This window comes from Episyrphus balteatus, chromosome 4 (assembly GCF_945859705.1).
Source record: "Episyrphus balteatus chromosome 4, idEpiBalt1.1, whole genome shotgun sequence".
Taxonomy (NCBI): domain Eukaryota; kingdom Metazoa; phylum Arthropoda; class Insecta; order Diptera; family Syrphidae; genus Episyrphus; species Episyrphus balteatus.
This window is the reverse complement of record NC_079137.1, coordinates 3,638,486-3,710,574: the sequence shown is the minus strand read 5'-3', so window position 1 is coordinate 3,710,574 and position 72,089 is coordinate 3,638,486. Positions and strand designations below refer to the sequence as shown.

Sequence of the window (72,089 nt, the reverse complement as noted above, 5' to 3'; positions counted from 1 at the left end):
ATTTAGTGTACAGTTTCTGCTTTTGAAAAAGGTATCATTTATACCAGTAAGTGTTGCCGTTGTTTTTTAATAATTTATTTTTAATTTTTCGTCATATTTTAGAAAATTGCCCCTCCCGCCTAAACGGGGGGAGGTAGACCCCCCCTCTCATAGTAAAATATAATTGTATTGAACTCTTCTACAAAATACTGTTATCAATTCTTTTCCCCTAAGTTATCGTACTCGTGCCTTTTTTTCCTGTGTAAATACGCATGTTTATGTTTAAGCAACTTTGTCTTTTCTTAGTAAAAATTAAATTTGAGCTCATTTTTACTATTTTACATAACTGTTAAACACAAAAAGTCACTTTAGACTCTTCAAAATAATTTATCGCACAAAACCACTACTTTTGCCCCACTGTGCGACGGACGGCATGACGAAAACCACTTTTTTTGATCTTCTCCATCATCGTAATGTTGGTTTTGATTAAAACCTCGATTTTTTTTTTCTACACGAAACCAATACTTGCCCTATAGAGCGAGTAAAAATGTAAATTTCAATGAACATCCAGATGAAAACAAAGTTAAAATATACTTTAACCACTTCTAAAATTAAGATTTGTAGGTACGTGACAATCCTATTTAAACGAAACAAATTGTATTACTTTTTACTTGCGATATAGGTACTATATATCAAGTTATGCATTCGTACAAAAAAAAAAGTTGAGATAACATTTTTCCATGACATTACGATGGTAGACAATGCCAAAAAAGTGGGTCCCGGAAGTCCGTCTGCCTGTCTGTCTGTCTGTCTGTCTGTCTGTCTGTCTGTCAGTCTGTCTGTCTGTCTGTCTGTATAAGGAGCTACAGCCTAAACGGATGGACCGATTAATGTCAAACTTGGTATGTAGCGTTATTTGGCGACTCTCCAGAGGTTTTTTTGGAATTAATTTTTTTGGACCAAAAATAACGGTACTTGTCATATAACGATTTTAGTAAAATTGAAATATCTCAAAAACGGCTCCAACGATTTTTTTTAAAAAATTCAAGTGTTAGTTTTAAGCTAAGGTCTATCTTTCAATGAAAAAATTTTTTTTTGAAAACCATTATTAATGGTACCTGCCATAGAACCGTTTTTTTCAAATCCGATTATCTTCGAAAGTGCTTGTTCGATTTCAACGAAACTTTTTGTGAAGAAGCATTTATATAATTTAAATACAAACCAAAAATAAAATTTCCAAAAAAATGGTTTTTGGATTTTTAAAAAAATTTTGAAAATTTTTTTTTGAAAAATCAAATTTTGGAAAACGGGACAATGAATTTTTTTGAAATTTAGTTTTTAGATGTTGATTAGTGATTTCTACAAAATGGCATACCAATTTTATTTTAAAACTTTTTTTCCAAAAAATTATTTATAAAAAATTAGTTTAAAAAAAAACGGCTCTAACGATTTTGAAAATTTTTTTTTCTAAAAATGCATGTTAACATAAAAATCAAAACTGCATACTTGTTTTGGAGGGCAATTTAATTTCAGATTTTATTTAATTTTTTAAAAAACGAATTTTTTTTTTTTTTTTAATTTCTATATAAAAAGTCTTAAAAATGTAAGCAACTTTAGCTCTAAGAGCAAGTTCGTGCTACCCAGTCGTGCATTTTATTTCTACTTAACTTTCTAGTTTAATAGAGCAGGGAAGTATTTAACCTATTTTTTTTATAAACCCTAATACCAAGACCTTTGAGTTTCTTAGCTCATAAAGTAAGTTGAAATTTTTTTGGTTTCAAATTGGTGTCAAATGAAAAATAAGTTGATACTTTAAAAATGGGAACTTTTATCTAAATACTGTCGAGTGCTATTTCTTAAATATGATCATGATCAAGTACTCTCAAATGCCAAAAAAATACCTAAGCCACACGCTACCGGTGTATTGAAAAAAAAAACACAAACTCCACATTCCGCCACGTACTCAAAGAAAATAAACAGGATCAGCCAAAGAACTAAGCTGTTTCAAGGAAAATTATAAGGCCCATCATCATCCAAATAGATTTCCAGTTTGCTGCACAACACCGAAAACTTCGATGCCAAGCTGGAAATTTTAGAAGGAAAAATCTTTCAAATCAACAGGTTGCAGCCATATCCCAGCAGCAGGAGGTTCTAGGAAGAAGGAATAGAATTGACAATCCATTAAGAAATCTATCCAAAATCAGGAAAGTCCTCCTAACTCACTGATAGAAAGCACATAATCAGTAGTCCAAATAATCTCGACCTTCGACACCCGATACGTACGTTAGCTAAGGATCTACACGACTAGGTCTTACTCTTTGTAAAATTGAGAGCCTGTTTTCTCTGCTATTTTAAAAGATTATGAGGCTTTTGATAATTGTGGACTTGTTTTTCACGGCTAATTGGGAAATGCAGGGTATGTCCTTTAGGGTATTTCGGCTTATTTTCCATTTGAATAAGAAGTACAAAAATGGGTATTGATAACCTGTAATACAGTACAATTGACATTGAGTGTTGATGCACAAACATTTAAATTTAGAGATAGAAATGTCAATACTGTGTCCAGAAAACAACTCCAAAAACTAAGTTTGACAGCCAAACATGTACATAAATGGTTTGTCCGTTTCAATGTGAAAAACTTTAAATTTTTTTACAAAACCTTAATTTGAATATGCAATCATTCTGCAATTGTGTTTGATTCTTGGAAGCTCATTAAATTCAATTTCAAAAATAATTTAATTTCAATTTTTTTCATTAAAATGGCAACCATGTTTATCAATAAACTAAAATTCCCCTTGAAATATGTATAAACTTCTCTCTAGAATAGGAAGGTGGGTAAAAACATTTATTTTATTTTTATTTCATTTTTATTTAGCTGGAGATACAGTCAAAAAAATTTTCATTTAATTCAATTAAGAACTTTTTTTTATTTTTTGATTTACACATCCCACCATATTATAAGAGAAACACGAGAGAAAGATTGTTTCATTATAATCCATATGGGTAATTGAGTGATAATGGGTTTATTTTAGTATCATTTTAAACTACAGAATTGTGAATTATTGGTAGCAAAAGATAGAGGATGGTGACAGAGTGACAATGACATTTATGGTTGATACTTTGATAGAGAGAACAGAGTTTATAGGAAACTGAAATGATGATAAGATGCCAAGGAGTAATAACCTTGACCATTGATTAATTTTGATAAAAAAAAAATAAGCTTCACGTTTTCGTAGTCAAATTAATAATCTTGGGGTACATTGCAATGACATCCTCCCCAGGTGACAGATAATAATGTGTGCAAAAAACGCGCAAGACATTTTATTGTCAATTTGAAAATGCAAACATATTTCATTTCGTTAAGACTTTCTTATTGCTTTATTGAGAAATTGTCAACAAGACAGCGTGCATCCTTTTTGATAAACAAAACAATATACCGCGAGATGTACACATTTACCTCTCACAACACGTAGGTATTTATCTTCAAACGGCAGTAGATTTATTTGGGGAAAAATGCATATTCGTTGGCTGAAAGAATAATATTGACGGTTTTCAAGGTATCATGAAGTGGCCGAATAATAAAAACTAGCCGATTAAAGTTAGTTAAAGTTAAAGTAGAAAAATAAAAGACAGGTCATTCAGTAATCCAAATGAGTTTTGGGTCACTGTGGTGTATACGTAACATTTATTTATTTTCTATGGATATCTTTAAAAAGCATCAATATAAAATTTCTATAAAAAAAAACACATATAAATTCGGATTCATGCATTTCCTGATTGAAAATGAAAATTAATTTTTATAAAATAAGATTTATTATACAGCGCTGCTGCAACACTCGATAAAACAACATTTTAAGGAGAAACCCATTTTTACTCAGGTATTTTTACTTTAAGGCTATTTTTAAAAAAGTTGTTTAACTTTTAACAACTGCATAAATTTGGAAAATGTGTTCAAAAACCTTGTTTGCTGTTGTCTTATAGCTGCCAAACCTAGACACAAAAATAAATTACCTTAACGTTGAGTTATGATGTATTTATTTTTATTAAATAAAGGAAATTTCCCAGAATTTGAAAAAAAATTAAACAGTGTCTAAGTAGACAAAAATCTAATAAATAATACACTGTAAACTCAGCCCAATGAGTAAAACCTGTTTCTGAAAAAGTTTACACTGTAAAAAATTGGCCTATAAATCAGGACAAGCATCAACTACAACTATGGAGTTTATTCTAGCTGGCCACGTATAAGTACTATCGACGCAAAAATTTTGATATACCTGCTTTTCAAAATTTTTAATTGCGAGTAAGTTTAGGATTCGTAAAAAAAATCGAACTCGAGATAACAATTTTACATGACATTACGATGATGGAGAATGCCAAAAAAGTGGGTCCGGCAATTCTGTCTGTCTGTCTGTCTGTCTGTCTGTCTGTCTGTCTGTCTGTCTGTCTGTCTGTAAGAACCTCGAGCTACAGCCTAAAATACTGGAGTTATTTTCTTCAAACTTGGTAATTAACAGTTTTTGGTGATTCCCTAGAGGAGAAATTGAAATTTTTTTTTTAGGACCAAAAGTAACGGTACCTGTCATGTAACGGAAATACAAAAGTTAGTTTTTTTCAAAAACGGCTCTAACGATTTTGATTAAATTTTTTGTGTGTAGTAAAGCACATATAAGCTTTCCTTGGAAATAAAAAAATATTTTTTCTACAGTTATTAACTGTACCTGCCATAGAACCGTTTTTTTGATTTATGAATTTCTCGTAAACTACCAAACAGATTTCGACTAAAATTTTTATACAGAAAAGTTTAAGCAATTATTTTTTAAAAAAATTTTTAATTTTTCAAAAAACACATTTTTGGATTTTAAAAAAATATTTCAAAATTTTTTTTTGAAAATTCAATTTTTGAAAACGGGTCGGTGAAAAATTTTGAAATTCCGTTTTCAGGTGTAAATTAATTATTTCTTCGAAATGGCATACCAAGTTTTTTTTTGAAAAATGTTAGAAAATTTTTATATATAAAAAATTATTTTTTAAAAAACCGCTCTAACGATTTTCGAAAATTTTTTTCTGAAAATTCCTTTTTATACAAGAAATAAAATGGCATACTTATTTTTTTGTAAAAGATCATATAAAACGGTATTTAATTATTTATAAAATCAGATTTTTTTTTTCACCACTTATGAAATTCCGTGAAAATATCAAATTTTAAATTTTCCTTTATTTTTATGAATGAAAAGCTTTAACATTAGACTAACTTTTACCATAAGAGCAAGTACGTGCGACCCCAGTCGTGCAATTTATTTAACTAAACAATAACGAACTTACCTTCATAGCACTGATTAGAGAATATAATAAATATTTTTAGAACAATTGTTATTTTCTCATTTTTTATTTATAAAATAAAATTTCAATTTATCTTTTTCATCACTTTTACACTTCATTATCTTATAATGAATTGACGCACTCTGATGCCTACGATATTTTCTCCAAAATTCTAATTAATGAATTAACTACAACGCCACCACCACCTTCCGTCTGGAATCCTTCAAATTATAAACAATGGATGAATGAAACATTTTTGTATTTTTGCACTGTATATCAATATTATATCTAGAAATCTAAAACTTAAAATAGAACATACAATCACTACAAAAATAAATATATAAACAAAAAGGTAAATATTCAAATTTTGTTTTTGTTTATGTGACCAAACAGATCGAAATATCTGCAAGTTTTTTTTTTTTTTGTTCAAGAATCTAAATTGAATGCTAAATAAGATTGGCAACATACATTTAATACCTAAATCTATTCAAAATAAAGATATACAAAATTGAGAAAAAATAAAATAAAGCGAAGGTCTTTTGTTTTTGATGTACTTTATTTTTTAGTTATTTAAAATTCTGCATTTTAATGCCAAAAAAAGAGAGTGCGTTCCCGAAATAACGTTTTGAGAGTAATAATTAATAATTAAAAAATTAAATATTGGTGAACCATCTTTTTGTTGACATCAATATTTATTATAAAATACAATAAAAATCTACTTCAATTGAATTAAACACATTTTACTAACTGCGTTCCCGAAATGATGATATCTACTTATGTATATCAAATTGCACAATTCTGTAAATTTAACAACTTTTCAGTTGACACTCAAAAAGATGGATTCTGTGACAAAAAAATAATGTCAAAATTATGGTAAGTTGTCACACGTATAAATGAGATATTTACTACTTAAAAAAAAAAAATTGCAGTCAAAAGACGGGTTCTTAACCAATTGACTTAATCTTTTTGATTGATTTACTTTTATAGTTAACACCTATACATTAACTTTCAAAAGTCAAAAAAAAAAAAACGTCAGTTTCTATAAAACATAGACTTTGACGTTTGTTATTCAAATGTGATGCAAGTTTTACTTGTTTTTTGGTTGTAGGTATAGAGGCGTTCCCGAAATGATTTTTTTTTTTTTTTTTAAGATATAATTTCAAATAAATTTTACTGTGGTTGCATGTGTGATTTAGACATCTCTTAACCAAATCTAATTACTGGCATTAAATTATAATTAATAGCTCGTAAACTATTCAAGCAAAGTTATTTAAAAATAGACAAACAATCAATTGCTGTGATTTTTAATTATTCAATCGTTCATCCAACGACAAAATAGTAATTGAATACCTGCGCTACAATAAAATCTCATAATGCATAGTTATACGAATTAATTTTTCATTTAATATAAATGTCATTTCATCTTTTTTAATTCTGACATTCGGAAATATCAACCAAGTTTATTGGGTTTTCTATATTTATATCATTTGTGCAATGTGCTATGAAAATTAGTCATTAAAACAGAGAAAAATTCTGACCCAAATAAGCCTTGCTATGGTAAGCAAGTGCCAATGATCTCCCGCATGAGGTAGGAAAATAAAAAATTACCGTGTAAATGCAGTTTTTCTCTGTATTTTTGCCACCCATAGAAGTGTCAATGAATATGTTGCAATCTTAGGAGGCAGTAGTTGGAACATAACGGGTTTTCCCTTACTGACCAAATTCATGATAATCCAATACGTAAATTAAACTATCCAGCAAAACCGGCATTATTTTCTGGGGAAACCCCTTTTAGAAGTCAGTAAAATAGAAAAAAAAAGACAAAAATTCTGTTGGTTCAATTTGATTATGATGCTGTAATACCTAGTTGCACTTGCTAGAGGTTTATAACTTACCGTAAATGCTTATTATAATAAATTAATAGCAATATGATAGCTGGTAAGCAAATTAGAAGAATGAAGAAACAATGGGTGTTTCAATGGTTTGGTTAGTCAGAAAATATATTTAATCGGTGGACTCCCCTACTAACAATTTTGCTTCTATAATGCTTTACAGAAGCATCAATTTCATCTGTTAAGCTTTATAGAACCAAAATTGTTTGTCGGGCATGCCTTTAGAAAAGGAGAAGCATTATATGACAGTAAGATTTTCTAGTTTGTTGGTAAGTTGAGTGGTCGCTAGTTCGCTAAAATCGCTGTTGTGCAGAATTTTCTTTTTGTATGAAAGAAAAGGTCATTCTAATTTTTTAGTGGGACTGTTTGGTCGTCATTATAGTACCGAGGAAAAATTACTTTACCCTCTCATGTTTACTATTAATTTTTCATATAGATTATACTTGTTAACATGGAATCACTAAACGTCTCTTTGTTATTGGAATCACAAAAAAATCAAATAAACAAGCCAATATTTGTGCAAACAATTTTGTCAGTTATGTTAATGTTGAATGTCACTATAATTAAAATAGTGTAAACATCGGCCTAACAAAAAATTTCAATGTAAGTAAGTATGTTCGTTCTGTAATCAGTTCAAGTTTGCGTTCATAGATTGTGTTAAAAAAACACCCTACACTAGCGGAAATGGTTAATTTTTTGTAAAGGTCTAGATACTCATTATTCAAATAAATTAGCACACACGTTAGCCGATTTTTTTTTTAGCAAATGGACTTAGGTACATATAATGTTTTAAAAATAAACAAATGTTATTCCTTATTCCTAGGAATAAGAAGCTAAGGCACACTTCCGATTTCTGGGTACTGAAAGCATTAGAGCCAAATTTTTTAACTGGCGCTTGCAAAGTTTACTATTCAGTGCCTACTAACGTAGCAATTTGAAATTAATTTCGTGCTCTTTTTGGAATTGGTCATTGAATTCCACAATTTTAATCACGTCAAGTTAGAAACACGTGCTTGAAGATTAAATAATTACAAATTTGAAATACATTCTAAACGACTCTTTAAGAAGTGAAAGTTAAAAGCTTTATGTAAATAGTTTTTTTGTCTGAAAGTTAGTGCACGTTCTTTGGATGCTCTGAATGTTTATATTTTATAAACCCCCCTTATTGACTTTTCCTATAAGTGCTTTTGAAAATTGGTAGATAGTAATGAGGTGGTGAAAATAAGCACGATGGTTGGGAACTCAAATATCGTATAACTTTGAGCGACAGTAATTAATTTTTGCAAATTCTTATTTGGTTATCTTATAAAGTTGCAACGATAGAGGAATCGAGAAAATAAAAAATTTCTCCTTCGTTAAAAATCTTCAAACCTTATTGATTAGCAAAATTCTTTTAGCAATGTAGAGTGAGAGGGATGGGTTTTAAATCTGTCAAACAAATGTTTTAATTTATGTTTTGTTGAAAATAAGACGACACACAATTTGTATGCTTATGACAACAAGTGAGCTTGTTAAAAAAAGATGTCTGTAGGTACTCACACTCTTTCATGCTTTAAAATTAACCGAACAAACAATGTGTCAAATGAAAATTGACATAGCAAACAAAACATTATTATGCGAAGGTTTTGAATGAACAACCGAAGACATGCAGTGATTCACTTCCGGGAATCTACTTGATCCACAACAGCATGATGTTTCAATCCCTGAACACTCTAATGTCGAATTCCTTTCAATTTTTTGAATCGCCTCAAAAAAATCGAATTTTTGGTTTTAAAAAGGAACATGAAAACTAGAGCTCTTGATACCCGGATACCCGAGTACTCGCCCGAGTACCCGGGTACCCGAGTTTTCGGGTATTACTCGAGTACCCGGGTACCCGGGTATTCGGGTACCCGGGTAGTTCGGGTACCCGGGTACCCGGTTGTTTAGTTACCCGAATACCCGGGTACCCGGGTACTCGGGTATCAAAAGAAAAAAAAAGGATTTGTTAGGAAAATTGTTAATACTGAGCATTTTAAACGGTAAATAACACACCATAGGTATAAGATTGAAGGCAAAAATTAAACTCAAAACAGTTCTCCAGTCAAAGCGAAGAATCGTCGTCAAAAAGAGTTTTAAATTGGTTTACTAGCAAAAAGCAAAAGACGCAACATCCGCATCGTCTCCATTCCTCTGGGTGGCCGAACTATTCCCACCGGAGAAGGGTCCGTGCCGTGTGCAAAGATACCTTTCATTTTGTTTATTTTGATTTTTATCCATAAAAATTTTCCAAAATATTAAATCAAAAAAAAAAAGCGGAGAAAATGAGGTTTGAAAAAAGCTCTCATAGAAAAAAATAATCAAAAATTTGTTTGACATGGTTGTATTGAAATGTTAATATTTCGAGATATACGCAATGCATTTTCCAGATCAAAGTCTTAAATGGATCCTGATAAGATTGTTGAACAAATATATATATAAAATTACCACAGTTTTTTCGAAAACTTAGAAATAAAAATAAAAAAGTTTCCACTTTTGATTTTTTCAAAATCGAAAAAAAATTAATGTGGCTACCTTCAAACGCTTATACCACAAGAACGACGCAACTAATGTTAATGGTTATGGGCTTAAAATGTAGCTAAGAACATTCCAATGATTTTTGGTTTTTTGTAAAAAAAAAATTTTTTGAATCCAACATGGATGCCATGGCCATACAAATGGTTTTTGTTTTCTTGTGAAAATTTTTTTTTGTATCTAACATGGATGTAATGGCTTTTTTGACAGACAGCTGCCAAAGTGTATGTACAGTGGTGCCAAATGTTTGCATGGATTTCAAAAATCCCGATGTCGTTTTTTTGCACAAAATCTATATAGATAAACAAAAAAACACACCTAATGTTAGTGTTTATTGTCTTAAATTGTAGCTTAGAATATACCAATCATTTTTGGTTTTTGGTAAAAAAAAAAAAAATTTCCACCCATCATAGATCCCATGGCCCTAATACTCTGAAATCAAACACTTCCAAATAAAACAAACAAATGGCTTTATTGTACCCGAGTACCCGGGTACCCGGGTATTCGGGTATTATAATACATGAAACTACCGGGTACCCGGGTACCCGAACTACCCGGGTACCCGAATACCCGGGTACCCGGGTACTCGAGTAATACCCGAAAACTCGGGTACCCGGGTACCCGGGTATTTGTGAGGACGGGTATTACCCGGTCGAAATCAAGAGCTCTAATGAAAACAGACCGAATTCTTTTTGTGATTGTATGTGTGTCATTTGACAACAATTTTTACACGAACTTCAAGCTGAAACTAAAACAATTTCTGCAAAATAAAACCAGAGATTCCTTTGATCAATAATTTTGTTTATTTTCTTCGGTAATATAGATTTATTTTAATCAGAATCAAAGGGAAATTGCAGTTATTATTAAGATCTGAGTGAAGATGAAGTAGAAGGTTATTATTTTGGCCGTATGCTGTGGTTTTACAGAGAAAAAAATTTTATGACGACAATTACGAGAAGAAAAGTCACAGTAATTTAACTTTTTCACAAGAACTATGCCAGGAAAAAATATATTTTGATCGCACATTGTTTTTTTTTATTTATTTCATATTTTTCCGCAATAAAAATAGGATATTCAATTAAAATTTACTTTTTATTTGAAGTTGGTGTTCTCAAATAAACAAACAACACGAAGAAAACTTTCAGCTTGACGTTTGAGAAATGTCAAATGTTCCAAGTGTGTGTGCAAATCCGTGTAAATCTCTCAAAAAAGAGGGATTAAAAAAAATTCGAATTCTGCTTCGTTTGAGGCGAATTTTTTTTCTATGGAACATGATTTTCAGAAAAAATTCGCTTCGAGATCGCCGAAAATTCGATTTTTCAATTGAAAGGAATTCGACATAAGATGAACTGCCCTTCAAGCAAGAAAACCGAGCTCAGAAAAGACACTCCGACCTCAAAACGTGAAAAACGAGGTTGCACTCACACACTTGCAACTTTTTGTGTATGAACACAAAGTCGAAGGAGAAATCGTGGTGAAAATACCAATGCATATGCAATCGGCTTCGCGGTGATTATAATTTCCATACTAATTTGAGTCGCCGTGGGACCCGTTTCGTAGTCGAGGTCGGACTCACGTCGGAGCCGATTCGGACCGAGTTCGGACTCGTTTCCTTGAAGGGTGTATTATCGGTTCACGAAACCACCTTGCCATTGTTGACATATTGTAAAGACAAAATGTCGTTTTTTGTGAAAAAAAAACATGGATGTCGCATTTATACTTAATACTTTCACCTACGGCTTACTTTCGAAAAGCTTCACTGCACGGCAAAAATCGGCTCGTGCAAAGTCGTGCAAAAAATTGACATTGGAAAATGAAAAAGTATACAAAAGTGAAATGGAAAAATTACAAAAATAATGCAGAAAACTTATTTGTTTGGTCTTAAAAAAACACTTTGTTTACTCTTTCTTAAAAACTTTACGTACTTTTGCAAAAAATGGCCAGTGTAGTTTTAAGCCTTACTGGCTTAGTACAATGGTGTAGCTGTGGCTGTAGCTTGTAGAACTGTCAAAATTTTACTGAGGGAAAATCCTACAAAAGTTGGCGGCAGCTGAGCAAAAAGTTGAGAATTCTTCAACGTGCGCTACAAGCTACAGCCACATTTACACCATTGTATTCAGGGAGTTAAGAATGTTTAAGAAAATGTTTTTAATTTAAGCGTACAATGCAATCCGCAACTGGCTGTAGGGAAATTTATTATGTTTGACGTTTACATTTTGGGAAATTAATAGAATTATCCACAGATAGTTTGAAGTTACTAAACTCGATGTTATAATTCCATGTGGTGCATTGAAAATTGAAATCAAATAGATTTTTTAATAAACTTTACAAGTTTCATTTACAAATTTGTAAAGTTTTGGCTGTTCTCTTAAGGCTTGGCCACACTGGAAGGTATGCGGTAGCGGTACCGGGTAGCGGTGAGGGTACTTGTATGAAAAAAATTTCAAACTGACACATCAAAATTCAGGTGTGGAATTTTCTTAGTACAAATATCGTTACCGCTATACCGCATACCCTCCGGTGTGGCCAAGCCTTTATTCAAAATCAGTGAGAAAAATTCACAGTATGTCAAATACAATTTAGTGTATGTATGTGCCATGTGAATAAATCAAATAAAATTTTACTTACATATTTTTGTTTTCTTTAGGTTTGAAAAGGATTTTTTTTTTCAATCTTAAGCCTGGTACGCTGCTCGCGCTAAATTTTAGCCAAGATAAAATTTCCATACAAGTTATCGATAATTTGTATGGGACTCATTTTAGCTCGGCTAAATTTTTTCGATAATTTGTATGGGAGCTAAAATTTAGCGCGAGCAGCGTACCAGGCTTTAGCTAACATATTAGAAGACCAATATAAATATTTCCCTTTATAATGGCCAATACTCAACTTTTTAATCTATTTGACTTTTATGAGTTAAGGCCGTGTGTGAATTGCGTTAAATAGTTAAATATGTGTTAATTTTTTGACACTATTGAGGTTAATAAAAAAAATTCAGCTGTATGGATTATTGTTTAAAATTTTTTCTGCCATGATACTCCTTTTTAATAAAAAAAAAAAACAAAACAAAACCATCCGCAAAAAAAATTTAACCCAAATTTAACCAGGTCCCAGAGCCCAATAAATTTTTAACAGCTGAAAATTTTGTATTCACCTCAATAGTGTCAAAAATTTTACACTGTGTTAACTATATAATGCAATTCACACACGGCCTAAGTCAAATGCTATAAATTTTATATCATAGCTCTATTTCAAGCTTTTCACTAAAAGTGCTTCTAAATCTGGCCCCTTTAGTCCGTCTCACTTCTGAGGTGAAAATAAAAGGGAAATTTTCTTCGGGATCAAATTTTATCATTTTGACATTTCACCTAGTCACCACTCCTAACATTTGTATTATCTATGGCTGGTGGTTTTTTTTTTAGCAAATTTGTGTTTTCTCCTAGACGTGGTGACAACTACTGACAAGCAAAAAAGTAAAATCTGTATAAAATCAACGATTCAAATCGGAATAAAAAACAAAAAATTATTAAAAAAGTAACCAAACTGACAAACAAGTGAACAAAATAAATAAAATAAAGAATCTATAATTTCTTCAACTTCAATAAGGGAATGTTCTCATCTGGCTCACCTGTAAGAATGAATGTTATGCAGCAATCCACATCCAATTTTTCCTACGGTGAACGCCCTCAAATGGGTTTAGATGTCGAATTCGGAGCTGATCCAGCTTCCGGTGGTTTCTTCAATACCGATTATAAAAAACATGATGATTTAAAACAAATGTTAGATAGTAATAAAGATGGACTAAAACTGGAAGCAATGAAAAGAATTATAAGCATGTTAGCAAGAGGTCGTAATGCATCTGACTTATTTCCATCTGTTGTCAAAAATGTTGTCTCAAAAAATATCGAAGTAAAAAAATTAGTTTATGTTTACTTAGTTCGATATGCTGAAGAACAACAAGATTTAGTTTTACTATCAATTAGCACTTTTCAAAGAGGTTTAAAAGATCCAAATCAATTGATTAGGGCAAGTGCATTGCGAGTGCTTTCAAGCATTCGAGTGCAAATGATTGTGCCAATTGTCATGTTGGCAATAAGAGATTCTTCTTCGGATATGAGTCCGTATGTTAGGAAGACTGCTGCGCATGCAATTCCTAAATTGTATTCATTAGATCCTGAACAAAAGGATGAATTGGTTTTGATTATTGAGAAACTTTTATCCGATCGAACCACTCTCGTGGTGGGATCGGCTGTAATGGCTTTTGAAGAAGTCTGCCCGGAGAGGGTTGATTTGATTCATAAAAACTTTCGAAAGCTTTGTAATCTTTTGGTCGATGTTGATGAATGGGGTCAAGTCATTATTATTAATATGTTGACGAGATATGCCCGAACCCAGTTTACTAATCCAAATGCCAATGAACTTAAAGATGGTTTGGGTACAGAGAATTCTGAAAAATTCTATGACCACAACGATGATGATGAGAATTCATCGGATGACGATAAAAAGAAAAAACGACGATCATCCTCAAAGGCAACTATTTGCTCATTAGACTTGGATCATCGTTTGTTATTACGTCAAGCGAAACCATTGTTACAAAGTCGTAATGCTTCAGTGGTTATGGCTGTGGCACAGCTCTACCATCACGTTGCTCCACATAATGAAGTTAATATCATCGCACAATCGTTGATTCGTTTGCTTCGTGGTCATAAAGAAGTCCAAAGTATTGTATTGACTTGCATAGCATCGATGTCAACAAAAAGGAAGTCAATATTTGAACCATATTTGAAATCATTTTTTGTCCGGACAAGCGATTCAACACATATTATGTTGTTGAAGTTGGAGATTTTAACTAATTTGGCATCGGTTACAAATACTCCGATGCTATTGAGAGAATTTCAAACTTATATTAATAGCAGTGATCGGGTATTTGTTGCTGCAACAATTCAAGCAATTGGACGGTGTGCAAATTCGATTAAAGAGGTGACTGATACTTGTTTAAGTGGATTGGTGCAGTTGTTGTCGAATAAGGATGGTAAGATAAATTTTTATTTTTATTTATAAACTAATACAAAAATCAATTCCTACTATAACTTCATATAAATATTGAATACTTGAATAGGAAAAAAAGAAACTAATAAGCATTTAATTGTTTGTTGGTTCCTCCTTGTTCGACATGCCATAATTTATGTTACATCATTAAAACACGCTAGAAATATTAATTGCTTAATATAATCGTGGTAATTGACTTACGGAAACATTTTTCAAATTGTTAGTGAAGCAGTGTAGGAGATTCAAACGAACAAAAAAAAAAAAATAAATAAATAAATATTTCTCGAGAGGATCATGATTCCCCCACTTAAATATGTGTCATATTTATATAAAAAAAAAGCGGCGGCAAAGCTTCAGGCTTAAGATCATTACATACAGTGACGAGCAAAAGTGGTCAAATGTTTTGCCTTTTTAAAAAAAGTTGTTTAAAACTTAGTGTTCTTTACATAAATTAAATCGTTTTTATTTTATTATTTTTCTATATTATGCCACCATTCATTTTCCTGATTAAAATTTAAAAAAATGCTTCATTGTCCAAAAATGGAGAGTATCATATTGGTATTTGGACTTGACCAATTCTGCTCGTTTTGGAAAAAGGCTTTTGTTTCAATATATTGAGTCTACTAGAATTATTTTTAACCACTTTTAACAATGCCGCGAGATAGGATCTATCAATCTGTGAAGAAATAATTTTAAAATTCGGTCGTATTTCAGCTTAATGGAAAGCTCAAAGCTCATCGCTTTTAGACTTGTGTTTTTTTTACTGCGCTTACAATTTCTTCAAAAATTTTAACAGCTTTTCAGCCAGATTATATCAGGGTCTTATGCTGACTACGAAACTGTCTAAAATTTTTTATTTCTGAAGCAATATTTGACAATTTTAAAGGTTTTGGTGGGGTCTTCATCTAGTTGAAAAATTATATTAGACAACACGGAGTCTTCTTTTGCCAAAAAACTTGGTAAATTGTTTCGTTTTATATCAGGATAGGTTCGCTTGTTCATTATTTTTTCAAAATTAGCTAGCAATCCACAAGATAACACCGGAAAATATTCTTGAGTCCATAATAATTTATGTCCGTTCTATAAACTTGATACTGCTGAAATGTTTTTTCCAGTTTTGGATAGTAACTAGATTTGCATTCTATTTCTTCTGAGTTCTCGTCAATTCAATCTACTTTTCCCATTGGTTATTGATTCTTTTTTGTGGTTATAGTTAAAGTTTTAGTAAAAATTCATCTAACCTAACGATTTTTGACTTAAAAAAAAGGTTTGGTGATGTTCTGTTTGAGTTTTTGGGGGGAGTTCCCGACCTTTGATAAAATTTGAAGATATGATGAGGAGGAGAATCTATCTTGATATATAACGGTACAATTTAACAAGTTTTTTTGGCAAAAGAAGACTCCTTGTCGTGTGATATAATTTTTCAACTACATGAAGACCCCACGAAAACCTTTAAAATTGTCAAATATTGCTTCGGAAATCAGAAATTTAAGACAGTTGCGTAGCCAGCACAAGGCCCTGACAAATCTGTTGAAAATTTTGAAGAAATTGTAAGGGCAGTAAAAGAACGCAAGCCTAATAGTGATGAGCTTTGAGCTTTCCATTAAGCTGAAATACGACCGAATTTTAAAATTATTTCTTCACAGATTGATAGATCCTATCTCGCGGCATTGTTAAAAGTGGTTTATAAAGAACACTAAGTTTTAAACAACTTTCTCAAAAAAGGCAAAACATTTGACCACTTTTGCTCGTCACTGTATCTGAGACCAACTTAATGATGATGTACTTGCATTTGTTAGTACCAGGAGTGTTTAACACTGTCTATTGGTCTTATTGGGAATGACATAACTGTCGCAATCATGTTCTATTTTATTTAAAGATGTAATCTTTAACATGTACACTTCCTCGGTTCAACGTAGTTTTAATAAATTGAAATTGTAAAAAAAATGTTCTTTTCTTCCAATTTTTGTTTGTTTGTTCAAAAATGTTTGAATATTTTTAATACACTCCTGCTCAAAATTAACGCACACTTTTTTCTTCTTTAGTCATACCCCTAAATCTTATTTAAAATGGCTTTTAAATTATTTGTTGTATTTTTTTGTGTTTGGTTATTATTAAGCAAGTCAGAAAAATGCTAAACTGCAACAGTATTATCAACCAAAAAAAAGATGAACCAAATTTAGCAATTTAAGGTCTGAAAACTGATATTAAAATAATTTTTGTTTTTTAAGAAAAAAAATTTTTAAAAATGGAAGCACGTGACAGTTCTTTCCAATAATTTTATTCAATACTTGGCATTGTCTCCTCTAGCGCTTATGACAACTTGGAGTCATCTATTCATTCCACGAATTAACATTTGAAGGTTTTATTGTAACTTTTCTTTCACTCCAATTTTCTGTGGATCAAGAATGCTTGGAGGTGGATTTCGGCCGCAAATGCACTTTTTTCAACATTTCCTAGACATGTTCTATTGAATTCAAATCCGAATATCTGTGTGGTCAATTCAAGGGTGGCATATTTTAATCTTGAAGATATTTTCAAACCACTCTAGCATGCATTATCGTGCATCAGACTGAACTGTGGACCAAATCTAGGGGTGATTGGAACCGCATGGTGTTCGAGGATATCAGTCAAGTATTTTTGGGTATTTAAAGTAGGTCTAGGAGAGCTCACTAACTCCGTAGGTGTTGTAAAGCAGAGTTTACTTCATGAAAATTTATGACTCATCTCTAAAAGGTTAGCGGGTTGACAGATAGACTTCAGCATATCTCTCCAAATCTTCCCCACAAACATTTTACTCCATACCTTCAATTTAAGATCACTCCTGTCTTATTTGAGAAAATAACCACGATACTGTGAGACAAAGTAATAGTAGGAATTTTCTGTAAAATAAATATGATGTGCGTTAAATTTGAGCAGGAGTGTAGTTAAAAAAATATTTTTCTAAGGGCCAATTTTTCAATAGTCAGTTAAACAGTCAGTTAGTACTTATTCCCCAGATAGAGACAAAATCAATTTTTCAACGGTCAGATATAGCTTATTCCTAGGAATAAGACATTTATTAGAGGAATAAAACTATCTGCTTCTTTCAGAGACGAATAAAAATTATTCTAAGGAATAATCTCAACAAAAATATTCTGTCAATGCTCAACGCAGTTTTGAAGAAAATATTGATAAAATGGATTTCTTTGAGATTATTAATTATAAAGATATTTTTTTTCACAAATTTAAAGCCTATGCGTTTAAAAACTACAATAGTCTAAGAGCCCACAGCAAATTTTGGGAGTGGAGGTATGTATAACCAAAATGTGAGTATGCACTTTTATAGCCTTATGCGTTCTAATAACGAATTCAAAAGTCTGTCAGCTTTAAATCGCGGCTTTGTATTGTTTTTAAGAGGTTGAAAAATGTGAGTTTTCCAATTCATATAAGTAGGCTAAATTCACAATATTTCATATTCTTTATACAGCAACTGATGCTCTGTCATTTTTCCTAAGCCTGAAGACATCGATCTTGACGATACGATTAATAGAATATAAGCTTTTTAAGCGGCTTTGTTTTGGAGATTTTTCTGTTTAATTTTTTGTTTGTTATTTTGAACTCAAAACTCTCCACGAAGAGAGTTGATATGGATAGTTAAAAAAGCTTATATCTTGATTTCTATTTGTCATATCACCGAGATTGAGGTATTGAGGCTTAGGGGAAATGACAGAGCATCATTCCTTATATTCAGAATGTGAATTTTTGCTTATTTAGCCTACTCACATTAATTGGAAAACTCGCGTTGTTTAACCCCCCGAAAACCATATAAAGCCGCGATTTAAAGCTGCCAGACTTTCGAAGACGTCATTAGAAGGCATAAGGCCATTAAACTGCATACTCACATTTTAGTTATACCTCTACTCCCAAAATTTGCTGTGGGCTCTCGGTCTACAAGGGAACACAAGAAAACAAAAATAATTATGAATAAAAATGACGTTTAATTTTGAATATTTTTGAATTTGACATTTTTTTTCTTATTCTGTAGAATAGATTTTTCTTGATTGAAAAATTCAATTTTGCTATCTGATTGTTGATGAGCCTAATAACTCTATTTGTCGAACAGTTAACTGACTGTTTATTAGAAGATTGAAAAATCGGCTCTAAATGACTTGATTTTTTAAGAAATTTGTTGTTTTTTTGTAAAAAAAACTTCTAACTCTAACAATTGAAGGCCTGTTACTTTACAGCGCTCGCATTTTAACTCTTATTAGAATGTTTACTTTTTCCAGAAGTGTTTCATGTAAATGCATCCGTTTTTTCGTTGCATTCATAACCAAAATCAGATTTATTTTTCTATTTCATTCACGTGAAAGTCTCAAAAAAGAAGCGTTAAAATAACAGTTAGGATAAAATTTTAAGAAATATTTTGATTGAAATCTTCAATAACGAATAGAACCAATGGTTAACGATCCAAAGATAAATTCGATTCACATGAAGAGAAAACTGAAACTTGGTATAGATGATTTTTGTGTAATTTCCTAGCCCCGTTCTTTTCTTTTTTTTGATATATCTCCTTTAAAAAGTGAACCTCCTATACAAAGCCGGAGAGCTCAAACCGAACCTAGGCTATTAACTCCCGATGCTTTCTTGAGTGCATTTAGGATAGTTACATATAACAAGCAACGAAATGATTTTTTGACCTACAAAATTAATAAAGGAAAATAGAAGCAAAAAGAAAAAATTAAAATGTTTAATTTAATAAACATTGAAGCAGATTTTTAGAGTTCGATTTTTTATGATTGTCTCTAAAAATTGCCTTGAAGGAGACAAGAGACGTAAAATATAAGAGTCCATTAAAACGGGTTGGGGTCGAAATTCTGTATGTTGCAAAATTCTGTATTCAAAATACTGTATGTCAAAATTCTGTATGTGTAAAATGCTGTCGGAACAAAATTCTGAAAGTCAAAATTCTGTATAGCAAAATTCTGGTTGGTCAAAATACTGTATTTCAAAATTCTGTACATCAAAATTCTGTAAATCAAAATTCTGTAAAAATTCTGTAAAAAAATATCGTTTTGATAATGTAAAAAAGTGCGCGCGCACTTTTTTACATTATCAAAACAATATTTTTTTACAGCATTTTTACAGAATTTTGATATACAGTATTTTTCCGTACAGAATTTTACAAAACAGAATTTTGCATGTCAGTATTTTGTTCATACAGTATTTTGACGTACAGAATTTTGTATTTACAGTATAATGACGTATTCTGTACGTCATTATACTGTAAATACAAAATGGTATTACAGTATTTTGACCCCACAGAATTTTGTCGTACAGAATTTTGACAAGCAGAATTATGACCCGCTCCCCATTTAAACCTATCTGCATTATTCACTTCACTGGGCACTGGCTAAATATTTAGTCAACGTCATTTTCTGAACGGTGTTACGGACACCTTAAAACATCATTGCGATTGGCCTTTAAATGTCGTGTGTATCAAAGGATACAACAACTAAGGAAGCTGCGACGACAGAAACATAGTCCTTGTGTCCGTGTGCGACATTAGCACGACAAATTATGGTAAAAGTCATTGAGGAACTTAAACTCTTATAGGAGGGCAGCGATGGCACCCAAAACTATGCTCACCGTCCGCTCCTTATAATTATAGGTATGTGGTTCAAGCGTTTTTGGCGATCTAGAGCTCGTGCTCGTACGATGTGCCCACTGACGACGATGGTAGAAATCAATTCATTTTTTTTTTATGGGATAAATTTTATATTTTGATATGTTTGTCACAAATTTGTTTTAAAGGTTGAGTCGAGGTACCGATAATGGAACTCCTCGAATAAACCTCAAATTCCTATGGTGGGGGAAACAATGTCCTGAGAGCTCCGTTTCCAGACTGTGTTCGCTGTTCCTACAAAAAAAAATAAAGAAAAATTGTTGAATAATTAGTGGGAATGGGTTAAATTCATTAGTACTCACCTGTTTGTTATGTTTTTTTTGTTATAATCGGCGCAAAATGTAAATTTTTTTAAAGAAATTGGATCGACGCCATCCACGCGGAGCAAGAAACCAAAATAAAATGCAAAATAAAAATGAATGCGTTCTAAAGCGAAGCCGAATATGTCTACGATCTAATGAGAACGTAGATTATCTACCGTACCGACTACCGAGGTGGATTTATGAATTAGGTTTGTGGATTAGATAATTTGGGCTTAGAACCCGTTTCAAATATTTTTTTTTTAGTTGCAGGAATAGATGATAGAGGGCGAAATAGATTCTCGTCTGAGAAAAAGAAAGACAATATGACGTCATTCGATTAAATGCTGCATTAAATCGGATGATGTCAATTGCACATAGAAGACATAGTGGGGGTTATGTATGATAATGAAACAGCTAATAGCGCATGATGGTCATGGGTTGAGTATACCATTGAATGATGGTCATTTCTGTGTCAACCTCCAGATAGTGTAGAGTACCTAGTGAGTTTTCTTTAAGAAGTTCGAACGTGGTAAGTTTCACTTACGAGATAAGAAAAAAGTGCAGTGCGGCAATTTTTTAAACATTTTTTTTTCGAAATAGTAGTTCCGCCGGAAATAATATAAGCCACATACTCTAAGGAGCAAATAAAAAAACGTTGAATACAGGAAGTTGAATAAATAAATAATAAATTTTCAAAAAAAGAGGGTAAGTGATAATTTCTTAAGTTATTAAAGACATGACCTGACCCCAAATCCATTTAATAGGGAATTGGCGGTCACAGACAAGGTCGTGGCCGCCGAGGTTTAATCCTTTTTGAAGGATTTTTTTTTTTTAAATCTTTATGAGATCCAGTTTTATGGTGTATTGGAAGGGCACACCACCCTAACGACCTCCAAATACCCTACAGAGAAAATTGAAGTTCAAGCTGCGCACTGGATCGAGAATTAAATTCGGTTTGGCAAATATATATAGATATAAATTACCTAGCCAAATTACAGCCAAATAGAGCGGGAGTAGCTCCGTAAGAGTGATAGAACCTCGCTTTTGGCGAACACATAAAAAAAGTAAATTTTAACAAAATCTAAAACGTATGTACGAATTTTTTTTTGGCGTGATATTGTGTTTTTTTGATTTTTCTTAATTTACATATATATATATACTTATACCTATTTAAAATTTATTCTTTAAATTTTCAATTTTTTTTTGTTCAATGGTTTTTTTTGTTGTTGAAAATTAGTGGCAACTAGGTTTTGAGTGATCTTAAAAGGTAAAAGTTTTGAAGTGGTGTCGTAGGGCATTAAAACCACGAATAGCCTTTTCCTCCTTCGTGGGCGAAATTCGTACCTTTTTAGAGTATATAAAAACCGCTATAGACTACTATACAGAGCTCTATATAGGTAGGGAAATTAGCGAGAACGCGGGCGTTTATAAGGCCGAGAAAAGTAAGGTCATACTTTTCATTAAAAAAGGGGCTAAAGGTTTGCCATAAGGTTTAATGCCATATGCCAAATTTGCTAAGTTATAATTATTTTATTTTGTTCACATTTTTTAGTCTGCCAATAATTTTTTTTTGCTCATTGAATTGTTCCGTTATAAGTTTAACGTAAATTTCTTTTTTTTTCTGTTATTTATTTTTTTTTGTACCTTGTGGTATCGAATTCAAGATATTTATTTTTTTTTTCAAATCCAATGCGACCAAAAAAATTGTAGTTGATGATTTTTCTATTATGAAATTTCGAAAAATTATTCTTAATAATAAATGTTTGTGAATCACGCCAATGCGAATTTTTTTTATTCAAACTTAAAAAAGTTTGAGATGGCCTGTTAAGGATTTTTCAGGGGGTGGAAAGGGGCGGATAAGTGTTCTTCAACTAGGATGAAGTGAAGGCGTGAAGAAGATGCCTATTGAGGGGAGTCCCAATGGACGTTATATGGGCTCCAGGCTGGGAGGGGGCAATGCTGCAAAACATCAGCAGCACAACAGTAAACTGGTCATGGTTGGAATGGTAAGAGAAGTATAAGTGTTTTTTTTTGTTTTCCCTTTTTGAAATTAAATGGCACGATTTATGTTTTTTGTTGTGGTTTTCTTCGGGTCCCAGGACAAGATCCCCTCCCATATCCGGCGAGCTAAGCCGTGCGTCGCCAGCGTGCCAGTCCTGAGTGTCGAATCTCCTTTTTCCTTTTTTTTTCTATTCTACCCTACACTCTTACCTAATGAAAAATTTTGTCATGGTCGCACCGGCCATCCTACCTATCCTATTCCCTGCTCACTTCCTATCCCTGATCCTTAAATCCTTTTGTGAATCTTAACCCGCAACAAAATGGCGCCCAACGTTAAGTGCAAGTTTTTCGTTCCTGTTTGGAACTTTTTATCTCCGTAGACTCATACAACGTAACGTATGTCATGATGGGAATAGCTCTTAAGAATGTCCAATCATTTGCGACGCTGCGTTGGATGAGACTACTGAGATCAGAATGTTCTAAATTATATGTTGTCTACTATTGACTGCGTTGGGAGAATCCGAATTTCGGCATGTCTTTAAATAGAAGGTTTTGACGTACTATTTAAATCGCGGCAGACTTTTGGGTTTTAACAGCGTAGTCAACGTCGTGTTCTCACCTGTTGAGGCTAGTGAAGCGGTGGTGAATTGTATGTCTTGCTCAGGATAGCTCTTAAGCATGCCCGACCAATTGCGACTTTTCATCCCCAATCCACTAACAACAGCAGAGGTGAACATTGTAATGTATCTATGTCGTCGAAAAAAATTTCTTCTGCTTTCCAACCGAATGGGTCAGTCTACGAGGTAGATAGATAGATACGCCTTTACTTCCGTTCCGTAAATAGGCAAACAAAATTTTTTTTTTGAAGACAACCGCCTCCTACACCCCCGTATGATATGATACAAAACCCCGAATACAAAATCAATAAAGAAAAAAATAGATCAATACAAGATCATTTAAAATAGTTAAAAATTGAATTGGAATAAATCGTTTGTTTTTGTGTTTAAAATCAGATTGGTTATCCTTCGGAAAGAATAGATAGTTGACTTCGTGAATCCCTAGATTTTGGGTTTAGAAATCCAGTAAGATTGACTTAGTGAAATTAATTGATAAATATTAAAACATATTTTTTTCTTTAATTTACTATAAGGTAAAAGTATCTATTTTAGATAATAGATAGTTTTTATAAAATAGTAATAAGATATAGGATAAGAGGGTGAAGGTAATAATCAGTTAAGTTTTTGTTATTTTAGTTTCAACGTTTTTTTGTTTTTTTTGGTGTTGGGTTTTCCATATATAAAAAGAACAAAAGAAAAAAAACATTAGTTTAGTTTTTTTTTCATTCATAAGTAATATTAATTACTTATATAGACTTATTTACATTACTTAATTATATAGTATAATCCAGTCAAATAAGGGTTTAACCTCGGAATGAATGTTAGTAGAAATTTTTTTTGCTCAATATCTTCCTTTTGCCATTCTATAACATATCTCAAAAGTCTAGAAAAATCTCATGTCCGCTTGTCGCGATTTCAAGGTCAAATCGCGAAATGGAGATTTTCAAAATTAGCAAAAATAGGCTATGGTATTATATACACATATGATACATGATTTCAAGGTATTTTTTAATGCTGATTCCAAAAAATCTAAAATCAAGACAATCTGACGTCTCTGGAAAAAGTTATACCTGTTTTACATCTGTCAACTCATATTATTATAACAGTTGCAAACTTACTGCCGAAAAACCCTTAAAAGTTATGGTAGATGAACCAAATTTTGCATGAAGATTTTAGAATCCATCATTATTAAAAATCGAAACAATCCATTATAAAAAATATATATGCCTACGAAATAATGGTATTTTTTGATGGAGGGGCAAATTTTAGGATATGCACTAAAAAAGATTCTTGTTCATCTTAGGAATAAGTGCTAATAGGCTAATTTTTTCATTTTAATCTTTGTTTGGATATTCTTTAACTACCCTCAAAAATCTAAAAAAATCTCATGTCCGCAAGTCCTAATTTTCTTGGTTTGAAAATAAGGTGCAGATTTTAAAAAATTAATAAGAAAAGTTTAAATTTTTATATGTATACCAACATAAGCGACATGATTTAAAGGTATTTTTTAACACTTATTCCAACAAAACTCACAAACAAGTCAACCTGACTGTCCCTGAAAAGTAATGCACCTTATTCATGTTGATCTGACACAAATATCTGAAGTGTAGTATTTCAATTTTTTAAAATCTGCACCTTATCTTCAAACCAAGAAAATTAGGACTTGCGGACATGAGATTTTTTTAGATTTTTGAGGGTAGTTAAAGAATATCCAAACAAAGATTAAAATGAAAAAATTAGCCTATTAGCACTTATTCCTAAGATGAACAAGAATCTTTTTTAGTGCATATCCTAAAATTTGCCCCTCCATCAAAAAATACCATTATTTCGTAGGTATATATATTTATTGTAATGGATTGTTTCGATTTTTAATAATGATGGATTCTAAAATCTTCATGCAAAATTTGGTTCATCTACCATAACTTTTAAGGGTTTTTCGGCAGTAAGTTTGCAACTGTTATAATAATATGAGTTGACAGATGTAAAACAGGTATAACTTTTTCCAGAGACGTCAGATTGTCTTGATTTTAGATTTTTTGGAATCAGCATTAAAAAATACCTTGAAATCATGTATCATATGTGTATATAATACCATAGCCTATTTTTGCTAATTTTGAAAATCTTCATTTCGCGATTTGACCTTGAAATCGCGACAAGCGGACATGAGATTTTTCTAGACTTTTGAGATATGTTATAGAATGGCAAAAGGAAGATATTGAGCAAAAAAAAATTCTACTAACATTCATTCCGAGATTTACCCCTTTTTTCTCCTTATTTTACTGTATTAGTAGGTTTTGTTTCAAGATATTATTTTTGTTTTCGTTTCAAATCAATCATATTCTTGAAACAGTTTTTATTTTTTTTGGTTCTGGGAAAATTTTCTTTTGAATAAAGATTGAAAAGTTCAATATTTTTTTGTTAATTTATTTATTTATTTCATTTATATATTTCATTTGTTTATTTACGTTTTTCGTTACTTTTTTTTTGGATTTTTTTTCTGTTGCTGTTAGCAAAGGAAAATTTATATATTAAGTTCAAGCCTAAGCCTGAATTAATTTTTGAGAAATTGTGTTTTTTGTTTCAATTTTTTTTGATAAAGTCAAGCATTTCAACTAAGGTTACATTGCTCTGCGTGATTGGTTTCAAATTTTGTTTTTTTTTATAACGAGTTTTTTTTTGCGTTGCCAATAATTGGGTATGAGACCCGAGAAAAAATCAAATACTTCAATTAAAAACATAAATACAACTAGGGATAGAGTAGTCACGCGATCTTTAGCGAAAAGAATATTAAACAATACCAGTAACATGGCACCCGTGAGACATTCTCCGAAAAGCACTCCAGCGCCTCCAACAGCTGGAGCAAATTTGTTTAACTTCCCTCCTCCACCCTTGCCTAGACCTCCTAGTGAGGCCAGGAATACCGAATCTCTTTCAGCACCATCGTATAGCAGCTTGACTGGGTTAGCTTCATCGGTGGCTGGACAACCCGACGGGTCAGATACCTTGGTGCCAAGAACTGACGATCCCCAATCAAATCGACCGTCTATTTCAAACGACTGGAGGCTAAGTTTAGGGAATAATAGTGTTCCAAATTTAGGAGCTGTAGGGAATCGCGAATCCGTAGGTAATCGAGAGCTCGGAACTATGGATTGGGTCATGGAGTCAAGGCGAACCCGAAGCCTGATAGACAATTTGTGCGCTAGAAACACAGAGCCCCCAAGCGATCCAAACCTGGGAAACCTTGTTGGTTTCGAAAGTGCAGGGTTGCAACCTGTTACTGAACCGGTTCCAATTAATACACCGTTCCAAACGTCCGCTAGGTCCCAAGCGAACGAGCCAAGACCAGCACCCCCTTTAGGTGAAAATTTTATGTTAGGAACTGGTGCTGTACGCAAACCAGTACCACGAACTGTAGATATGCGAACCAACACGTGGGTTCCACCTAACAGAACCCTAAATGATCCTAGAAATGAACCACATGAACAGAGACCTGTTTTTAATAAAGAATACAATACAAATAGAGTCCACCGTGAAGATGAGTTGGTAACGGAAAATCTAAATATACCAGCTGAATTAAGAACCGTTATAAATCTTGCAGTAGTTAAAGCCTATGATTCATATACCAGTTCTATGATAAGTGAAATTTCAGAGTCATTGAAAGTAGAGGTTAAGAAACATTTCGTTGAGTTTCTCGCCGATATTAATCATGCGGTTCGAGAAACACCTCCCACCGAAAAACAAATGCCAAAGCTTAGCTCTAATAAAGCTAAGCCAAAGCCAATCAAAAATAACCAACTAACTACAAACGCACCAACTAGGCAAGAACCATTGGTAAATCAAAGCCATAATTTTGGAAATGATTTCTATCAGCCGATGAACGGCAATACACAAGCGTATAGCGCACCTCAACAGTCGTTTGCTAACTTATACCAGCAAACCGGAAATCCTCCCGATGAGTTGTATAGACAGCCTAATTATCCTCCTTATAGGGTACCTATCAAGGTGGATAAATGGGTAATAAAGTTTGATGGCAAACCTGACTCACTCACGGTGGAGGATTTCATATTTCGAGTAGAGACTAAGCAACGTCAGTACAACTGCTCATGGGCTGAAATTATTCGAGACTTTCCTCTTCTTCTCGTACCCAAGAGTAGTGCCGAGGATTGGTACTGGCGCTTTCAAAAAGCTAATTTCCACTTGGATTGGCCCATGTTGCGTGAAGCATTATTGCGTCAGTTCCGAAACCCAAAAACCGATATGGATGTCATGAAGGACATAATGGACAGGAGGCAAGGTACTTGGGAAAACAGCGAAGATTACTTCAATGCTATTGATAAGCTCAAATCCCAACTCAGAGTACCAATTTCGGAGCTTGATTTAGTACGAGTACTAAAAAGAAATTTAAACGATCGAATAAGTGGTCTTGTGTACCCACAAGCCATTTACTCGATCGATCATTTGAGGTTCGTTTGTAAAGATGCTGAAGGAGTTGTCAATTTTAGAGGACGAGATGCTCAAAAACATAATCGACCACCAGGCCGATATAATGCAAACGAAATATCCTATATTGAGGAAAATTTAGATGGTCCGCCAGAGGTCTTGGCGGCATATCAATATACCGGGTTCAAACCTAAAAATAATAGTAATTTCGGCGAGGCGAGAGCGCCTCAAAAGGATTACAAGTCTTCAACTAAAAATATAGTATGTTATGGTTGCGGTCAAGAAGGAGTTATCGCACCGAAATGCCCTAACTGTCATCCGGAAAACCGTCCGAGGAACACGACATCAGTGGGGGTGTCGTGTTCAACACAGACAACCCAAGAGGACCTGGAGAAGAACTAGGTGAAAATATTAATAAAATTTTAAAAAGAAGAGAAAATGAAAAAGTAATAAAAGATGTTAAAAACGATGAAAAGCTCACGCGTTTGAAGCCTTTTCACATTAGGGTTAAAGAATACAATTTAGCTAGAGATAGGATTTTTAATAATAACCAGGATGAAAATGTTTCAAAAAGAATTTTAAGAACGCGCGAACGTTTCAAACTAAGAAAAGAAATTAAAAATAAGATTTTGTCTACGGTAGTAGATACAACCACTGATCTCAGACCTTACGCTAAAATATCTATAATGGGAAAAGAAATTTTAGGGTTACTGGACAGTGGGGCCAGTGTTAGTATTCTAGGAAAAAATTGCATGTTATTTGTTAAGCTTTTAAATTTGAAAATCACCCCTTACAAATCAGAGGTTAAAACAGCTGACGGTAAAGGTCAGATAATAGTAGGAAAAATAAAAACTGAAGTTATCTACAAAAACAATACCCAAGAGATTACGTTTTATTTAGTCCCCAATTTAGACCAGGAGTTGTATTTAGGTGTCGATTTTTGGAGAGCGTTTCAGATAGCCCCATCAGTAGTTAGTTCAATTTCCGTTCCTGAGGAACCCGGCGAAGTAAAGAACGCACATCAGCTAAATCCGGAGCAAGAAAAAAAGTTAAAATCAGTGAAAGATAAATTTTTGGATTATGACCGCCATGGTCTAGGTAAAACCTCACTGATGGAGCATGTGATCGATACCGGAGATGCGGTTCCGGTCAAGCAGCGTCACTACCCTGTTTCTCCTGCGGTACAAACCGTTTTGTATCAGGAGATAGACAGAATGTTGGAGCTCGGCGTGATTGAGGAAAGTGAGAGCCCTTGGTGCTCACCCGTTGTACTCATAAAGAAAACAGCGGAGGACGGGAGCATAAAACACCGTTTTTGCCTCGATTCGCGTAAAGTAAATGCGTTAACCAAAAAAGATGCTAATCCACTTCCTCACATCGAAGGGCTTCTCAGTCGTCTATCTGATACCTACTATATCAGTAGTGTAGATTTGAAAGAAGCATTCTGGCAAATACCGCTTGAGAAGGAGAGTAGGGAGAAAACTGCGTTTGCGGTACCGGGGAGATCCTTGTACCAGTTTACGGTCATGCCCTTTGGACTGTGTAATGCTGCCCAAAGGTTATGCCGTTTAATGGACAAGGTGATTCCTGCACGACTCCGGGAACGCGTCTTTGTGTATTTAGATGACTTGCTCATAGTTAGTCCCGATTTTGATACCCATATAGCACTTTTAGGTGAAGTAGCTGAATGTCTGAGAAAGGCGAATCTCACCATCAACTTAAAGAAGTCGAAATTTTGTTTTAAGGAATTAAAATATTTGGGCTTCATAGTTGGTGGTGGGATGGTGAAGACTGATCCGGCTAAAGTAGAAGCCGTAGTAGATTTTCCGCTACCCAAAAATTCACGGCAAGTTCGCCGTCTATTAGGTCTTGCCGGATGGTATAGACGATTCATTAAGAATTTTTCAACCCTAACCGCTCCTCTAACCGATACTCTTAAAGGGAAAAATGCAAAGTTTCGAATGACTGAAGAAGCAATAGTAGCTTTCGAAGAATTAAAAAAATCATTAGCCAGTTCACCAGTACTTGTGCGACCCGACTTTTCAAAAAAGTTTTATATTCAGTGTGATGCATCTGATTCAGGGATAGGTGCGGTGTTGTTTCAAAGAACGGATGTTGGTGACGAACACCCGATTTCCTATTTCTCCCAAAAACTCAATTCGTGTCAACGAAATTACAGCGTGACCGAGAAAGAGTGCATGGCGGCGGTGATGGCAGTTAAAAGATTCCGGCCCTATGTCGAGGGTATGGACTTTGCTATTATCACCGACCATGCCAGTTTGAAATGGCTTATGTCGATGAAAGACCTTAGTGGCAGACTAGCGAGGTGGTCGCTAGAATTGCAATCTTATACCTTCGACATAGAGCACCGAAAGGGATCTTTAAATGTAGTGCCTGACACTCTTTCTCGGGTACATCTGGATAGTTTAGAGATAAAAGACGTAGCACCCATGATTGATTTGGAATCCGAAGAATTCCAATCAGATGAGTATAAACAATTAATTCAAATAATTACCGACCGCCAAGATCAATTACCTGATCTGAAAATAGAAGACGGTTATGTATATAAACGGTTCCTACCGATCAGTTACGAGGGAGATTATTTTGAACATAGCTGGAGACTATGGATCCCAGCCGAAATGACCGAAGAGTTAATTTCCAAGGCCCATGATCCTCCGCAATCCGCTCATGGTGGCGTTGCAAAAACCCTTCACCGGCTTACGCAGTATTTTTACTGGCCAAACATGACGGTCCAAGTGAGAAATTTTGTGTCAAATTGTTCCGTGTGTAAGCAAAGTAAAGCCAACAACCAAATACTTCGTCCCCCTATTACTACGAGTTTTGTTCCCGATAGGCCTTTTGAAAAATTGTATATTGATTTTTTAGGACCGTACCCGAGATCAAGACTTGGTAATGCATATATATTTGTAGTCCTTGATCATTTCTCAAAATTTGTTTTTCTTAAACCTTTAAGATCGGCAAATACAAATAATGTAATTAAATTCATGCGTGATGAAATATTTAACGCGTTTGGCGTTCCACAGGTCATTCACTCTGACAACGGCAAGCAATTTGTGTCGAAAGATTTTCAAAATCTTTTAGAGAAATATGGCATACGGCATTTGAGAACCGCAAACTATTCACCGCAATCAAATGCATCCGAGAGAGTGAATAGAACTTTATTAGCTGCCATTCGCTCCTATTTGAAACAGGATCAGCGAGATTGGGATGTGCACATAAGTGACATCGCAGGAGCTCTGCGAAGTTCCATACATTCATCTATCGGCGTATCTCCATACTTCGCGCTTTTTGGGATAAACATGATGACGCATGGGAGTTGCTATGAACTCGCCAAAAAGTTGAATATGATAGAAGATAACGAGTTGTTTATCTTGGCCAGAAAATTACGGTTGCAATGCGTGAGAGACAAAATTAAAGAAAGTCTAATCAAAGCTAATGAAAAGAGTGCGAAAACATACAATCTTCGATCCCGCAATGTACGCTTTATACCCGGCCAAGAAGTATACAAACGTAACTTCATCCTCAGCGATTCATCTAAAAACTTAAATTCCAAACTCTGTCCGAAATTTATAAAATGTAGAATAATAAGACCGATAGGTAACTCAATGTACGAAATTGAAAACTTGTCCGGAAAGAAATTAGGTGTATTCCACGCAAAAGACCTAAAACAGTAGAAAAAAAAAGTAAAACCCTGTGATAAAAAGATCCAATCTTAACCCTGTGCAATATCCATGTCAATGTCCGTCCATCAAAGCTTAAAGTATAGTGCAATACAAAGCGATAGTTTAACCCCACATATCTATTTATATACCCAAACATGTTTACCTGAATGAATATTAACGCCAAGTACCTGATAGTTTTAGAAACCTAGAAACCAAAAGAACCTCTGTGATATTTAAAAACAAAGAATTTGTAGATCTGTGATATTTTAGTTTAATTATTTATACCTAGTATGCTTCCAATCTGTGATATTTTGCGTAGAGAAACTAATTTTTTTATTTATTTATTTATTTATTCATATTTATTTTAAAACCCGTACTGATATTAACGACCTGTGATAGTAGATTAGAAAAAAAATATTTTATTTATATAGCTTTGCTAATATTCAATTAGCATTGCTAATAATCAAAACAAACTTAAAAGTTCAAACGCAAAATAATTTCACTATAGACAAATCTACCAAGGTCAATGACTTTTTATCTATAACTTCACGTTGAATACATACTAGAATAATAAAAGTATCTTGAAATAACAACTCACCAAAAGATACAAATTGTAACTTAAGTTTGTTGCCCGGCTCATTTGGGGTGGGTTAACTTCCCCACGTTCTTCATTAAAAATCAAGTTACCGGTGCTCCTGCCAACGTCCTCGTTGCTGTGGAACAGACTTCCGAGTCAGTTGGTTTGTTACGGACACCTTAAAACATCATTGCGATTGGCCTTTAAATGTCGTGTGTATCAAAGGATACAACAACTAAGGAAGCTGCGACGACAGAAACATAGTCCTTGTGTCCGTGTGCGACATTAGCACGACAAATTATGGTAAAAGTCATTGAGGAACTTAAACTCTTATAGGAGGGCAGCGATGGCACCCAAAACTATGCTCACCGTCCGCTCCTTATAATTATAGGTATGTGGTTCAAGCGTTTTTGGCGATCTAGAGCTCGTGCTCGTACGATGTGCCCACTGACGACGATGGTAGAAATCAATTCATTTTTTTTTTATGGGATAAATTTTATATTTTGATATGTTTGTCACAAATTTGTTTTAAAGGTTGAGTCGAGGTACCGATAATGGAACTCCTCGAATAAACCTCAAATTCCTATGGTGGGGGAAACAATGTCCTGAGAGCTCCGTTTCCAGACTGTGTTCGCTGTTCCTACAAAAAAAAATAAAGAAAAATTGTTGAATAATTAGTGGGAATGGGTTAAATTCATTAGTACTCACCTGTTTGTTATGTTTTTTTTGTTATAATCGGCGCAAAATGTAAATTTTTTTAAAGAAATTGGATCGACGCCATCCACGCGGAGCAAGAAACCAAAATAAAATGCAAAATAAAAATGAATGCGTTCTAAAGCGAAGCCGAATATGTCTACGATCTAATGAGAACGTAGATTATCTACCGTACCGACTACCGAGGTGGATTTATGAATTAGGTTTGTGGATTAGATAATTTTGGCTTAGAACCCGTTTCAAATATTTTTTTTTTAGTTGCAGGAATAGATGATAGAGGGCGAAATAGATTCTCGTCTGAGAAAAAGAAAGACAATATGACGTCATTCGATTAAATGCTGCATTAAATCGGATGATGTCAATTGCACATAGAAGACATAGTGGGGGTTATGTATGATAATGAAACAGCTAATAGCGCATGATGGTCATGGGTTGAGTATACCATTGAATGATGGTCATTTCTGTGTCAACCTCCAGATAGTGTAGAGTACCTAGTGAGTTTTCTTTAAGAAGTTCGAACGTGGTAAGTTTCACTTACGAGATAAGAAAAAAGTGCAGTGCGGCAATTTTTTAAACATTTTTTTTTCGAAATAGTAGTTCCGCCGGAAATAATATAAGCCACATACTCTAAGGAGCAAATAAAAAAACGTTGAATACAGGAAGTTGAATAAATAAATAATAAATTTTCAAAAAAAGAGGGTAAGTGATAATTTCTTAAGTTATTAAAGACATGACCTGACCCCAAATCCATTTAATAGGGAATTGGCGGTCACAGACAAGGTCGTGGCCGCCGAGGTTTAATCCTTTTTGAAGGATTTTTTTTTTTAAATCTTTATGAGATCCAGTTTTATGGTGTATTGGAAGGGCACACCACCCTAACGACCTCCAAATACCCTACAGAGAAAATTGAAGTTCAAGCTGCGCACTGGATCGAGAATTAAATTCGGTTTGGCAAATATATATAGATATAAATTACCTAGCCAAATTACAGCCAAATAGAGCGGGAGTAGCTCCGTAAGAGTGATAGAACCTCGCTTTTGGCGAACACATAAAAAAAGTAAATTTTAACAAAATCTAAAACGTATGTACGAATTTTTTTTTGGCGTGATATTGTGTTTTTTTGATTTTTCTTAATTTACATATATATATATACTTATACCTATTTAAAATTTATTCTTTAAATTTTCAATTTTTTTTTGTTCAATGGTTTTTTTTGTTGTTGAAAATTAGTGGCAACTAGGTTTTGAGTGATCTTAAAAGGTAAAAGTTTTGAAGTGGTGTCGTAGGGCATTAAAACCACGAATAGCCTTTTCCTCCTTCGTGGGCGAAATTCGTACCTTTTTAGAGTATATAAAAACCGCTATAGACTACTATACAGAGCTCTATATAGGTAGGGAAATTAGCGAGAACGCGGGCGTTTATAAGGCCGAGAAAAGTAAGGTCATACTTTTCATTAAAAAAGGGGCTAAAGGTTTGCCATAAGGTTTAATGCCATATGCCAAATTTGCTAAGTTATAATTATTTTATTTTGTTCACATTTTTTAGTCTGCCAATAATTTTTTTTTGCTCATTGAATTGTTCCGTTATAAGTTTAACGTAAATTTCTTTTTTTTTCTGTTATTTATTTTTTTTTGTACCTTGTGGTATCGAATTCAAGATATTTATTTTTTTTTTCAAATCCAATGCGACCAAAAAAATTGTAGTTGATGATTTTTCTATTATGAAATTTCGAAAAATTATTCTTAATAATAAATGTTTGTGAATCACGCCAATGCGAATTTTTTTTATTCAAACTTAAAAAAGTTTGAGATGGCCTGTTAAGGATTTTTCAGGGGGTGGAAAGGGGCGGATAAGTGTTCTTCAACTAGGATGAAGTGAAGGCGTGAAGAAGATGCCTATTGAGGGGAGTCCCAATGGACGTTATATGGGCTCCAGGCTGGGAGGGGGCAATGCTGCAAAACATCAGCAGCACAACAGTAAACTGGTCATGGTTGGAATGGTAAGAGAAGTATAAGTGTTTTTTTTTGTTTTCCCTTTTTGAAATTAAATGGCACGATTTATGTTTTTTGTTGTGGTTTTCTTCGGGTCCCAGGACAAGATCCCCTCCCATATCCGGCGAGCTAAGCCGTGCGTCGCCAGCGTGCCAGTCCTGAGTGTCGAATCTCCTTTTTCCTTTTTTTTTCTATTCTACCCTACACTCTTACCTAATGAAAAATTTTGTCATGGTCGCACCGGCCATCCTACCTATCCTATTCCCTGCTCACTTCCTATCCCTGATCCTTAAATCCTTTTGTGAATCTTAACCCGCAACAACGGAAATTTAGATATCCCAGTAAATCGAGTTAGTGAGACTTTTATTGCCTAACTTTTCAGCCAACTTTCCAGTTGGAATCAAAGTTATTGAGCCTTTAATAAGCGATGAAGCGTATTATTTTGATTGCATTTCCTAAATCGTTCGACTTGAGTCCAACTGGTCAGAGCATTGTATTTATTTGAGTTGCAACAAAAGCAAGATTTCGCTAAGTTTTTTGTAAGGCAAATTAATACAATGATCTGGTTCATGGGGATAGTAAAATACTATTATTTTATTAGTAATCGTTTGCTGTTGTAACTGGACAAAATTCTACGAACCTACTATTAAAATATTACTTATTAATTTAATTTATTCATTCAGTCAGCTTTATTCTTTTAAATTTTAATATTTTCAGTGCCTGGGCCCATAACCTTTTGAAAATATTCAATATTTAATTTTTAAAAATGATAAAACAAAATTCAAGTTTTTAGGGACTTTTGAAATAGCAATATCATAATAGCCGAGCTTAAGTTAAGAAATGACTGTATTTATTTAGTTCAAATTTTTCAATTCTAGTATTTGTCCCGTCTAGTTTAATTCAAACTAAAAAAACTGTTTCCGACTGAGTTAAGAACCAAATATGTAGTTTCTAACCATTTTGTTTATTTACTTGGATTTCAGTTTATCCCTGTTTATGGTCAAATGACTCTTACATTTGTGTTTTGTATAACTTCTAATTTCTGTTTTTCCCTGTCATTAACAAATCCGGTAGTCTGAATTTTCTGTATTTAGGTTGGAATTAAATTTATATCAATTTCTGTATACAACTTTTGATAAAGGTTTTAAATTGTCCATCATTTCTCTTTTTCAGAACATATTGTCGCTGAAAGTGTAGTTGTCATCAAGATGCTCTTGCAAACTAAAGCAGCTCAACATTTTGAAATAATCTCTCAGATGGCTGGTCTTCTTGACTTTATCACTGTTCCAGCTGCACGAGCTTCAATTCTCTGGCTTATTGGTGAATATAATGAAAAAGTACCGAAAATTGCCCCCGATGTTTTAAGAAAGTGTGCAAAAACTTTCTGTGATGAGGTAAGTACAAATTAAAAAAATCTAAAAAAAACAACAATTCAAATCGCTCTTTTTTTTTCAATTCTAGGAAGACGTTGTAAAACTTCAAGCTCTCAATCTAAGCATGAAACTTTATTTGGTCAATCCTCAACAGACATCTCTGCTTTGTCAATATGTTTTCACTTTGGCACGTTACGATGCTAACTACGATGTTCGTGATCGTGCTCGTTTTTTGCGTCAATTTATTTTCCCTGCCCATGACCTTAGCACAATATTCTCGAAAAATGCCCATAGCATCTTTTTGTCCCCAAAACCAGCTCCAGCATTGGAAGGAAAATATCAAGGCAGAGATCATTTTCAACTTGGTTCTCTGTCACATTATTTGAATATGCGCGCCAATGGCTACAGAGATTTGTCTGATTTTCCCCGAGTTGCTTCCGATTCAACGCTTCGTAATACTGTACCCTATGAAGATGAACTTCATGCACAGCAAAACTCATCTCAAGAAGTAGTAGACGCTGGCAAAGAAGGAAAATATTTTACAAACAAAAAAGATCAACATTCCGAATCTTCGGATGAATACAGTTCGAGTGAAGAATCATCTGCCGAAGATGAAGGTACTGTCAAAAAGACAGTCACCACAGAACAAAAGAAATCAGATGAAGATTCTGATACTGATGATCATTCAACAACGGTCAGCAGTACCTCTCAATCCAGTTCGGATGATTCTTCGTCTTCAGACAAAGGAAGCTCCGAATCGGAATCCGAAAGCGAAACTGAAAAGGCTGACGACAAAAATCCAGCCCCTCAGCCGCAGCCTGTGAGTGAATTAGATCTTCTCCTAGATTTAGGTGACATTCCAACTGGAGGAACTATCATGACTCCATCGCAAGGTGGAGTTTTATCACCAGGTAAACAAACAAATATGTTTAGTTTTTTCAGATTTTTTTATTGAAAACGATTCATTTAAAGGAACTCCAGGAACTGGCTTATATTCTCTTGTAGAAGTCAACCATATCGATCTAGTGGGTCCGTCCTATATTAATCACAACCATTTGACACTTCTGAATAAGCTATCTGGCAATGGTCTGGGTGTTACTTATCGCTTTACTCGTTCCCCGCATCTTTTCTCATCTTGTATGGTGTCAATCGAGTTAGTTTTAACCAATCATTCCAACGAAGAATTACTAAATATTCAAATGGCTCCACCGAAATCACTTCCATCTGGTATGAATGTCAAAGAAATCGATCCGATTCCAAACCTACAGCCGCAACAAAGTGCAACTCGTCTTTTGGGTCTCGATTGTAAAGATTCAACTCAAGTTGTTGATCTTGAAATCCAGTCGAACAAGGGTAGTGTCAAAATCTCCCTTAAGACACCCATTGGAGAGCTTATTCGATCGGTTTATACTGAAGAGAAATACTTCCGTGAAGAATGTCAAAAATTACGTGGAATGAATGAACATCAGTGTAACGTACCATGCCAATACACTGATGACCAAAAATCACTAAAAACGAAAATATTCCAAAAACTAAATGTGGCCAGCATTAAAAGCTCTGATCCAGATTCAATGTACTTTGTTGGTCAAACATTGTCATCAAAGAGTTTAGTGCTTATTTCATTTATGCTATTGCCGAATGATGTCAAGGTTTTGGTTAATTGTGAAAAGATGGTTATTGCATCGATGGTGCTCAATGAAATTCGAAATGCAATTACTGGACAAAATTGAGCATTTTAGTCTTAAAAACTTAACACTTAGCTTACTTAAATATACTTGTTTATATGCTTTTTTCATGACTTAAACGTAATAAAAATACTATTTGTGTCATATTCATCAGTTGCTTCTAGAAAAAAAAATGTTTTTTTAAATTTTGAATTTTTAAATTGAAAAAAAAAAAAAAAATATGTGCTCTTTTTAAAGAGCGAACAAAGGCTCGACAACAGCCAATTTTAAGAAAGCCAACAAGGTAACAACAATCAACTATTCACAGCAGCTTCAATTTTGTATTCCATGGTTTTGAAATCTTCCATTGCATATTTGATTTGCAGAAAATGATGAAATTGCAAGAGAGTAAAGCTAACTATGCAGATGATAGGTAAGTAAAATAGAATTTCACTTTTGCAAAAAATTCAAGCAAAAATAATTTTGCATCGTAAAGAAAAATCGGCATAATAGTAATGTTAGGCATTTGAAAGTTTCACTTAGAGTCGTTTGCTGAATCGAAACTTAAGCATTTAAGTTCTACGTAAATCCTTATGTGACAGTTTGCGCCGAGGAAAAAGTAGGAAATAAGATTTTATGTTCAACATAAATCGATTCAGCAAATGTCCCTTAAACAAACAAAATAATTTTTTTTACGTGGAACTTTTGCCAAACACGACTTTCCTTCTGTAGTTAAATTGAAAAGAAATTTAGGTTAATTGGTCTTGAGATCTCTCTAAAAATATGAGACAGATCTCATGAAAATATAAGTACTGAAAAGAGATTAATCTAATTTTTTTTTTGCATACGACCCAATGTGATTTTTTTTTTAATATTGAGGAGTGTTTAGATGGACGAACAAATTTAATTTTATCGTTTTCTGGATCCTTGTTTGCATATAGAGGCCACAGAAAAAGTCAAATTTCTCTAAGGCTAATACGAGGAGTTTTTGAATTATGTACTGTCTGTTCATTCTACACCAATTCTAGTGCTGATAGGTACTGCATGATGTTCGAGGATATCAGTCAGATGTCTTTAGAGACTCAAAGCAGTTCAACTCAAGCTTACTAACTCCGTACGCGTTGTAAAGCAGAATTCTTCCCAGGAGTATTTGTGACCCATCTCTGGCATGTTCTCAGTTTGGTCATAGGTCATAGGTTTTCATCGGCGGCGTTTACAGCAACCTAGTTCTAGGGCGAACTATAATTGCAACGCCTTAATTTACACTACAAATTATGGTCTTCTTGTTATTGATAAATAATTTTTTTTTCAGTACTGAGACCTTTATGTTGATTCTATAATAGAAAACAATCACAATTTCAGTAAATATTCACAAAAAGGAGGATTGCAACCAGGTTACGAAACTTTCATGGAAGATATCTCGGGTCGCATTGAGATGTGCAAAATCAGGAAAGTGACTCCCAGTCCTTGAAAATACTAAAATTTTTAATGATAGTGGAGCTCAATATGACGTCATCGTTGCTGATAACATACATAACTTTATCGATTCGATGGAAACAAGTTGGATAGCAAATAAGTGACTAGTGTAAGTGGAATTCATATCATCTTTTGATGACCTTAAATCAAATCATTAAACATATAGTCGAGCGAAAAAAATATCTCTCGAAGGTCATTATACCTCAACGACTTTTACTCTCCCCCATTCCCTTACGTGGAGTTAGTTAAAAGAAATGAAAAGAACCTAGTATTTCTGCCGAACAAAAATAAAGCTTAATTGAGACGCATACTGCAAAGATCTTGAAAACTTTAAATTCCACGAAAATACTTTTGAAAACAAAAAAAATGGATTCTTAGATGACAACCCAATTCAGTAATGCAGAAATAACGCAATTGAAAAACGCTTAAGCACTGGAAATTGCAAACGTTCGTCAACTAAATAATCACGCTGTCCAAGGAGATGAAAGTGTCAATATAGTAAAGCTCCTTAAAAAAATTCATCAAATATCTTGGAGTCATGAGCAAAAGACTTCGGATGATGGAAACAAAGCACTGATGTAAACTGTCTATTAATGAGCTAGGTTTTTCCCTACGAAAAAAGACAATCCTTTGGTCAAAGTTAATAATGACTCCAAGGCCTTAAAATTTTCATCGCCAACATTTAAATTGATAAAGGCGAATTTCACCTTTCCTATAAATTAAGGTCAAAGAAAACCGCTATTTTGTAATATATGGCTTCACCACAATTCCTGAATCGATGATGATGAAAAAAGTACAATACGATGGCTCAATTCCACACGCCGCAGAGCTAAAATAATCTGGTAAATACATTTTTTCTTATAAAGTAGTAATGTTATATGGGGATATTTCGGAACCAAGTGTGGTTCTTAAATCTTCAAAAAAAAAAAAAACAAACAAATCAACAGTATCAACCGGTTAAATTGTATTTATTATTCATTTAATATTTGAATTCTTAAGTTCGTCCAGTTTGAAGTTACGTATTGCCGAAAGTAACTGATCTCTAGGATCCACAGATAACGATGATGGCATCTGTGATCTCTGTTTTGTCACAACTGCTCGAATAATTGGTGGTGGAGGAGGTGCTTGAGGAACAGCCGCTACTGAAACAGGTGTTTCTGTCCGCGAGCTGCTGTGTATAAAGGTTTTTGGTGTGATTTGTGGTTTTGTTTGGTTATTTTTGAGGGTAAAGGGTATTGGTTTTGAGACATCAGTATCATTAGTATCTTGTAAAGGTACAATTTTTTCCTTAAAACCGGTCTTTCGCAAAGTACCCTGACCAAAAACTGGTGGCGGTGGCGACGACGGCGACGGAGTTTGTCTGATCACAGAACTTGAATTAAGTTGTGTCATCGAAGTCGGTCGCAATATGGGTTTCTGATTGATGGGCGGTCGATTATCTTGTGTTAACGAGCTGTTCCCATTTGAAACAGCTGAAGCTGCTGTTGCAACAGACCAAGACGTTCGAGAGCCCAATATAAACTTTGGAATTGTATAAGTTGGTATTGGATTCTGCGGTTTTGAATAGTTTGAACTGATGCTGTTCTCTCTCAGTGTCACCTTTTGAGTATTTCTAACAAGATCCAAATCTCTACCGGAATTCATATTATTTCTCTGCAGCACCACCAAATCTGGCTTACTAACCGCTATACTTGTTGGTGGTGACTTTTGGCCGCTCTTATTTTTATCCAAATTGCAGTCTTGTTCATCTTTTATTGAAACCTGAACCTTTGGTCGTTCACTCCATGTGGAAAATTGTATATTCGGTGGCCCAGAATACCGATAGACTTTCTCTTCACTCGATTTAATTGTTGTATTTGTTTTAAATATATTATTTTTACTCTTTGGTGATGGTTCTTCCATTGGATGGATATCACATTCAATTGGGGGGGTTTTTGATTCATCCGAGCCGCATAAACTGCTTTTTCGTGAATTCAAAATAGACTTCATGACTCCAATGCTTTGGAGACTTGGTGATTCACCAATGCTGAGTTCACTCGACGACCGACGTCGACTGAAATAGTCATCGGTAGTGTTTTGATTTCGCTGATTTTTAAATTCGAATTGTGTCAGCGATAGAAATGAAGAGCTACGAGCTGCCAAACTGTGTTTGGTTGATTGTATTGCTGTGTCTGGTATGCTTTCTAGCTCTTCATCACCTCCTAAACGTTCCAATGTGGTTAGCAATGGTTTTTGTTTGTTAGAAAGGTTTGTTTCATCAGTGCCGTTAGTGATGGTTATCGTGTTGTCAATAACTTTGGAATTGGGTGTTTCCAATTCAACGACAGGTTGTGTGATCAATAGCTTGGTATCTGATTCGGGGGTTTTTGGAATTTCTTGTAATTTTGGCAAATCTGGTTTTACCGGAAGGGTTTCTAATATTACTTCTTTAATTTTCTCGATGATTTCTGCGGGTTTGGGTGAAAGTTCCTCGCATTTGATGACATCAATATTCTCTACTTTTTTTACTTCCTCTGTTATTCGTTGTTCTTCTATATGTTTACTAGGCTCATCTTCGATAAGTGTATTGTTTTGGTGCTCTTGGGTCTTGGTTGGTACACTTGACTCTAGATTCTCTTTAACAGGACTGCTAAGAGGCTGTTGAGCTTCCGCAATTGACAAATTGACCTCAATTTTGACTTCAGGTTCCACTGGAATATCCTTTATGACCTTTTTTTCAGATGAATCAACCAAGTCTGGAGATTTGACAGTATTTTTCTCCGCAGCAGGAGAACTTGGTTGATGTGACTCTTTATTTGTCGACGCTACCTCAATGACTTCAGAGGTCTTATGATTTGACAAACTTTTCACGATAGTCTTTCTAAGGCTTAGATCATAAACCTTGACCATTTCATCATCTTCAGAGCTTGATTCAATGAATGACTTGTGTTTTGATTCTAAACTTGGCGTAGAACTCTTCCACGATTCTTTTCCATCTAAAATGGGCTCCTTAACCTCCTCATCAACAAGCTCGATAGGAGCTGATTTAACCTCTTCGGTTTGTAAGACCGAATTTGATTCAGGTGTTGGACTTGGATTCATATGAATCTTGGTTATATTTTTGGAATTGTCAACTATGGGTTCTGAAATTAAGTTCTCCATTGAAGCTGACCTGGGCAAAGGCACAGGAGTTATTAAAAGCGCTGTGGACACTTTATCTTCAGGTTGAGTTTCTTCAATCAATTCAATTGGAGGTTTTGTTGATCTTGGTGGAGCCACTGGTACTGACTTTTTCGGTAGCGTTTGGACTTTTCTTCGCGGTGATGGCTCGGGTTGGTTGATACTTGAATTATTTTCAATGCCATTTGGCGAAGTATCATCGTTTGTTGAAATACATAATGAGCTTTGACTTTTGAGTAAAATTTTTGTCTGAGTCGTTTCTTGGCATTGCTCATTAATACAACCTTCATTGGGTTGATGTAGACTTCCTTTGGTATTGCCATTGCAGTCAATTGATATATTGCTCTTACTTAAATCATTGTTATTGTTGTTTGTGCCTAAAACAGTTTGTTCCAATCTTGAATCTAGATTGTTCGATGATGACACGAATTCTGTTTTGATAATTGAACTAGACTGATTTGATGTTGCTGATTCGAAAGTTTTTGTCGAAACAGCATCAGAATCAACAGTTAAAATTTGACTTGGCGGCCTTGGTGCCAAACGTTTTTTCCGAGTTGGAACAACTGGAGCCATTGGCTTTGTTGGAGTTGTTGCCGGTGAAATATTGCGATATGTTGTATCAATTCCAGATGAACTCATAGAATTGAGTGAGTTTATTGAACTATACAGACTCGGGGTATTTGATATGTTTTTGGAATTTCTGCTAAATTTTGACGAAGAAAAAGAATTGTGCCTGGATGATGATGTGACATCTTCAACTCGAAGTGTATTGTTATTTTCTGATTTGGTACATAGACGAATTTCGGAAAGTCCTACAGCTCCGATTGTAAGGTCACAACTAAAAATTTGACTAGGATCAGCTGTAAAAATAAAACATCATTAGGTTAAGAACTTTTAAGGTTGAGAAGAGTTTTCTAACCTGGATGCTGGAACTCGTATTTATCCGCGTCGAGTTGTTTATTCTCACAAACCAATTGCATTAGCTTATGTAATCGAACTTTTGCACCAAGTCGTGCCACATAGAGCTGATCTCTAGGCAGCAAGACTGTGATGCGAAAAGTTTGCTCAAATGGTGCATTGCTTGTGGCAATTGGTAAAGGTGTTATCCTATTTTGATGTAATTGACTAGAGTCGTTGATATTTACAGTGGATTTGGTGACGCTAAGATTTGTTGTTGACTTGGATAAGTTGCTTGCTGATAGTAAAGAAAAAATAAAATTAATTAATATAATAATAAATATTTATTTTAAATTGAGACTTACATTCTCTTTGCTTACCAAGCAATCGATTGATAGTGGAAAAACCATTCTTCATTGTCATAGAAAGTTTAATAATAAAAAAAAAAAAAAACAGAATGTTACTATAATATCTTGAAACTGCTGTGCTTTTCTGGGTGGTGGCCTCCTTTTTGCGCCAGTTTGTTTTTGTAATCTCAATTCAAGATAGTGAATCTTTCTTTCATTATTATAGCATGAGTGCAGAATTGTTTATTTGACTTATATCTGTAATAGAGATAAGAAAAAAGTTTTTTTTTATCATTTTTGTTTATTTAAAAGAACTATAATTAATTTGTATTAAATATTTTTAAGTGCACCTGGCACACATGATATGAGGTAGTTTATTCTTTTGGGAATTTAATATTAAAAAAAAAACAGATTTTAAGTTTATGCTGTGAATCGAGATTATATCAGTCAGTATTTTTAAAACAGATGCATTTTGACACTCTTAGCCAGACTTCTATGACTGTTATAAAATGACACAACCTTTTCCTTTTCAACAAATAATGCATTAAATCCGTCATTCTAGATTTATGTTTGCCAACAACAACGCACTAAACAAAAATAAAACAATCAAATTTACAGAAATCTATTAAAAAAATAATGTTACGCATACGCCATAGTGACCCTTTGAATTTAACTCTAAAAATTGATGTAGAATTTCTATCGCTGATCCAAATCTTGGGATGACTTTTTAAAGTATTAATTTGTTCATTAAAAATTTTATATAAATATTGTTCAACATTGAAATCTTACTATTCAACGATTATGGAGGGACTCCAAAAAAGTTTTTATTTTCAAAAACTGTTCTGGAGCACTCTATATTTTTTCACCTTTGGTCCTGTTACAGCTACTTAACTTATACAGTAGCGAGCAAAAAAAAAAAATGCAAACGAAAGAGGTTTAAAGAGTTTTCAACAAGAACTAAGTTACCAAATTTGGCATATTGAAACTGTTTTATTTTCATTAAACAGAGTCAATTTGTGGAATATTTTACTCCAAAACCATTATTTGGTCAAAAGTCTACCTAAATATGCGTTTTTAGACGAGCAAAAAAATGCAAATGTACATTTTCTTTATTTGTGAATATGGAAATGCCGTTAACTACATAATGGACTTGATAACTTAAATATTTAGCTTCAATTTATTGTTTTTTAGGTTCTAATTTGAAAACTTCGCGTTGAAAAATTCGATTTTCAATAGAAAAGAGCAGTTTTGTCTTTGTTCACCAATATTTCAGGAACTAAATCGAACAGAAAATTTAGGGTAGAGTTACTGAATTTGAAAATCCAGGAAAAAAATGGGTTTGTTGGCTTTTTGATAAATCAAAATTCAATGTGCATTTGATATTTCAATTGAATCCATTAAGACATCGTTTAATTTTATTCAACGGATTTAAAGAAACAAATTAAAGGATCTTATTTTTTGCTCCCTTAAGCTCACAATTTTTCAGCGCTTTTTAAAATTTTACTGCAAACTGAGTTTGAATTTGCTATATTTTTTAACATTTTTATGTATTTTTACAAAAAAATAAATAAAGTAATTTTTATAAATACCCATATGATGTACATAGTTCTAAAAAGTCGAATAATTTTTCAAAGTACTTGGCTGAAATAAATGGAATTTTTATTTTGCAGTGCTGCTGTAGTTTAACTTTAAGAAATTCGAGTTACTTTCCTTTCATTTCTCTGATTTCTTTTCATTACACTGATTTCAATGAACCCCTAATTTTCATTAGTTAAGCTCAAAGTGTTCGATTCTCTTTTTGTTCTCTCTGTTAGTTTTTGTTTCACTGATCACCCCTAGCCTCAAACGTCTATATATAGTTGTTTTATTTTCATTGGCAGGGCTTTCCACTGATAGGAATTTTTCAATGAGATCTATAACTGACTTGTCAAAAACCATTGCTAGCTATAACTGGCCCTTTTACAAACACTCAAAAAAACGAAAATATGGGACAAAATGTTTTTCCTTGTCATAATATGCAGTGAAATTTCTTTACGAGTCCTAAGCTTACTTTTATAGTTACAAGGATCGCAATGAGAAGAGAGGCGATATATTTTTATAAAAGTTGAAAATGGTTTAAGACCATGTTCAAGCACTGGTCATACTGACACCATCGCTGCCAAAGTAAAAAAAAGTTAAACCTCGCAAGCTGGTGACGTTTGCCTTCACTCTTTCGGTTTCACCCAAGTTTCTTTTAAATTTTTGATTTTTTTATGACTTCGTTAACTGGCGATTAAGCTTATTTTAGGTTTTTAAATTAACAATAAACAATAAACAACTAGTGGAGTAACTAAAGCTCAAAAATTGGCAATATTAGGGAACCCGGCCGAACAGCTTAGATTTTGATGATCTTTTTTTTCAAACGTCGGTAATTAAAAATATTTTAAAGTCTATAGATTAAAAATTGCCGGTGTTGCCGTTTTGATTTTTGAAATTTAATTGAATGCCAAAAGATTGTCTAGGAAATTCAAGGAAAAAAAATATATAGGAGTGAGGGACAATCTTCCATAGTTCAAGCGATAGATGCAATTTTCTTATTAATTGACTTCAAACAAAAAAAAAAATATTTGAACAGAACGGCAACACCTACAATATTCAAGTATACATTTTTTAAAAGCTAGAAGCTTAGTCATATATGTAAAATTAAAATTAAGTTAATTGAATGAACGGCTTTTGAAAGAATGGTAATTGAACTCAGATTTTTGAAAAAAAAATTATTGAAAAAATTTTAACATGTCGTTTTTTAAACTTGGTCGTAATATAAAATGCATTTATTTTCAAATTTTTTTGGCCGCATTTATTATGATTTCAAATTATAAAAGGAAATGTCAATATGTATTACGGTTTATGAAAAAAATTAAAAAGTATTTCATTTTCGAAGAACGTTTTTTAATAAAAGTTTTGAAAAAAAATGTAACTTATTTTTTTTTAAAGTTCAACATCTAAACATAAAATTATTTTTTATTCATTTAATAACCCTTACTGTTGAAAGTTAAATAGCAAAAATTTAAAGTTCTTATTTACCATAGTCTTTGAGATAATTAATTATTTCAATGCAAAAATTCAGCTTTAATAATAAAAACCATTGAAATTGAAGTAATTTTTCATTTTTTTTTTTCAAAAGTGTGATATATTTTACCTTTTTTGCTTCGAAATTCAACTGATAATATTTATGGCCAAAATTTTTTTTTAAATAAATTCATATTTTATTAGAAAATGTTTGTAAAAAAGTCATTTTAAATTTTTCTAATAACATTTTTTTTTTTAATTCTGAGTTTGAGGACCATTTTTTCAAAAAGTCTTGATCAAATTTAGTGGATTTAAATTTATAAGATAAGAATGAGCTTCTGGCTTTTTAAAAATGTATTTTAAAATATTGTAGGTGTTGCCGTTGTTTTCAAAATATTTTTTTTGTGTTTGATAATAAAAACCATTGAAATTGAAGTAATTTTTCATTTTTTTTTTTTCAAAAGTGTGATATATTTTACCTTTTTTGCTTCGAAATTCAACTGATAATATTTATGGCCAAAATTTTTTTTTAAATAAATTCATATTTTATTAGAAAATGTTTGTAAAAAAGTCATTTTAAATTTTTCTAATAACATTTTTTTTTTTAATTCTGAGTTTGAGGACCATTTTTTCAAAAAGTCTTGATCAAATTTAGTGGATTTAAATTTATAAGATAAGAATGAGCTTCTGGCTTTTTAAAAATGTATTTTAAAATATTGTAGGTGTTGCCGTTGTTTTCAAAATATTTTTTTTGTGTTTAGAATGTTAGAAAATTGCATTTATCGCTTAAACGATGGAAGATTGTCCCTTACTGCCTTTTATATATTTTCCTTAAATTACCTAGAGAATCTTTTGCTATCATTTGTTTTATGAAATTTAAGCAAAAAAATGGTTTTGTTAAAAAAATTTAATTTTAATTTTAAAAAACAATACGGCAACACCGGCAATTTTTAATCTATAGACTTTAAAGTATTTTACGTTTGAAAAAAAAAATCGTCAAAATCAGAGCTGTTCGGCCGGGTTCCCTAATAATTTGCTTTAGTTACTCTACTAAACGTATAAACTGATTTGAGTAATATTTCCTGATATTTTCACAAAAAATCGAACAAGTGCTTCGTCCGTGATTTCTGTGAGACCAGTTTTTTTTTTTAAATTTGTGGCCCTTAAAATTTAGCTTGAATAAAGTAATCGAACATAGATCAATCGCTCCATGATCAGTGTCTCCAAAATCCTTCTTAAACAAAAAATTTATAAATAATAAGATCTTCCATCAATCTAAAGACAGTATTGTATTGTACTCAACTCGTGTGTGGGGGGTTTTTAAATATTTTGCTTATTCAGTGAAATCGATCATCAATGAATGATCAGTATAAGCTCACATAGTCTTTGTTTTCAAATCAAATAATCAACAATATTGTTTGTTTATCTGTCTCGTTATTTGAAATCAATGACTCCCATGTGTATTTTTCCACTCTCTCCCTTCCCTTTTATTTATGGTTTTTGTTATTATTTTCGTCTTAAGTTATATTTATTCGTAATTAAAACGAAGAAAGTTTAAATTTTTTAATTTTGGGCTGTTTAAAAACTTATTGCATTCTAATTAAACATCGTTCATGCTGTTAAAGTTCTTAAAGAATAATTATCTCATTAAATATTTTTGTGTACATCAATTAATACAATTTTTGATCAATTTTAACTAACCTGCGTAGATATGTATTTCGATAAATTTATCAGTTTCAAAAATTCAAGTGTACATATTATTCCCTTTTAACTTTGTTGTGTAAAATTCAAGGTAAAATTGATTAAAAATTGTCAAGTTTTTATTTTTATAAATTCAAGGTTAAAATACCTTGATTCTTTCTGTACTTCGTCTAAAGTATTTATAACACATAACACACGTTCATAATAAAAAATTACATAATAAAATAGTTTTCTATTTTTTTTTTCCACACATAACAAAATCGACATTCCTTTAATGTTCTTATCTATTTGCTCTAAGAAAATAAATATACACCAGACTAGAGAAATTGATTTTTTATGTACCTAACATTTTTTTTTTAAAATATCTATACTAGTAGTTAAGGGGTTTTCATCTCATCTCCCCTTACCGCTCTTTTTTTTTTTATAGAGAACGCGTTCTCTTTAATTTGTTTGATTCGATCATTTTTTTACGTCAATTTTATCGAAAAATTGTAAACCTTTTTTCATGCCATTTTTTTTTTTTAATGTGAACATTTTTTTATGACACTTGAACTAGGGTTAAAATGTTTTACATTTCAAGAACTTGAGCCATAATAGACACTCAGGTTAGTAGTGGGTTCAAAAATTTAGTACAACTTTCTTCAATGGCTAGGTTTTACAAATGTAGGCCCTCAAGTTTTAACATATTTTTTTTTTATTCAACTTGCAAAACCTTAGAAACCAAATTTTCACATTTTTTTTTGAGACCTATGGACCCATTGGACCCTATTTTTATATCAACTTATTTGACTTTTCTCTTAAATTTGTGTCTGTCGAAATTTAAGAGAGTAAAAATAGTCACTTTTTATAAAATTCAAATAAACTGACTATGCAAATTCAAGTCTTGCTTATTTTATTGATGAATTTTAAACCTTTTCGCGAGAAAAAAAAATTATCATTTGACCACACCTTTTTTTTTTTTGTTTGCTTCTTCTTCTTGAAAAGATGCACTTTTATATTCGTCTTAACTTTTATTTTTCTCCTCAACGCTTAATAATATACAATATCTTTTTTTTTTTCTAATTGAAATCCGACACGTTTCTGCTAGCCGATTCGCGTTAGACTAACCAAGGAAAAGGTACGTTCATGCTAGTAGCTTTTTTTTTTGCTGCTGGTGTTGTTGTTGATTACATGCTTTTCTTCTGGCCTTTTATTTATTTTATCAAAGCTCTTGATATTTACTATCTTATCATTATCAAAAAATAAAAAAAAAAAACAGCAAAAAAAAAAATTACAAACAGATCACATCACGCAGCACATTTCGAACTCCCGTGTTTTAGATATTTTTTTTTTCTATTTTTGTTTAAAAATAAGTAAAAACATAACTGATTTTAATTAATAACAAGGTCAAATATGAATTTAGCTGCAAAAAAAAAAAAAAATCAACAATCAAAATGTGTTTATATGCAAAAAAAAGATAGATAGATATAAATAAAAGTTTGTCTCTGTAAATATTGCAGGAGATAGGTACACGGAAAAAATTAGCTACATCAAAATTAATTGGTTCTTATGGGGGCCTCATTCAACCAATAATAATTATAATTAAAACAACCTATTAGTTGTAGTTACTAAAGCAGGCATCAGATTAAAAAAATTGAGCTACCATATTATTATCATATTTACGTTATCTATAGTAGGTTATTTTAAATAATTAAAAATAAGCAATGGAAGATAAAATTTATATATTAAAAATGATGAGAGCTAAGCTTGATTTACAATATCATTTTTGTATTGTGTTAATGATCTAGATTTTAGATCTTTCAGAGATTTTGTTAACAAAAGACTAAAATTAATACGCATTTTGAGTTTTAGAAATTGAAGAGACGAAACGGGTGAAGATTGGCCAGATAGAATTTTTGTTAACCCAAAAAATGATATAGCCCAGATGAAAATTCAGATAGCGAAATTGTTAACCCAATTCATACAATTTAACAATTTACATATATGGTCAACTGGAAAAAGTTAAGATGTTTGATACCTATTTCTACCAGCATTCCGTTCTTGGAGGTATTCAAGGAGCTGACAAAACATTGGCAAAAAAAAACTTTAAAAATGTTTTTTTAAGAAAATCTATGAAGAAGGAGTTTCAATTTTTTTCCCCATTTTTTCAAATGGCATATATTTTTATACCTATAAAATACTAGGTTTTGCTGATTAACATAAAGGCTTTTTTAAATCTCACTTTAACCAACAAAATTATTAATTGGTTTATTAAGAGTGAAGACTTGCAATTCCAGTATGTCAGCACTTTATTTAATAAAAAAACATGACAAAATCTAGAAAAACGGATGCCAAACTTCACAAATACCAACATTTTTATTAAGAAAAAAAAAAAAAAAAAATACAAAGAATATTTAAATCAGAGACCAGAAATAACAGTCAACCTTTATTTTCAATCGGTTTCTCTCTGAGAGTTACCACATTACTTTAAATAGTTTCGGTTAAGGTTTGAGATTTATTTTTAAAAATCAAAAATAAAGGTTATCGGTTCAGATTTATTTTTTATTTTTTTAAATATCTCTCAATGGTTGAGATTTTTACAAAAAAATAAATGGATAAGGTCAACCTTTAACCGTTTTCGCTGAAAATAAATCAAAAATAGTCATTTCAAAGGAAAATGTCGAATATGTCAGTAATGTCTTTATATTGCAAAAATAAATATGAAAAGAATGTTTTTTCTAAGTTTATGTATTAAATAATGTATGAACTAAATAGACTCTCAAAGTTCGTTACACCCAAGATTATATCTCTTTTCGTTTAAAGTAAAATCTAAAGACGAAAATGTGTTTTCCACTGTGATTTGAGTCGCTGGGACGACAAGCACAACCAATGCAATTTCGAATATTTCAGGAGACCGATGTTCTAATATCTAGGTCAAAGCGTTCAGCTTCCAGAAGCGTTTTCGCCCGCCCAACTTTAAACGGCTATATCTCGGAATTTTGAAAAAAAAAAATGAAAACAAATTTTTTAATGTCAAAAGGTAGCGGGGACTCTAATCTACATTTGGGTACAACTCCCATCCCTGTAGGTGCACGCGTTCTCAAACTGGGAGAACTTAAAGGTAAAATAAAAGTTAAGCCCGATTCTGAAAAAATAGGCATGATGTGGCGGTTTAACATGGAATATCATTTTTTTTTAATCTGACAATGTGCAAAGCGTAGGCCCATGACACAAGCAATCATTTGGCATCAATCCCAAAAATTGCTCTCAAGCGGTTTAGCTTTCAGGAGCGTTCAAAGATTCGGGGATTTTTCGAAAAAAAAATTTACCCCAACTTTCAAACTCGATTTTCTCGGAATTTTGAAAAAAATCCAACAACCCGATTATACAACTATCGGGTAGCTGAGAATATAAGCTTTCATACGGCACCGCTTCCATGTCTCTAGGAATTGATACATTTGCAGATGAGATTTATTTTTTTCTCTCAGCGATTGACCGAAACATAAAAATATACAAAATAAAGGTTTCTCTCAGACCTTGACCGAAATTTTTCTTTTTTAAAAATAAAGGTTATTATATGACCTTTATTGAAAATGACGACAAATAAGAGTTATTATGGAACCTTTCAAAAGGTTGAGATTTATTTCTGATCTCTCATTAAAATTTTTTTTGTTGCAATAAATATTTATTTTTTGGGCGCCATAAATTATTTAAAAAAATTACTTACATATAATTGCAATTTAACTAAAAAAAAAAACTAAAAACCTGTAAACAGACTAGAATATTCGTCATCGGTATGCAGTCGTAATGCAGTATGTCGTATTTGTCATCGTTATGAATGACTAGACTATGGTATGTTAATGGTACTCAATACATGTAACGGCAAGTACCTACGTAATATAGATAAGCAAGAAGCGCGTTCTTTCATTTTCATTTTCAATTAAGTTTATCAGGCCAGCGCAGCGTGGGAGCCTTAAGGCAAAGTAGTCAAGTGGAAGGAATGTGCGCATTTTTGTTTAGCGACAGAGGCAGTTTGGGCAATTCCATTATAACTCACTTTATATTCAGACAAGTTTCCAATAAACGCAAATATTTTTTTTTTTTCTTAATTTTAATACCTACTAATTGATACTAACAAAAATAACCGAATGCAGCTTACTCATTATTTTTCTTACTAAGTAAAATATTTATTTTCACTTTGAGCATTTGCTTTGAAAAAATAAAATTCTGTTCGTAACTCATTTAAAGAAATTTTCTGCAAAAATTACATACAAAATTACAAACTTTTAAAATTCAGTGAGAAATACAAAATCTGTTCAATATTAAAAAAAAAACATAATATTTGACACAATTCTTACTATTTTGAGGGTTTCGGACTAAAATCTTTTTTTTTTTTTTTAATATATTAGTAACCTGTGTCAAGTTTTCAAACGACTAACTTCTGCCACGACTGACTTCAGCACATTCGAACTGACTAGAATTACATAAGTGGTGGAGGCTGGGAATGGAACACAGACCTCTGGATTACTTTTTGACGGTAGGTATGCATCTTTTCAAGTAAAAATGGACCTGAAGATTTTGTTAAAACCCTTTTGAACCCAAGCTAAGAAAATCAATATTAAAAAATGTTTTTTCAGTATTATCGTGTCGAAGACATCACAACTAAGAAATATGAATAGCAAAAAGTTATTTTCCAAAATAATAAATAGCAAAACTAATGTGTTACTCTCATTTTACATGTAAGTAACATGCACTGCCTATGACCAACAAACAAAATCGGACAACTGAGAAAATAACTTTTTATGAAACTATAATGTATGCTACTTCTTCTAAGCCAAAAAACTAAACAATTTCTGCATTAACATTTTTTAAATCTTTTTTTCAAAATTATGACCATATATAAAAAATTTTTTTTTACAAAAAAAGAGAAAAAATGTGAATTTCAGTCCCTTTTTCGATAAAAAAAAAATAAAGGTATAATATTTGACTAACTTTTTGTAATAATCCAGTAACCAGGCATTATTATCTTTCAAATAAGCCATCGAAACCTAAAAAATTATTTAATTTAATATTTTTTACGAATTTTTAAAAATATGTTACATGAGAGTAACGATGGGTCCGAAAGGGTTAAGTAAGAAAATCTATAATGTCACAAATAAAACCTACTTTTTGAAATACAAACAAGTATTTTTTGAACCGTTGTTAACGATAAATTGAATTTAAACAAAATTTTCCAAAAAAAAAAAAAACAGTTTTGGTTTTTCTAAAAAATTATTTTTTTTTTTTTGAAAAATCAATCAAGTAGATGAATTTTCTTCAAATTTTGTTTTTTTATCTCCATTAGAAATTTCTTTACAACATTCAAACAAATATTTTTTAGAGCGCTTCCAAGGATTTACAATTTTTTCCATAATTTTGTTTCTATCTTAGTACCAGTGGCGTACGTTGAGTCGCCGGGGCCCCGAGGCAAGACTAAAGTTTGGGCCCCTTTGATATTTGGGGGCCCCTTAGATACAAAAAAAAAGTAAGTATACGCCATACATTTTTTTTGTATGGCTTATTTATTTTTAGGTTTAATATGTTCGTTATGCACTTTGCTATACTTACTTAAAATGTCTATCATAAAAGTAGTAAATACTTGAAATAGGGGCCCCAAAAATTAAATATTTAGAGACCTCTAAAATAAAAATTTGTATAGCTTAGAATTAATAGTTCTTGGGGCCTCTGTTCTGAAGTAATATGTACACATCTGATTTTCTATCATCAAACATAGTTTATTTCTTTTGAGGCCCCTGAAAAATTATTTTTGGGGCCTCAAAATTAAGTGCTTAGAGGCCCCTAAAATATTATTGGTATTGGGGCCTCTGTTCCGAAGTAATATTCTGAATGCAACCAATAACGTAATGTTTTTATTTTGGGCCCTGATGTATTTGTGTTGGGGCCCCTGAATTGATATTTAATTTTACATTTGATTGTTTTGAACCACTGAAGTAAAAGGTTTTGATGATCCTCAAATAATATTATTTGTCATGCCATCAAAAAATTTGGTGAATATTTTTGGGCTCCTTAGTAATAGAGTTTGGGGCCCCCAATTAATATTTGATTGCCTTTCAACTAACGGGGCTCCTGAAAAATTATTTTTTGGGACCCTTCATATAATATTTTTGGAGCCCCGAAGTCATATTTTTTTGGGGCTCCTAAAGTAATATTTAGTAATAATTTAGTAAAAAACTATTTTTTTTTTTAAATTTAATTTTTTGGGGGCCCTGAAGTAAAGGCTTTTGGGGCCCCTGACCTGAAGTTGTTTGCTTTTTTGGGGCCCATAATGTATTGACTTGAGTAATATTTGGTATGCCATTAACAAAACTTTTTTTGCTTTTTTAGGGCCTCTAATGTATTATTTGTGGTTGCAAAGATTTTTCAAGTAATATTTTTTGGAGCCCTAAGATTATTATAATTTTTCTTTGAAAATAGCAGTTTATTTTGTTGGGGTAACCTTTTTTTTAAATCAATATATTATATTATCTGCATTGTCTCCAGTGGGGGCCCTGGATTCGGTCGGGGGCCCCGGGGCGCCGCCTCGCTTGCCCCAAGGGAGTGTACGCCCCTGCTTAGTACCAACCATTTGATTTGTACTTATTGCACTTTAAATTCTTTATAATTTTCAAATGCCCTTACTACAGCTTTCAAAAAAAAATTTCTTGAAGTTTGTTTTTTTTTTATATATAAGTTACTACTTGATATTACAATTCCAATTGTTTATACAAATTCGCCAAAAATTGTTAAAAAAAAACAGAAATTCGTCACAGGTTTTCCTAAAAATAATATATTCGAGTTATGCAACTATGAGACGACAGCCCAGCCAGCAGCTGGCCAATATCGTAAAACGGATACTATGAATATTGGGTGTCAATGGTTTATAATCATCATTATGATGACCACATATTGCAGTCACTGCAAAATAATTCGTATTATGTCGATTACCATAATTAATCAATGACGTCACATTAATCGCAATCCCCGATCTACCCCTTAGACACTACTTTAAAGCTAACCATGCGACATCAATAATATATTTTTAATTAATGAAAGGAATTTCCTAGCGTTAATGATTTCTCATCGTTGGTTGGTTGGTTGGTTGAGTAAAATATACAAGCTTGACTTTATACTATAAGTTATAACGAATTAGTGTGCGAAAAAAAATCAACATTCAGCAATGCAATCTTAAAAATCGGAAAAATACCAATACAATCGCCATAATAATAGATTGATTTAAGACATGTGACAAGTTGTTACTCAATGTTTTATTCTCAGTAAACAAATATTGTTAATTCAAGCCTTGATCAAAAGCTTTAGACTTTTTAAAATTCATCGTGGAATGTGATTTTTTTTTTTATATAAAGTAACATCCAAATGTTTCAGTCGTTGTATATAAACAACTTATTTAAAAATAATTTGCGTATCAGTAAATTATTGTGAGATAATTTATAATAATAAATTAAAATTAATTAAAAAAAAACTACTTAACTTATAACAATGACTCTAATACAAGCACAAGATCTATAGAAATCATCTTTGTAAGAATAGAAAATACATTTACTTGTTTTATAGCTTTAAGTGATTTACAAGTTTGTTTTGATTGGAAAAATCCCTTTTAAAGGAATACAAGATTTTATTTATAGATTTACATAGATTATAGTTTAAATAAAATCTTTATAAACTTGAATGAATAAAATAAATGGACTCTAATTTTGTGAATTTATAAGTTTGAAAAATATTGTAAAAATATTGTAGAATGTTTGCAAAAGTCTAAAACTCTATTTTTTTTAATGAATACTATTCTCATAAAATATTCAAGTTTATTAAAGTTTTTGGTAAGATTTACATAAATTTACAAAAAAAAAAAAGATAAATATTAATGATAACTTGATTGTATACAGACTTATAAGTTAGACAAATTATGTTTTTTATTTTTAAAATCTTTTGTTATTTTTTTTTTTTCCAATAAACTAATAAATTCAAAACTATCGAACTTGATTTTCCTATTAACGACAGTGTTTTTTGTCGATTGAACTGGTTTAGTTGTAAATAAAAACAAAAAGATTACGTATACACTATAGATAGGTGTCAGTTTTATCAACCTTAATAGAAGATGTTTTGAAGGTCATTCATTTCGTTTGCAAAATTAAGGCGATGTAACTTTTCTTTGAAATGCTTATGTTGAACAAACAAAGTGACCTCTAGAGGTTAGTCTTAAAATACGCTCAGTGAATTTTGAATGAGTTATTGATGCATTCATCATGAAAGAGTCATTTTTAGTAAAATTTAATGCTTGATCAAAATTCTGAATCAATACGGCCTTGCTTTGAGCAATTAAGAAAAAAGCCATAATTATTTCTTATCTACGAAAAATGTCGAATTTTCGAACGGAAACTAAAATTATATAAGCAGAACTTATTACCACTTCCATAAAGAGCAACTAGACCAGTAAAATCCTATTCAAGGAAAAAGGGATTGTGGGCTCTAAAAATATAGTCAAATAATAGATCTTCTGCACTTCTTCATCATTTTCTGAACACCACAAGATGCTCGTACTTTCACCTGTACATTAAACTTTGCTTATAGTTGCAAAACCACATAAAAAAAAAAACTAGAATACCTACTTCGTTTGTCCTGCCAAATTATTATCGTTTGTGGCATCATTGATTCTAAAATACTTATCGTAATTTCACAAATGTGGTATCGTTGGAACTGTCTTGCTTGTCCGCTGGTTAAATGCTATGCATGACGTTGCGCACATAGGAGTATTTCGATCAAAAACCTGGACAAAATTATTTTTTGAAGTAAAACAATTTATTATTGATAGAAACTATTATCCATGCAATGAAAGGCGGTTTTATGTAAATAAGTTGAAAAACTTTAAAAACGCTTGTGATATAAGAAAAACTAAACAAAATTGTATGAAATTTCATACACCCAAAATGTGAAAAATTATAATATCTAAAATAATAGAGCTTTTAGAAAGGAACCATTGTGATTTTTAAACTTAGTGAATCCAAATGCATTAATTTCAATAAAAAAATTTCTGGAAAATGTTAACAACCAGGAAGAAAAAGACACGTAGGGCGTATGAGTGATTTTTACTAAAAGTGAAAATTTCATTCGCAAATTATTTTGTTAATCGCAAAATTTAGCACCCAAATTTTTGATATTAAATTAAAAGAATAGTCAAAGTTATCATAATTCTATGTATCGAAGCAGAATAGTAGGGTATACTATAACAAAGTAATTAGACTTTAAAAAAAAGCAATAAAAATATCTATATGTTACAGACTCTTTTCCAACTGTCATTTAATTGAACAAAAAACATTTAATATTTCCATTACTACTCTTTAATTTATTATTCAATACCTGCAATTGTATTTTTCATTTGAAAATTTTATGTTTAAAAGCACACTCGCTCACAAAAAAATCCAGAAAATAAACAGCTGCCTTTGAACTTGTTTTGTCACACCACAAAAAAAAAAAAAAAAAAAGAAGTGCATCATATGAGCCCATGTTTATTTACCATCCGCTTTGTAAAAAATTTAATTCAAAATTTTGTCCAGCTTTTCGATCAGAATACTCCTATGTGCATTGCATGAAATTGATAATGGTGCCTTTAAGAGACAGAAGTCGTGAAGTAAGTTAATGAACGACTTGTAAAATGGGCCTGATCGCCCCCTATCAACTTCGCAGATAATAGAATTTCATTAAAAGTTTATGTTCGAAAATCCCGAAAATCCAAAACCTCGCAAACCTAGAATCCGAAAAACACAAAATAAAAAAACGCTAAAAAACTTTAAATCTACGCATTTTGCGTGTTCGCTATTTTCGGTTTCGGGAACCTAGGTTTCTGATATTCTGGATTTTTGAGATTCAGAATTTCAGTATTATATCCGTCTCTGTTTATTTTAATTCTTGGAACATACAAAATATACAAAATGTTCATAGAAAAACAAAAAGCTTTAAGAAGTTAAGCAACTTGAGTTCCAAGAGCAGAGCATGTATATAAATACGTGTCAGTTAGTCGTGCAATTTTTATTACATATTATACAAGGCCTACCACTCTGTGAGTTAGTTGCAGAATATTAGAATTTTTGAAGCCCTGCTGTTTCGAAGAAACAAAGTAGATAAAATTTGCTTATTCTTCACTAGTTTTCAAAAGAGATACGAAAGAGGATTCTATATTTCTATATTAATAACAGGGTCAAAGTTACTAGCTACCTTGCCCCTTGACAACGAACTTCATTTTCAATTTTTTTTTTTTTTTTAATTTTTTTCTCTATTTTTGTTTCCACATTCTATTTTAATAGCACGTGCGACTCAGTCATGCATTTTATTTTTGTGTTCATCATCATCTTATCTGATGAAAATCTCGAGGTCAATTAATAGGTATTATTGCGAATGCATATAGCTTATTATAAAAGTAAATACATTTATTATGTCTGTATTTATGTATGTGTATATATCCGAATTAAAGTCTTTATACTTGGGTGTACATTATGCCTACTTAAATAATTCTCTGGTTAAAAGGTTACATCAAACAATAATTCATATTATTTTAACAAGTGAATAAAATGAATAAAGACCTTAACTTCTGATCAAGGGTTATAGAACAAAAAAAAAACAACGTATGCTTCTTTTAAAAAATAGTAGTATTTACTAGCCTCAATTTTTGAGGTGTTGACATTGAATTACATATTTTTGAATATTTGATGAATTTTAAAAATTCCTTAAAAGTGAATTGATAGTTTAAGGTTACCAGTAACCCTAGACGACATTCCCTCATTGAGTTCAATAGGAAAATAGTTTATTATTGACACACCACGAAACCATTCCAGTTGTCAAAGAATTCAAAATAACCGAGAATTGTTTAAGTTTCTTTAAAGTATTTGAAATACACAATTTTAGGAAAAACATTTTAAAAATGGATATGGGTAGGTGCTATAATTTGTTTTTAAAATTCTTTCCAATGAAATTAATTTAAATTTTTGTAAGGGAGATTTCATTACGCTTGACAATTACTTTCAAACAATTGATTGGCTGCATGTTCTTTCTGGATTATCTTTGCAAAGTGCGTATAAAAAGTTTATTGATGTGATACAAATTGGTTTTCATGAAAATATTCCAAAAAGACAAAAATGTAAATTATTCAAAGTTCTTTGGTCGAATAAACGACTAGTTAATTTGAAAAATGTAAAGAATAAAGCTTTTAAAAATTTCAGAAAATCAAATTCCGAGGTGGACAGAAAATATTTTTTTTCAAATTCGTAAGGAATATGATTTTCTGAATAAATATCTGCATAAGCAATATGTATTGAGCATTCAATCGCGAAATTGTAATGAACCTAAGGCTTTTTGGACTTTTTTGAATAATAAAAAAAAAATGTAGTACATTGCAGCAAAATATGGAATAGGTGTATAACGGTGAGTCATCCAATGATTTACAAGGTTCATGTGAGCTTTTTGCGAAATTCTTTGAAGCTGCTTATGTAGATCATTCATCTTCAAATACTAATCAATTCACTTGCCATTTAGAAGGAAATTTAAATTTATGGAATTTATATCTATCTGAGTACGATATTTTGGATGGATTATCTAAACTTAAGTCAAGTTTAACTCCAGGTCCTGATGGTATTCCTTCGTTTGTTCTTAAAAAATGTCAGTATTCGTTAGCATTTCCGTTACACTTGCTAATTGGTGCAAGCAAAATTTACTACCGCTCAATATAAAAAAATGTAATGTTTTCACAGCTCATCGTATTTTGGCCCCAATGTTGCACAACTACCATATTTTCAATGAGATTCTTGATGGCAAGTCTGAGATTCGCGATCTTGGAGTCACTTTTGATTCAAAGTTGACATTTTCATTACACTATGATTTTATTATTGCAAAGGCCAACTCTATGCTTGGTTTCGTAAAGCGAAACTGCAATGAGTTTACAAATCCTTATGCTTTATATGTCTTTAGTTCGTCCAATTCTAGAGTACTGTTCAATTGTTTGGTGTCCTTCGACTTTAATTGGTATCAATCGGATCGAAAGAGTTCAAAAAGCATTCACTAGATTTGTAGTTAAGCAATTAAAATGGAGAATTGATACTCCTTCTTACAATTCCAGATGTTCCTTAATTGGCTTGGATTCTCTAGAAAAAAGACGTTCTGTTCAATGCTTGTTGTTTGTTCATGATGTTTTTTCTTATCGAATTAAAAGTTTGAATATTTTGCAAATTTTTGAAATATATATTCCAGAAAGAAGAATGCGTCAACGAGATTTTCTTAATATCCCTAGACATAGATTTAACTATGGTTGTAATGAATCTTTCACTAGATGCATTAAGCTTTATAATAACTACTGTAATGAAATAGACTTGGCAATGAATAGAAATGATTATAAAGAAAAAATATTGTATTTCGACGGTTAAACTTCATAACCTCGTAAGTCTTCATAACCTTGCAAGTTTTTCAGAAATCAAAAAACAAAATGTTGTGTTTCTTGTTTTTGTATGGGATCTATCAATACGAGTGTTTGAATTTTGTCATTCCTGAAAAATGTTCAGAACAACATTGTTAAGCTGAATATACCAAAACATAGCTCTGAATTTTCTGAATTGTTTGCATTAATAATATTTTTTCGAATTTTTAGACTTACGAGGTTATAAAGTTTAACCGTCGATTTATTGAATTAATTAAGCTTTTAATGAAATTTGTAAGCAGTCTGTAAGATTTATAAATCCATAGATGAATAAAGAATAAATAAATAAATAAATATTAAACTAAAGTGTCTCTATATAATAAAACGATTTTCCACAATTTCTTGCAAACTTCACTTTACCACAAAACTTAATAGGCATTCTTTTATAGTTTAAATACGTGATGTGCCTTTGCATTCCATTATAGTTTTTTCGAAAAATTTTTATCATTACCATTACCCACTTTGGCTTACAACTTCTAATTAAGGAATACGTTATACCTACTTTAAGTTGGATTCTTTTTTTTGAAAATAATTTCATTATCAATTATAAGATTTGGTGGTAACCAAATAAGAAGTTACTATAACGAATGCCGGTAGGTATGACGTGGGATAGCTTTGTTGAAGAGTTCATTGACTTGCCTATAACTATACAACATAAATAATGAAAAATGACGACTTCTTTTATGTAACGAATTTCTTTTGAGAGGAAGCAGCACCTTGCGTGAAATAGGTTTGGTGTTTTTTTTGTTTTTTGTTTTTTTTTTTTTACAAGAAATGTATCTAAGGTTGTTGCCATTAGTTTTGTTGTTATCGATAGACGGATAGAGAGTGGTAGTTTTTATATTTCATTTATTTGGCTGTTCTTGTTTTGCGAAAGGTTTAGTTTTTTTTAGGCAGATGTGTGTTCATAGTATCTGTACAATATTTTAAATAAAAGAGGCTGCCATTTAGAACTGGGTACCAAGTGTAACATCAAATGGAACCCCTTAAGGGGGGAAAACCCTCTGGAATTTTTTTATTTTTGCATTTGCCTAAAAAAATCATTTATCAACCGAAGAAACTATTTTAGTGGTCTTAGCCTTAAATGAAGCCTCAAAAGTCCGCAGATAGTCCTGAAACCCCTGGGTTCCGAGGCTACCACAGTACAAAAATGAAAACTTTAAACGAATTTTTCTCGAAACACGTTTTTTTCCGCGCCGTGCAACGTAACTCAAAAACTAATAAAGCTATCGACTTGAAATAAAGTGCAAATTACTTAATAACTCATTGGTCATTGCATGAACCTAAAGGTTTAATATAATTTTCACAATAAATATTTTTTTAAACAATTTGTTTATAAAAAAAATTGTGTTTTTTTTCGTTTTTTTGGTCTCTAATTTTTATTTTACACTTTTTTTTACACTTTTTTTTGCTAAATTTAGGTTCATGCAATGCGTATAAATATATTTTAATGGAAAAAAATCTCTTTTGATTATAAATAATTAACTGGACCTGGGCATTGCACGGCACAAACGCGAGGCATCAACTTTAAACGGCTGTAGAGCGGCCATTTTGTTTTTTTATTACTTCAAAAAAATTGTGTTGAAACTTCATGATGTCAATAATATCATGTATTTTTCCTAACTTTCAGTTTTCCAAAAAAAATTCTTGAAAAATCCTTCGTCCAGAGGGATTTCCCCCCTTAAGTTATTTAATAAAAAATTGTGATATTCATCTAGAAAGGTAAAGGTACACAAAAGTATTTGCGACTTTTTTTTACTTCTTTCCGTCGATAAACGTTTAAAACTCACTCCCACAGTGGTGCCTTTTATGCATTAGGCGTCAAAAATTATTTCAAAAGCCTAAAAGTAAAAGAGAGAAGTATTTTTTGGGTTCAACTGTTATATAGATACAATAAACATGACAACAGAAATAATAATGCATTTAAAGAAAAAACATAGCACAGAAACAACATCATAACATATTAGAAAGTGCATTGTAGCAATAAAATTAAATCATAAATAGCTAACAATGTAACAATATGAATGTAGGTAGGTGTACTTGAACATAATAAACAGTCATCAATTTATCACTGACGTCATTTAAGACCAATTTTCAATGGGGTACTTAAAAAAAGTATTTTCATGTTAATTTTAATGAAAGTTTATACAAAACTAAGAGGCAATTAAGCGGTTAAGATAAAGCATTTATGTGACATTGTGTTTTATAAATGAAAAGTTCTTCACAATCTTGGTTCTCAAGAAATAGAGGTATTTATACTCTCGGATATGTGCGTGAAAGGCACATATCCGAGAGACACTGGTCCAAAAGTTTAAATTAATCGCAAGTTAAAGTGATGATGAAAATGAAAACAAATAGAACTATCTTTTTTTTTTTTAATAAGAACTGTGGCAACCATATTTAAACGAAAATAAAAATCTACATCATTATATTCGTAGTTTTGTAGAATAAGGAAATATTTTTAATTTATTTTTACATCTTGTAAAAATAGACCAGTGCCGATGCCTTCAAAAACATTAAAAAGTACAAAAAAATCATAGTAGGATGAAACCCATTGGAAAAGGAGGTGAATATGATGAAAATTAAAGGAAAAATAAATTACGGGCGAGCCGAGTTCGGGAAGTGGGTGGGTTGAGTTTTTAATGGTAAAAAATGGTATATCTCCATTTCCGGCAAAACTACAAGGCCTATAGAAAAAAGTTGTATGACAAAGTTGCAGGTAATAAAAAGATCTACAACTTTTGTATCAACAATTTTTTCACATAACCTCAAAATTTATGTGAAAAATTCAAAAAACCGAGTTTTTGGTTTTTTATTTTTATCTTTTTCAAAAACAAAAATTTTTCTACGAAATTTGGTGAAAACTTACCTTATTATATCCCAAATACACTGTAACTTATTTGATTTAAAATATTAATTTGTTCACCTTATTTTGACTTAATGCCAAAAAAACACCCTAATTTTCAATCGAAAATTCACGTGTCAAAATATCAGCTTTTTTCAAAAAGTCGATGGGCATTTCGTTTGTTAAAATGTCTATTTTCTGATGGTGTAAAAAAAAATTTACATTAGTATACTATAGAACATGTTTTAGTAAAATGCAAAAAATGAAAAAAGCTGTAATTCGAAATTTTTTTTTTATCATTGTTTACAATTTTGGCCTATTTATTCGAATTTACACTTTAATTACTCAAAAAACGTAGGATTTCATGTAATATTGATTAATGTTACGGTTTTTGAGTAATTTAAGTCTAAATTTTAATAAATAGTCCAAATTTTTAAATAATGATAAAAAAATTTTCGAATTCAAGCTTTTTGCTTTTACCGAGAACATGTACTATGGTATACTAATGTAAATTTTTGTTTACACTATTGGAAAGTAGAGATTTTAACGAACAAAATACCCACCGATTTTTTGAAAAAAGCTGATATTTTGACACGTGAATTTTCGATTGAAAATTAGGGTGTTTTTTTTGGCATTAAGTCAAAAAAAGTTAAAAAATAAATATTTTAAATCAAATAAATTACAGTGTATTTGGGATATAATAAGGTAAGCTTTCACCAAATTTTGTAGAAAACTTTTTGTTTTTGAAAAAGATAAAAATAAAAAACCAAAAACTCGGTTTTTTGAATTTTTCACATAAATTTTGAGGTTGTGAAAAAACTGTTGATACAAAAGTTGTAGATCTTTTTATTACCTACAACTTTGTTATACAACTTTTTTCTATACGACTTGTTGTTTTGCCGGAAATCGAGATATACCATTTTTTACCATTAAAAACTCAACCCACCCGCTTCCCGAACTCGGCTCTCCCGTAATTTATTTTTCCTTTAATTTTCATCATATTCACCTCCTTTTCCAATGTTTCATTCTACTATGATTTTTTTTGTTTCAAAAATTATCGACCCTGTTCTAAAACACTAAAACAATAAAACATAATTTTTCAATCAGTCTCATATTTAATAAAGTGGCAATCCTATTTAAAAACTTTGTGTGTTCAATGTGTTGTATGTCATTTGGCTGTGACTTTTTTTTCAGTTTTGTATGTTTGTTAAAATTTTTCATGTTAAGTGCAACAATTTCAACAAAAGCTTGACACTTTTTGAAGTTATATTGTTGCCAACTATGTTTTAAAGTAAACATTAAAAACAAAACAAAAAAAAATAATGTAATACAAAATTGAATAACTAATTTTTCTATCGAGGAAAATTATATTTTATTAAAATATTTTGAATTGACGAATTCGAAATTAAGGTCAGAAAAATCGATGAAGCTGTATTTAAGATATAAAAACTTGAAAATGTGTTTTCATCTAAAAAACTTTAAAGCGTAAAAAAATTTATTTAAACGTTTATTCTAGCCACCATGTGAATTAAAAAAAAAGTTGTAAGTTTTTGCATATTCCAAATAGATGCTGACACAAAAAAGTACCCAAAAGGCGAAGCACATAGAAAAAATAACGTAGGGCTAACTTTACTTCTGGTATATTTAACTTTATTATGATTTAATTAATATTCCTTTTCCAGGCGTTATGTTTTCTCGGTGCAGTGGCGCACAGTGGTGCCTTTGGTGCTTTTTGGCGTCGAAATTCATTTGCACAAACATTTCTTGATGAAATGTCATGAAATTTGGTACACTGAAGGATATTAGTATGGAAAATACGAAAAGGCTGCCAACTTTTTTTTAATTCAAAATGGCGGCCAGCATAAGCCTTTAAATAGAATTTTCTTTTTAAAAATAGTATATAAGCTAGAAATTTGGCTAAATTCATGTCAAAAAGGTGTTGGATCTTAGACTTAGAATTCATGGATTCATATTTCATAAAAAATAAAATGCACGACTGGGGTCGCACGTACTTGCTCTTGTAGTTCAAAGTATCGTTATCTTAAATAGTTATTGGAAATTTAAGATTTTGTTTAGTGTCGGGAAAAAAAAAATAAAAAAAAATTGCAAGTTAAAAAAATTAAAATAAAATTTTTTTTTTTAAAACTTAAAAAAAAAATTTTTTTCAAAAACTTTTTTAATTTTTTTTTATTTTTGACACTTCAAAATTATGTCTGTAAATTTTGAATAAAATTAACTTATGCTTTGATGAAATATATGAACTTAAAAAATATGTTAATTTTTGAAAAACGGCAACGCCATATTTCCGTTCTCCGCATTTTTTGAGAAAAACTAAAAACGCAGTTTTGTAAGAATCAATGGGAGTATTACCTACACCAAATTTAATCAAAATCGTTAGAGCCGTTTAAGAGAAATTTGCAATACCTCGAAAACTTTATATGGGAGATATGCGTTTAAAAGCAGATATTAGAAAAATAAAATAAACGGGTCTAGGGAATTACGTAAAAATCATGTGTACCAAGTTTCAAGCAAATCCGTCCATCCGTTTAGGCCCTAGCTCGATGTACAGATGGACGCACAGACGCACATACTCACAGACGCACAGACCGACGGACGGCATGACGAAAACCACTTTTTTGATCTTCTCCATCATCGTAATGTCGGTTTTGGTTAAAACCTCGAATTTTTTTTTCTACACGAAACCAATACTTGCCCTATAGAGCAAGTAAAAATTTTGAAAACAATGTCCAAAAAGTGACAAATTCTAAAAATAGTAAAACAAACACACTTTAAGACCCCTTATTACGCTATTTCTTGGAATTATTTTTTAAATTAGCAGAATTTTGACATCTCTTCTATTTATGTTTCATAAAAAATATATGAATATTTTGGGGTTATATGGTTGCCAACTATGTTTTTAAGTAAATATGAGAAAACATGATTATAATGATAAATTTCAATCTTCAAAAAAAAACTGAGAATTAATTTTTTCGGTAAACTAAAATATACTTTTCGAAAAGATTTTAATACAATAAATTCAAATCCGAAGTAAAAAAAATGTAAATACATACATGACTTATAAAATTTTACCCTTTGAATAATTTAAGCAAATAAAATAGATTCCAAATTTAAAACCCGTATAGTACATGTTTTTTTTCCAATAGAGGCCGTCATAGTAGAGTATTTTTCCTAAACTTAAACCTATAACTAGAAAATGAGCAAAACGGTTCTAATGATATGCCATTTGTTATATTATGATAAGAAGTTTAGAAGTTATGGGGGAACATACATGCGAATGCATGAACTACCCTTCGTGCTACGGTGTTAATCCAATATAGACTTTTGAACTACAAAATACTAAATTTCATCAAATCCGACTAAAATTACTTTTCCCATATTACAGGTTCGGGTTATTTTATTTAAGAAAGTTACAAAAAAAAAACGTCCATCCAATCGTGTTTCTTTTTCATTTAAATATAAAATGTTCATTCACATTTCAGGTATTCTTTAAGTAAAGATATAAATTTCAAACTAAATATAGAACTTCAAAATTAAATTGATTACTTATACATATCACTTAAAATGCACTTACGCATGAACTGAATAATAATACAAATTAATAAGAAAAAAAAAAAAAACTCTCTTATCCCGAAAAAGGTAATCAAACCTACATACTTAGAATAAATTCCATTGCAAATGCAAAAAAAAGCACCGTTGGATTCATTTCATTTCGTTCGTTAACTCTTTTTTTCCAATATTACTTCCCTGTAATATAAAATTTATTTATACCGCCCTATATTATATGCATCATCATCAACGAACATCATCAAGATACTACTCTTAAGTGATGCTGTAAAATGCAGTGAAATGCAGTTTCCGGATATATATTATAAAAATAAAAAAAACTTATTTTTACCTGTACTCTGAGCTAAGCTTGAGATCATTTTACGATTCCTTCGTATTCGTACATCTTTTTTTTTATTTTTATATATTTTTCTCTCTTTTTCTTTTGCATTTTTACTGTATTATACCGCGATCCGCTGCAATATAGCAGTACCACCTTTCGTATATCTATTTTCTATCAAGTGGCACTGGCACTCTGTTGCTTAATATAAAAAAAAAATCGCTTCAGCTTATCTTGCAAAGTAGTAAATAATGCTGCTGCGCACGATTAAAGCATGAACTTGGCAATAGCGCTGCTACTTACCCAATTTTTTATGTACCTTCTAGCTTTATGTGAATTTCGTCAAAAAATATTCAATTCACCTATTGTGTATGCATGAAGCACGATTGAGGTGAGTGTTTGACAAAGTATGCGCCCTTAGCGGATAAATCATCATCAACATCATGAAAGTTGCGTAAGCAGCCACTGAACTGAACCCTGTGCACAAAATAAGGGGTTTAAGGGGACTATCACTATACTATGGAATGGAACTAGCTCAAATGGCTGCCAAGCAGGTACTCAGGTTTCTTTTTTTGGATTTTTTCTAAAATATTTCAATTGAATTCAAATATGCGCAGCAATGAGAGAGGAGACAAACAAGCAGGCAAGCAGGCAGGATTGAGGATATAGTAATTCCAGTTTTTACCTAATAAATTTCTACACTTGATAGGCAAGATCAGGATATGAAAACAATTTTTAGGGGAGGGGAGGGAATGTGTGTGTATATTGCCCCGATTTGTTTTTTTTTTCATTTTTCAACTTTTACAGCTGTTCTTGTTTTCAAATTCAACTATGGCACAGGCTTTTAGCGATCTTCACTTAACAATTTTATTTCAATTGATTTGCAGATTTTTTATGGTTGTTGTTGTTGGGTAAATCTTCAAATTTGTATTTTTATGGGTGTAGTAGAAAAAAAAACAAAAAAACACATAGTATTTGTGGTGTTTTTGTTTTGCGCATTAAAAAGACATAAAATAAAACAGAAGAAGAAAAAAAAAAACTTTTTTAAAGTGATCGTGGCGAAATACCTTTTAAGCAAGAGACAGAAGAAGAAAAAAAACACTCAAAGTTGTGTACCAAGTCAACCACAAATTTTAACTGTATGGCAAATTAATTCCATACTCATCAGTTAGAGTTCGATTTGAAACGAGTAGTCAAGTCATAAGTGATCACTGATTACTTTGTCATTAGATACAATTTCATTGATTTCCCGACATTGTCACATTCCGTAAAGAAGTTTTTTTTTTCTTATTTATAAAAAAAAAATCAAATTGAAGCTTTCGTTTTCTGAGAGAGAGATGATAATGATAGATATAACACGTCAGTTGTTATCCAAAATATATGAGAGAGAGGGGTAATTTTAATTTTTGTTGTTATTTTTTTTTTTTAAACGATCGTATCGTATCGTAACACACAACCTCACCTCAAGAAATTTTATGGAAGACTGAATAAAAATTTTTTAACTTGAACCCAGTGTGTAAAACGTAAAGTTGTTTTCATTTCTCGCCATCCATTTGAGCTGTGGTTTGTGGATTGAGTTTGAGACTTGATGGAAAAATTTACTATACACAGTTAACCAGAGCTGTCGTTTGTTGTGGTATTGTAAGAAAAAAAAAGTAGCAAATTAGAATTACAATGTTTATATGTAAAAGGTGTTTCAATTTTCAAAAAGGGGAACATGGTGACCATTGAAACCGCATTATTCTAGTGGAAAAACTATTTAATGGAGAAATGGAGTTGGTTTGAATTATTTTGCATGTCATAGTTTGTAAGAAGATAAATCATCAAGATATGAAAAAGTACGGAAGTCGACAGTTTTTTTTTTTGGTAATGGTGTAGCAGAGGGTCAAAGCGAATGACTATCGCATGTGATTGATCTTATAAGGAACTAGCTGACCCGGCGGACTTCGTTCCGCCATTTCTTGTATTTATTTCTAATTTTCGACTCTGTAATTAGTTAATTTTCAAATAAAAAAGAAGATCGAAACTTGAAAAGTTCATAAAATTAGTTTGAAAATGTTGACTTTTGAACTTTTAGCAAAAGTGGCCTATGTAAAATACTCTTGCATCAAAAAGATGTAACGTGTTAAAAAATTGAGTTTTATTTTACCGTTATTTCAAATTTTTCATTACAAAATTAATTGAAACTTTGTACAAATATAGTCTTGCCCATTATCTATCTACACTGTAAATTTCATTTACTTATCTATTGAAGAAAAAAAGATACAAATAAAAAACTGTTAAAAACGGCAAAAAAAAAATTGTTTTTCCCGTTATTCGGTCAAAAATCATTCAAAAGTTTGTACATGCATGCGCATGCTTAAAACCTATAAATTTGAGATTTTTTGCAGACTTTTAAAAATTCCAAAAAAAATAAAAGACTACTCAAAAATGTATCTAAAAATTAGGTTGTTTTTCAAAAATACAGGGCCTATGAAAAAAATCCGTTTTAGACCCCTAATTTTTTTTTAAAATATCTTTCTCATGGTGTAACTCAAATTTCTGTGCAAAATTTTGCGTACCTGTAATTAGTCTTTTGTCGAAGGTCTATGACTGCAAAAAAACCTTCACAACTTGGTTTTGAAATTTTTTTTTGAATTTTTTCAATACCTTTTTTAACTATTGAATAAATTTGTCTATCATTTAAAAAAAAATTCAACTCTTTACAACTTACCGTTTAGAAAATAGCCTCTTTTTTCAATGTATTGTTACCCCTATTTACCCTATAAAATCTTAAATTTTTTTTTGCCTTAAACCTTCTCCTCTTATGCCTTTGTGATTAAAAAAAAAAAATTAAGAAAATAAGTCAGTCGGTGTGGCCGGTTAGCGAACGTACACAAAACCAAACTTTAATATATATAATAGATATTAGAATGTAAAAAATAAAAAAACAAAACATTTTTTAGAGGTATGATTTCATAAATATGCTTTTTTCAATTTTTTGATTTGTTGGTAGATTTTTGAAAAAAAATTTTATCTTCAAAAAAATTTAACTTTTTTTGGTAATGCTTAAAACTCTTAATTCTACAAAATTGACTTATGCATTTCAGAGAAAATTGTCACTAAAATAATTTTTCAATATTTTTAATATAAATCAAAAGCTAGGCCGAATTTCAGAAATTTACCCATGAAATTTTTTTTGAAGAAACTAGATTTTGAAGTTATTTGTAGGTTTTTTTAATATTCGGCCTTATTACAAATTCCCGAAAAAACAATCACAACAAAAACATTACTGTTAAAAAAAGAGCCAAGTTCTCCTATGTTTAAATTATGCTTGTACAAAAAGTACTGAGATGTAAAGTGTACCAAGTTCTAAAGTTTGGGTTCAAATTCGTATCAGTAAAATTTTGATTGTTCTCTTGACAATTTTTCTTTAAATTCAGATTTTTAAAGTTATTTCAAAAATTGCCAAAAATTTTACTGATACGAATTTGAATACAAACTTTAGAACTTTGTACACTTTACATCTCAGTACTTTTTGTACAAGCATAATTTCAACATAGTACGGAAGTGCACAGTTTTTTTTTCACTTTTTTTCCAAGCGGACGATAATATGAGCGCTTGGCTTAATAGTTAAAGTTAGTGATAGTGTTAAAGTTAGAAAAAAAAAACAATTTGGCAGATATTTTTTTTTTTGTTTTCTAATTTTTTGATTTCCAAATGCTTAAAAGACTTAATTCTTTTAAATTGCCTCATGTGTTTCACAGAAAAATAGCACAGAAATTAAGCCCAGGTTGAGGATGAGAATATTACCTATGATTTATTTTTTCTGAATACGTTTTTGAGATTTAGAAATTAGTATACATAGCTAAAAAATAGTGATCTCATAATATTGTTTGGATTTCGGGTTCAAATTTAGAATATTATTACTATATTAGAAAAGTGTTACTGAAGCATTGTAATATTTTATTACTTTATGTTTTTTTTTAATCTTTACTTTAAAACATGGTTGGTAACAATATAACGCCAAAAAGATTAATAAAAAAATTGTCAAAATAGATGCTAATTAAATAAATTGCACGACTGGGGTCGCACGTACTTGCTCTTATGCTTAAAGTAACTATAATGTTAAAGCTATTTATTCAAGAAATTTAAAATTTGATATTTTGAAGAAATTTCATAAGTAGGTAGTATAAAAAAATTAAATCTGTTTTTATAATTAATTAAACTCCGTTTTAAATTATCTTAAAAAAAAAAAACAAATATGCCATTTTATTTCTTGTATAAAAAGGTATTTTTAGAAAAAAATTTTCGAAAATTGTAGGAGCCGTTTTTTAAAAAAATAAATTTTTATATATAAAAATTTTTTAACATTTTTCAAAAAAAAAGTTGGTATGCCATTTTGAAGAAATAATTAATTT

General features: G+C 31.7%; 2 protein-coding genes across 4 annotated transcripts; one reads left to right on the top strand and one right to left on the bottom strand.

Moving 5' to 3' along the window:
- Nucleotides 1–13,171: 13,171 nt before the first annotated feature.
- LOC129919109 (AP-3 complex subunit beta-2) lies at nucleotides 13,172–37,990 on the top strand. The gene is made up of 4 exons (XM_055999957.1): nucleotides 13,172–14,772; nucleotides 35,956–36,176; nucleotides 36,244–37,066; nucleotides 37,128–37,990. Exons 1-4 carry the CDS (start codon nucleotides 13,350–13,352, stop codon nucleotides 37,883–37,885), a joined length of 3,225 nt encoding a protein of 1,074 aa, XP_055855932.1. The 5' UTR covers nucleotides 13,172–13,349; the 3' UTR covers nucleotides 37,886–37,990.
- A 2,245-nt stretch (nucleotides 37,991–40,235) lies between these two features.
- LOC129919106 (mucin-17) lies at nucleotides 40,236–69,145 on the bottom strand. 3 transcript variants are annotated; one of them, XM_055999951.1, is made up of 4 exons: nucleotides 68,757–69,145; nucleotides 43,717–43,956; nucleotides 43,374–43,649; nucleotides 40,236–43,314 (listed from the first exon to the last, which is right to left on the bottom strand). In XM_055999951.1, exons 2-4 carry the CDS (start codon nucleotides 43,772–43,774, stop codon nucleotides 40,271–40,273), a joined length of 3,378 nt encoding a protein of 1,125 aa, XP_055855926.1. In that variant the 5' UTR covers nucleotides 43,775–43,956; nucleotides 68,757–69,145; the 3' UTR covers nucleotides 40,236–40,270. The 3 variants fall into 3 exon arrangements, with proteins under 3 accessions (XP_055855926.1, XP_055855928.1, XP_055855927.1); XM_055999953.1 differs by lacking the exon at nucleotides 68,757–69,145 and adding an exon at nucleotides 67,993–68,462; XM_055999952.1 differs by lacking the exon at nucleotides 68,757–69,145 and adding an exon at nucleotides 49,396–49,481.
- Nucleotides 69,146–72,089: the final 2,944 nt, after the last annotated feature.

Bases quoted from the DNA above. Each gene is read 5' to 3' on its own strand.
- LOC129919109 (XM_055999957.1), top strand. From the start codon at position 13,350: ATGTTCTCATCTGGCTCACCTGTAAGAATGAATGTTATGCAGCAATCC. The intron at 14,773-35,955 runs GTAAGATAAATT...TCTCTTTTTCAG, and splicing joins GTTGTTGTCGAATAAGGATG to AACATATTGTCGCTGAAAGT. The intron at 36,177-36,243 runs GTAAGTACAAAT...TTTCAATTCTAG, and splicing joins CAAAAACTTTCTGTGATGAG to GAAGACGTTGTAAAACTTCA.
- LOC129919106 (XM_055999951.1), bottom strand. From the start codon at position 43,774: ATGACAATGAAGAATGGTTTTTCCACTATCAATCGATTGCTTGGTAAG. The intron at 43,650-43,716 runs GTAAGTCTCAAT...CTTTACTATCAG, and splicing joins GCTTGGTAAGCAAAGAGAAT to CAAGCAACTTATCCAAGTCA. The intron at 43,315-43,373 runs GTTAGAAAACTC...TTATTTTTACAG, and splicing joins ATACGAGTTCCAGCATCCAG to CTGATCCTAGTCAAATTTTT.